Here is a 72,089-nt window from a genome sequence, read left to right on the forward strand (position 1 = left end):
CATCCATCTCACATCTTATTATCACAATATATAAGATCATATTTACACGATAATTTGGCACATGAGGCTATGAAACTTAAAAGTGGGCTTTATCACCATACATTGGGTACACGGATCTCTAACAGATCAATTGGCTCATAGAGTTGAACATATCCCAAAAAATAAAGCATAAAGTTAACACTCTCCAACACACCAAACATGCCCTGTTGAATGGAGCTTAGCTCACATTCCCTTATCTCTCCAACCTGTCCCAGGGCCTCAATGCCCAAAAACATAATACATATGTAACAACCCGTTTTTCAGTGGTATAGAAAATAATGGTTTTGGGACCACAAATCTGACGAAAAAGTCCATATATATTTAATATTTAATATTTAATATTTACGAGTTAAATATAGTATTATAGTAAATTTTCAATTGATAATTTTAGTTAATTGAATGATTAGTTAAGTTCAAGTGGGTTATCTCTAAAGTCAAGTGGTTTTAGAAAATGAGGTATCGAGACCTCGTTTTTATAAACTGATCTCGTAAATATTTCTATTAAATGTTTACGGAGTGATTATATAGGTGTATTAAAATTTGGTTAAGAAATTTTATCGTTTAGTTAGTTAATTTAAAAAAAAGATTAAATCGTAAAAGGTGCAAAAGTCAAGTGATATTAGTGTTTTGGTTTAAACTGATTTTACGGAATGATTGAGTGGTTCTAAATGGAAATTAAGCCATTTTAGTTTTGGTGGACAGTAATAGTTTAATAAACTAAGACTTTCTTAAATAATTATTATGAAATAAAATGTTAAAGTTATGAAATATAATAGATAAAAAAATGAAACTGATCATTGTCTTCTTTCTTTATTATTGCTAAAACACCATGGTTGGAAGACTTAGGAGCTTCAGTCTGGATTATTCTTGGATGCATGTAAGTGTAAGTTAGCTTATTTTTCATGATTAGTATGTTTTTGAGTTAGTTAAAATGGTATTTATTTAGAATTGGGACTAATTCATGAAATTGATGAAGTTTAGAATAAAATGTCCATTGATGTTCTTGATGTTTCTTGATATTTATGTTTTGGATTGAAGTAAATGATGGGCTTTTAGCTATTTGGTAATGTGGGTTTGAGTGATTTTAAGATTAATGATTAAAAAAATAGAATGTCGAAATTATTAGGTTTTCTTGAGAAATTTAACATGAGTGAGGGTTGATTTGGAGTAGTTAAAATTTGATTCTTTGGGAAAACGGGTTAATTTTAGAAATAATCATGTCTAGGTCTTAGGGATCAAATTGAGTAACATGTGAAAGTTTAGGGATAATTTTTAAATATTGTCAATAAGAAATAAGATTTAACTAATTAAATATTATGTGAAATTGATGTTGATAAAATGAAATAAATTATTTTGCAGATCATGAGCAAGTTGATAATCGGGAAAAGAGAAAGTTGTAGATTAGCCTCTGAACTTTTGTTGTTTCTGCAATTTAGCCCTAGTAAGTTCGTAGTTCTTAAATTTGAACTTTATTTATTTAATTAGTTTGATTATCTGTTAACTTAATAATCAATAATATGTATTTGAATTATTAGTATTATAAATGTAGTCTTATGGAAATATATATATGAAAATGGTTATGGAGTGGATTATAAAAATTCAATATAGAAGATTAATGTAAAGGATTTAAATTATGAATTGAAGAATTGTGAAATGATATAATTATGTATGTATTTGTCGGTTTATCCGACAAGCGCTGGGCACAACTCATTATTGGTACATCCAACTAGTGCTGAGCACACATTTGATATTGTCAATTTACTCGATTAGCACTAGGCGCAACTCATTGTTGGTACATTTAACTAAGGCTCGACACACATATGATATCGTCGATTTATCTAACTAGCACTGGGGGCAAGCCATTTTCGGTTTATCTGACTAGTTTTGGGTGCAAAACATTATTAGTTTATCCGACTAGTGCAAGGCATACCTATTGTCGGTTTATCTAGCTAGAGCTAGGCGCAAAACTTTGTTACGGTTTAGTCGTCAGGAACTAGATGCTAATAACAGATTGATTCATGTTAATGATGTATAGATGGTCCATTAAAGAAGGTTGAAAAGGATGTATTCGAAAAGGATATCAATGAAAAGGTTGGTATCTCATCCTTCCATCGTTCACTATTCAGGTAACATGTTTCGTGTGGGATATGTATTACAAGTAGGAATATGAGATGAATGTTTGACTAGTATAGTTTAATGATGATTATAAATACATTGTTGTAATTATATGTTTCGTGAGTCTTTAAATATGTTTATTAGTTATGTTTGTGGTGGGTTTAGAGAGTAAAATGGATATATAAGTATGTTCTAAGTATTCGATGTTATTTCATTAGGTACATCGGGTAATCAAGGTTATTGGAATGAATATGAATATATGCATGGAAGGTTACATGGTTATAATTTGTAAATTGAAAATTTATTTTCTGAAGAATAGGTATAGGATTTGATGATAGTGAATAAGTGTTGAATGGAATTTGGAAGGAAAAACTTATTATGCACGTTCAAGATTGGCTATATTTATATGTTTTATTAATTCATTTGCTAACCTTTGAAACATATGTGTATAGAAATTAAAGATGTGCAATTAACATATACATAAATTCATGTTTGAATGGTTTAAATTTCATATATCAGGTAAGACTAGTTTCATGTTATACGCGCTTATGAAGCTTAATGTTTATGTTAGTTATTTAATTTCTTTTAAGGTCATCAAAAAGCTTGATCAGTTGAGAATGTCGTTGGAGCACGATCACACTATCTATCGATCCGTTTTGGTGGTTTTTGAATGTTTTAACCCATGGTTATAAATGGCATGTATAGGGTTGTATGTTAAAATGGTATGCTTTGGGTTGTACCAAACTTTCGTATGTTTTAATATATGTTGTTACTGGTTGTGCATGGTTTTTTGAAATTAGGAAATAAATGGTTGGTTGGTATGTGTTTGCTCCATTGAAGTGATTAAATGATAAATGTACTTTGGAATGTAATAGGTGCTTATCTAGTTTGATGACATGGTATATTTTGGCTCTTCTTGTGTCTAGTTGTATATATATAGTTTGATTTGGCTTGTATATGTTTGAACTTTTATAGATATGGTCATTTTAATTTTGCCTATCTAAAGTTGTAAGTTTTGATGGTATAATTTGAAAAGAAATGATCTTTTGGTATTAATGATATATGATTGAGATATGATATTTTAATTTAGTTCATGAATGGTTTTGGAGTGTGAATTGGATAATCTATTGATGACATATTGGTTAGTCATAGGTTGGATGAGAATTTGACATATTTTTGATGCTTTGAATGTACTTTTAACCATGTAAAACAGGTTTGATTGGTGTGCATTGGTATACAAGTAAAAATGGCTTGTTCCAAAGGCACTTTTTGCTACACACGACCTGGGACACGGGCTGTCACATGACCGTGTGTCATATTAATTTAGATGCAACTTTCATACGGCTTGCGACAAGGCCGTGTGACCCAAGTTAGTGAGTTACACGGTTTGACACACAGGCTGGTACACGACTGTGTGTCCTATAGTTCGATTACCCACATGGCTGTGTGACCCCTATTTTTAAAATTTTCAAATTTAGCCTAAAATTTTTAATTTATTTCGATTAAGCCCCTGATTATTTCGAAACTATTTTGAAGGCTTCTTAGGCTCGATTTTAGGCTTGAAAAGGTAGTTTTGCTATTATTTAATTATGTTATCAAATGTTAATATATAAATTACATGTTATTTCTGTTTTAGTGCTAAATATTTTTTTTTGTACAGTAATGTTCTATAACCCTGATCTGGCGAAGGAGACGAGTTAGGGACGTTATATTTAATGGTATTAGAGCTATAGGTTTAGTCGGTTCTTGGACTGAGCATAGCATGTGTGGAGTCTAGAAATAAATGTCATTTTATAACCTGTAATAATGTAATGTCTCCTGACTTAATATGATTTTGTTCCTTTTATAGATAAGAGATGTATTCCAACCGAGCAAATTTCGATGACGCCGAAAATGATACTTAAGTCTCCGATTAAAAGGTTGCTCTTAATGTGCTGAGATTTAATAAATATAGAAAAAAAAGTCCATTATATTCTTATTAATAATGAATGATATGTTTAGTATGTGTGAATGAATTTTTATGGCTCTAGGACCTCTACCCCCTCGTCTTCAATGTTCTATATGACAGAATATTCACAAGATTTCTACCAATTAAAATTGAAAGGGTAGAACTGAAGAGTTTAGAAGTAAAGTGAATAATGATTCAGTTAGAGCCTAATATTGAATAGCTAACACATAGAGTTATATTTTTCCGAAGATTATCTGAAATTTGCAGTAATATTGTTAAAAGAGGAGGTTATTCACTAGGAAGCGACTTTAACTACTATGGTACCGAAAGAACAGATTAACTGGAATTTCTCCTGAATTTATTTCCTAAAGAATTATGTGAACCAATGATATTTAGAAAAAAGAAAAAGAAAAAAGAGGTTCTTGAATTGAAGTTGGGAAACATATTAGTTACGGAGTTTTTGATCATCTTAAGAAATGTGACCCAATTAGAGCTGAATTGAACAGAGATTTGAATGTAAGACCTACAGTTATTTCTACAAGAGGCTAGTGGCCAGGAATTTGAAATACAATTAGAGTTAGTAGAAGTTGAATAAAAGACATAGCAGTTCGATCTGAAGCTCAAGCTCCTGACAAAACCTAAATGATTTATATATGTATGCGGGGAGGCCTTGGCTCCTGATGATATCACTGGTACCTTTCCTATTTTTGATATTACAGTATATGCATTAATTGATTTCTGGGTTGAGACCTTTATATATATGCACAATGTAAATAATAAAAAAGAGTATTGGTTGAATTAATTGATGAATGACCTGAATTGCAACAGTATCCACGAAAGATTTAGAGCTATGACTTTCCTACTAAATTTATGTTATTTCCATTTAATGAATTTGACGTTATACTGAAAATAGATTTGGTTGTCTGTTCATAATGTTGTAAATTGTCTATAGAAACGGATTTGACTGAGATGCTAAAGCGGTGAATTAATTTTTGTTGAAATTGATAAGTGTAAAAATAGAACGTCAGTAATGACAATTTATCGCAATGAAAAAGAGAGAGAAATAAAGAACACACCGATTTTACGTGAAAACCATTTTGGGGAAAAAACCACGGGGCAGAGGAGAAGATAATTCACTATGTCGAATTCGAATAATTACAAGAGGAGTAGACTATGTTTATTTATAGCTTGTAAAACCATATTCTAATAGGAGTGTAGTAAGATTGAAACACCTTTTTCTAATCAATATCAAATAGATGGAGTTTCATAAGGTTTAAAAAACCTTATTTTAAAATAAAATAAAAGAAGTATAGTTCTATAGGGATTTTACTTTTATTTTATTTTACCACTGTATTTTATTTAAATAAGGATTTGGGTTCACTAAAGAGTCCCTTCATTGAGTTCACTACCATGTACTCAACTTCAGTGGTAGACAAAGCAACTTTATTTTGCAAAGTGGCTTTCCAACTGATTGCACAACCTCCGATTGTAAAGACATAACCTGTGAGAGATCTTCTTCTATTAAGGTCACCAGCAAAATCAGCATTAACATACCCAATGAATCCATCTCTAGTTCTTCCAAACTGTAAGCAAACATCAGTAATACCTCGTAAGTATCTTAAAATCCATTGAGTTGCTTTCCAATGTTCTTCATCGGGATTTGCCATGTATCTGCTAACTGCACTGACTACATATGATAAATCTGGACGTGAACAAACCATAACATACATGAGAGATCCCACTGCACTAGAGTATGGAACATGTGACAAGTACTCAATCTCATCATCTGATTATGGAGACAAAGCCAATGAAAGTCTGAAATGGGCTGCTAAAGGAGTACTAATAGGCTTAGCATCCTGCGTATTTGAATCTACAAAGAACTTTCTCAATGTACCCTTTCTGACTTAGGTACAATTTTCTTGCTTTTCTATCTCTAAAAATCTCTATACCAAGTATCTTCTTTGTTGGTCCCAAATCTTTCATCTCAAATTCTTCACTTAGTTGGGAATTGATCTTTCTTATCTCTCATTTATATTTTGCTGCTATCAACATGTCATCAAAATAAAGGAGTAGATACACAAAAGAACCATCACTGTTTTTCTTAAAGTCAACACAACTGTCAAAGCTACTTTTTTTAAAATCATGAGAAGTCATAAAGGAATCAAACCTCTTGTACCACTGTCTTGGAGACTATTTCAAACCGTAAAGGGACTTTTTCAGCACACAAACATAGTCCTCTTTTTCTGAGACTGTAAAACCCTCTGGTTGTTGCATGTAAATATCCTCCTCAAGTTCTCCATGCAAACATGCAGTTTTTACATCTAACTACTCAAGCTCCAAATCATGCATTGCCACAAGGCCAAGTAAAGATCAAATCGAACTATGTTTCACAATTGGGGAAAACACATCTATGAAGTCCACTCTTGGAATTTGACTGTAACCCATTGCAACAAGGCGTACTTTATATTTGGGTTCTTCAACTTCTGAAGTCCCCTCTTTCTTTTTAAACACCCATTTACAAAAAATAACTTTTTTACCTTTAGGAAGTTTTGCAAGATCCCATGTTTTGTTTTTGTGGAGTGATTTCATCTCCTTTTGCATAGCAAACATCCACTTTTTTTACTCTTCACAACTAACCGCCTCAGAATAATTAGATGGCTCTTAGTTTACATCTATATCTTCAGCTATATTTAAATCATTAGTAACTAGATCAGTCTCGGCATACTTCTTTGGAGGTTTAATTTCTCTTCTAGTTCTATTTTTGGCGATAGAGTATTGAGGTGAAGAAGCAACTCTATTCTGAATTTTTGTACTGGCTTGAGGAGTCGACTCTGTTGTAGATTCTAGATTAATCTAATATTCCACCTGCTTTTGATTTTCTTTATTGGAAGAGCCTTCAAGAGATAAGTTAGATAGCATAGCAGTTTCATTAAAAACAACATCTCTACTAATCACAACTTTTCTATTTTCAGGACACCATAACTTATACCCTTTTACACCAGCTTTATAACCAAGAAAAACACACTTAATGGACCTCGGTTCCAATTTTCCATTATCAATATGAGCATACGCAGGACACCCAAAGATCTTTAAATCAAAATAGTCAGTAGGATTACCAGACCATACCTTTTGTGGAGTCTTTTTCTCAATGGCAACGGATGGCGATCGGTTGATCAAAAAACATGCAGTAGAGGCTGCTTCGGCCCAATGATAAGTTGGCATTTGACAACATACATCGAACCTTCTCCATGATCGTTCTGTTCATTCATTCTGCAACGTCATTTTACTGTGGAGTATGGCGAATTGTCAAGTGTCTCACGATCCCTTCTGACTTGTAAAGTTTATTAAACTCATCAAAACAGAACTCTAAGTTATTGTCTGTGCAGAGGTATTTTATTTGTTTTGCTGTATGTTTTTCAATCATTAATAAAAGTTACAATATAATTAGCTCTACCTCTCGAAGGTACTCTGGATGGCCCCCACAGATCAGAATGAATATACTCCTACTTTCCCTTCGTGTTATGGATTCCTCTGGTAAATGGAACTCTCTTTTGCTTCCCAAAAACGCAAAGCTCACAGAACTTCAAATTGCAAATTCCTTGCCCATCAAAAAGTCCTCTTTTGCTCAATTTTTCCATGCCATTCTCACTCATATGCCCTAGGCGCATATGCCAAAGTTTAGTAATATCATCATCTAACAAGGAAGAGGATGCAACATCTGCATCATCAGTAACAGTAGAACCCTACAAAACATATAACTTGGTAGTCTTTCTCTACCCTTTTAACACAACGAGGGAACCTTTATAAATCTTCAAAACCCAACTTTTAGCTGTGTATTTGTACCCTTTTGAATCAAGAGTACTCAACAAAATTAAATTTCTATTCAATTCTAGAACATATCGTATACCATTAAGTGTTCTGACAACTCCATCAAGCATTTTAACTTTAATTGTTGCCACACCTGTAATTCTACATGAAGCATTATTTCTCATCAAAACAACACCTTCAGACACTTTTTCGTAAGTTGTAAAACAATCCCGATTGGGACTCATGTGGAAGGTGCAGCTCGAATCAAGGATCCACTCCTCGCTCACTTTAGAATTGTTGACAGAAGTGACTAGAAGTTCACCATCGCTATAGTCTTCTACAATATCAACTTTATCAGAATTTTTTGGTTGTTTTTCATTTTAATTCCCAGCCTCCCTTTTGATCTTGTTCTGTAGCTTATAAAACTCAGATTTAATATGCCCTTTCTTCTTGCAGAAGTTACAAGTTTTACCTCTGTTTGAAGACTTCGATCTACCCTTAGATTTACCGCGAGGATTCTGTTCCTGTGTCCTTCCACGATCATCATTAGTATTCCGATCTTGTCTTCCATGAATAATGAGACCCTCTACCTGAGAGTCAATTTTAACCACAAGATGTTTCATCTTATCATACGAGGTTAAATAATCATAAACCTCATCAACTATGAAAGACTTGCAGCTATATAAAATCTTATCTCTAAAGGTTGAATAAGACGGGGGCAACGAACAAAGTAGAATCAACCCTAGATCTTCCTTATCATACTGAACCTCCATGGCCTCTAAGTTTGAACGAATTTCTTTAAACACTGTTAAGTGTTCGTGCACAGATGCACCTTCTTCCAAACGATGAGCATAAAGACGTTGCTTCATATACAGCTTGCTAGTTTGAGTTTTTGACATAGATATTTGTTCCAACCTCTTCCACAATCCAACGACAATCTTCTCATTCATCACATCCTGCAAAATTTCGTTAGACAAATAGAGATGTAACTGTGTTAATGCCTTTCTATCCTTGCGATTCTTCTCTTCCTCCGTCAATGTTGAAGGCATCTTATCTACCCCTAGCAGGGCTTCCTCTAAGTCCATCTGTGCAAGAACTGCCTGCATCTTTATATGCCACAACGCAAATATAGTGTTGTGATCCAACAGTGAAATTTCATACTTCAAAGATGTCATTACCGTGATTGAAATGAATAGCCCGAAAGCTTTGATACCAATATATAAAAAATAAAACATCGATAATGACAATTTATCGCAAAGAAAAAGAGAGAAAAAATAAAGAACATAGATTTTACGTGGAAACCCTTTCGAGAAAAAACCACGGGTAGAGGAGAAGAAAATTCAATGTGTCGAATTCAAATAATTACAAGAGAAGTAAACTATGTCTATTTATAGGCTTGTAAAACCATATTCTAATAGGAGTGTACTAAGATTGAAACACCTTATTCTAATCAATATCAAGAAGATGGAGTTTAATAAGGTTTAAAAAGCCTTATTCTAAAATAAAATAAAAGAAGTACAGTTCTATAGGGATTTTACTTTTATTTTATTTTACCACTGTATTTTATTTAAATAAGGATTCGGTTCATTTAATTCTAACAATAAGTCTGATTGTGTTTGAATATATCTTCAATGATGTCTGTATAGAGTTTGATCCAGAAAGGCTGTGATACAATTACTTCAATATGTACGACCGAGATTCTAGAGTATCAGAAATGGAAGTTGATTAGGTACTGACGATTTACAAGTTGCAAAGGTTATTCCCAAAAATAAATTTTGGTTTACTGCCAAAGTATGAAGTTGTGTTTGCAATAAAATTAATCCCAGGAATTGCTCCAATCTCAATTGTTCTGTAAAGAGTGTTTATAATCGAATGATAAGAATTTCAAATTTAGTTATAAGGATTAGCCAATAGAAATTTTATTTGACGGATTGTATCACTTTGGAACACGCTTATACTGTATTGTGAAAAAGAAAGACGAGTTGATGAGTTTGTATATAAATTACTAGTAGTTGAATAAAGTAATGGTACAGAATAAACATTTCATACTTCGTATTGAAAATTTACTCAATCAATTGAAAAGACCTATAGTGTTTTAAAAGATAGATTATGGATTTAGTTAATACCAATTGTCAGTTACAAATGTAGATGTACTGAAAACAGCATTCAAAAATTGATAAGAGCACTATGAGTTTCCATTTATGCCTTTTGGATTAACTAATGCCTCTTCAGCATTTGAAAATCCAGTGAATTGAATTCCTTTTAGCCACATTTTGATGGATTCATTAATATTATGTATTGATGATATATCGTATTTTGAAATAGACTGTATTTTTCGAATAATCTTAATCTAAAGTTGATACGAGACATTCTAACTGAAGATCTCAGTTGAAGTGTTGAAGTAGGTCATTCTACTAATATCATCGAAGATAGTAATTAGAGTATAGTTCATTGCTCGAATTGTTAATAATTGGAATAGTCTTATTATGTATTCGACTTTTAGCTTTCAAAAGGGGATAAATAGTGATAAGAGTGTAGACAGTGGAAGACCAAGTTTAGCATCACATAGCAGTTCTCATTATTCTGATGATCTCAAATTATGTCAGCTCAATTATTATAGACTCAAGAGTTAAATCTTTATTCATCAGAGAATTTGTGGAATACTAAGAAAGGACTCGAATTTGTTGGTTAAACGGGAGCTGATACAAAATGATCAGATCACCAATTTCAGTGTGGATTATAATAGTAGTCTATATTCTTGAAATTGAATATAGGAGCTAAACAGCTCAGAGATGTTACAAGATATTTTATATAAGGTCTTAGTAGCATTTAATTTAATTAAACCAGGCACCAACAACATGCGAAATAACTTGAGGCAAAGTTACTAGTGTTCAAGAATAAAATGTGAGATTCATAGTTTATATTGAGATGTCTGGTATGTCAATGGGTCAAATTTGAATATCAAATTCTATTTAAATTATTATAGTTTGTTTTGATTTTTGAATGGGAATAAGAGTGAGTCGTGGTAGATTTTGAATCTAAATTACTTTTGACAAAGAGCAAGGAAGATATCATTTTTTATAACAACTATCAGTCTTGTATTAAAATGATATCATTCAAAGCTTTTCACGGATGAGATGTAGAACCCTGGTATGCTAGATAGATGGAGCAATAATCAATTAATTGGAATCGAGTAATTGGAATTCTTATCAGATTAGAAATTTCGAGGACGAAATTTTCTTAAATGGGGGAAAGTTGTAATAGCCCATTTTTCAATGGTATCAAAAACAATGGTTTCAGAACCACAAATCTGATGAAAGAGTCATAAATATTTAATATTCATAAGCCAAATATAGTATTATAGTAAAATTTGAATTGATAATTTTAGTTAATTGAATGATTAGTTAAGTTCAAGTGGGTTATCTCTAAAGTCAAGTGATTTTAGAAAATGAGGTATTGGGACCTCATTTCTATAAATCGAGCCCGTAAATATTTCTATCAAATGTTTACGGAGTGATTATATAGGTTTATTAAAATTTGATTAAGAAATTTTATCGTTTAGTTAGTTAATTTTTTAAAAAAGGACTAAATCGTTAAATATGCAAAAGTCAAGTGATATTGGTGTTTTGGTTTAAATTGATTTTATGGAATGACTGACTGGTTCTAAATGGCAATTAAGCCATTTTAGTTTTAGTGGACATTATTAGTTTAATAAACTAAGACTTTCTTAAATAATTATTATTAAATAAAATGTTAAAGTAATGAAATATAATAGATAAAAAAAATGAAAGTGGTTATTGTCTTCTTTCCTTATTTTTGTCAAAACACCATTGTTGGAAGACTTGGGATCTTCAATCTTGGATATTCTTGGATGCATGCAACTGTAATTTAGCTTATTTTTCATGATTAGTATGTTTTTGAGTTAGTTAAAATGGTATTTATCTAGTATTGGGACTAATTTATGAAATTGATGAAGTTTAGAAAAGAAAAATGTCCATTGATGTTCTTGATGTATCTTGATATTTATGTTTTGGATGGAAGTAAATGATGGGTTTTTAGCTATTTGGTAATGTGGGTTTGAGTGATTTTAAGATTAGGAATTAAATAAATAGAATGTTGAAATTATTAGGTTTTTTTGAGAAATTTAGCATGAGTGAGGGTTGGTTTGGAGTAGTTAAAATTCAGTTCTTTGAGAAAATGGGTTAATTTTAGAAATAACCATGTTTAGGTCTTAGGGATCAAATTGAGTAACATGTGAAAGTTTGGGGCTAATGTTTAAATATTGTAAATAAGAAATAAGATGTATTAAATTAAATATTATGTGAAATTGAGGTTGATAAAATGAAATAAATTATTTTACAGATCATGAACAAGTTGATAGTCGGGAAAGAGAAAGTTGCAGATTGGCCTTTGAACTTTTGTTGTTTCTTAGTTTAGCCCTGGTAAGTTCGTAGTCCTTAAATTTGAACTTTATTTATTTAATTATTTTGATTATCCGTTAATTTGATAATCAATAATATGTATTTGAATTATTAGTATTTTAAATGTAATGTTATGGAAATATATATATATGAAAATGGTTATGGAGTGAATTATAGAAATTCAATATAGAAGATTAATGTAAAGGATTTAAATTATGAATTGAAGAATTGTGAAATGATATAATTATGTATGTATTTGTCGATTTATCCGACTACAGCTAGGCGCAACTCATTCTTGGTACATCAAACTAGTGTTGGGCACACATTTGGTATCATCAGTTTACCCGACTAGCGTTGGGCACAACTCATTATTGGTACATCCAACTAGTGCAGTGCATATATTTGATATCGTTGGTTTACTCGACTAGCACTGGGTGCAACTTATTGTTTGTTTATCTGACTAGTGCTGGGCACACATTTGATATCATCAGTTTATCTGACTAGCCCTGGGCACAAAACATTGTTGGTTTCTCCGACTAGTACAAGGCAAACCTATTGTCATTTTATCCGACTAGCGTTGGGCACAAACCTTTGTTACGGTTTATTCGTCAGGCACTGGATGCCAATAATGGATTAATTAATTTTAATGATGTATAACCGATCCATTGAAGAAGGTTGAAAATAATGTATTCAAAGAGGATATCAATGAAAAGGTCGGTTTCTCATCCTTCCATCGTTCACTATTTAGGTAACATGTTTCAGGTGAGGTATGATCACAAGTAGGAATATGAGATGAATGTTTGACTAGTATAGTTTGATGATGATTATAAATGCATTGTTGTAATTATATGTTTATGGTGGGTTTAGAGAGTAAAATGGATATATGAGTATTTTCTAAGTATTCGATGTTATTTCATTAGGTACATCGGGTAATCAAGGTTAATGGAATGAATATGAATTTATGTATTGAAGGTTACATGGTTATAATTTGTAAATTGAAAATTGTTGTTGTGAAGAATAGTAGGATTTGACGATAGTGAATTAAGTGTTGAATGGAATTTGGAAGGCAAAACTTATTACGCACGTTCAAGATTGGTTGTATTTATATGTTTTATTAATTCATTTGTTAACCTTTGAAACGTATGTGTATAGAAATTAAATATGTGCAATTGACGTATAAATAAATTCATGTTTGAAAGGTTTACATTTCATATATTCGGTAAGACTAGTTTCATGTTATACGAGCTTACTAAGCTTAATGCTTATGTTAGTTAATTCATTTCTTTGTAGGTCTTCGGAAAGCTTGATCAGTTGGGGACATCGTCAGAGCACAATCACACTATGCATCAATCCGTTTTGGTGGTTTTTGAATGTTTTAACCTATGGTTATAAATGGCATGTATAGGGTTGTATTTTAAATTTGTATGCTTTGAGTTGTGCCAAGCTTTGGTATGTTTAAATATCTTTTGTTACTAGTTGTGCATGGTCTTTTGAAATTAGGAAAGAAATGGTTGATTAATATGTGTTTGGTTCATGAATGGTTTTGGAGTGTGAATTGGAGAGTCTATTGGTGACATATTGGTTAGTCATAGGTTGGATGAGAATTTGACATATTTTTTATAATTTGAATGTACTTTGAACCATGTAAAATAGGTTAGATATGGTGTGCATTGGCATACAAGTAATTTTGTTTGAAATGGCTTGTTTCAGGGGCACTTTTTACTGCACACGGGCTGCCACACGACCGTGTGTCATATTAATTTAGATGTAGGTTTCACACAGTCTGGCACCAAGCCTGCGACACGGCCGTGTGACCCAAGTTAGAGAGTTTCACGGTTTGACACACAGGCTGGGACACGACCGTGTGTCCCATACTTCCAATGGCCATAAGGTCGTGTGACCCCTGTTTTAAACATTTTCAAGTTTGGCATGAAATTTTTGATTTGTTTCGAATAAGTTCCTGATTATTCCTAAACTATTTTAAGGCCTCTTAGGCTCAATTTTAGGCTCGAAAAAGTAAGTATGCTATTATTTAATTATTTTATCAAATGTTAATATATAAATTGCATGTTATTTCTGTTTCGATGCTAAATATTTTTTTTGTACAATAATGCTCCGTAACCTTGATCCGACGATGGAGACGAGTTAAGGGTGTTACAACTAGGTGAGTTCTCACAATCCTATGAAATGCCAACTATATCCAACGGTTTCAAGATATCACAATGCCAAAATATCCACAATTACACATTTTTAATTATTGATTTAATGCACATCATCTCTGTTCATATTCATCGTTTTACATCACAACTTGTACATAGTGCATGCTTACTGGATTCACATTTAATTGCACTTTAAGTGCCACAATAATTCTCATTGAGCCATCACATATGTGTGCATTAAAATATGTACATCATGTGTCACTTACAAGTATTCTCACATATTTTCTGTCATAATAATATCATATTCTACAATTCAACACATATATACTTATCGACGTATCGCTTACTTTCATTGCATATTTGCATTACTAACAATCATTATCACTATTATTTGGTATGTATATCATGCCCACAACACAACACAATTCACAATAGTCATCACATATGTCTCATATCACAATATAGCATCATAGTAATCAATCCACAATTATTCACATAATCACATAATTTGTCAAAATAAAGCAAGGGGAATAGAAAGCTTACACTCAGAGCTTAAGATAGGGGTTTAGCCTATTCCTAAGCTCCCAATTAACATGAATTATTTCTATAAGTAGCGATTCCAAACACTCACCAATCACGCTTTCTCTTAATTGTCGAAAGCTTAAACTAGCTTTTCCTTGCCTTTCGCCTTGCTCGTAGAAGGCTCCAATGGATGCTACACACATAATAACCACAGAATATACACAATCAACAATTAGCCAAAGACTTACTTCAAACAATCAAAACACAAGCCTAAGCTAAATTCTCTTATAAACAAAATCTTTGACATAGCAAACTTGAATTTCAATTATCTCGGTTTGTACTTAATATTTTTGCCTAAACTTCATTTCATTCATCTAATTATTCAGCTAAAACTAATTTTCAACCTTTAAACTACTCAAAAATATCCAATTCATGGTATCAAAATTTTTGACATGTTTATGGTAATTTTCACGAAAATTCATTAAAATGTTGGAAATCTTCAACGAAACTTTAAAGTAAGTTTAGAAACCTTATAATCACATCAAAACTAATTGAAAAACACTTTGAAATCTTGTTTTACCCCAAATCCCAGAATGCACGATTAACGACCCAATTTTTTGCTTTTATTTAAAATATGCGATTTAACAGCTAAAAGCTCAATCTAAATGATCAAATAACATCAAAATCTAAGAAGGAACTAAATAGTTACCTTAGCTGACGAAAACTCAAATGTTTAATCAAAAAGAAATTCAACAATGGAGAAATCTATAGTGTTCTTGGATTTTTTTTCTTGAAATACTATGGAGATTTATGGCTTGGGGAATGATAGAAATCTAATAAATTAAGTTTGGGAATAAAAATTGAATGAGAGGAGTTTTGGAATGCAATGGACAGCACAACAAAAATATGGAGGAGAGACTAATGTGGGTTTTATAAAGATGAAGGGGGAAAATAGGGTGAAAATTAAATTTTGGTTTAATTGCCTTTTAAAACTCATACTTTAGACCCTTTTACAAATCAATCTTTATTTCAAAATTGAAAGCCTTTTGAACATTATTTTCAAAATTTGTTTTAATTTCCAAAATGCCATAGACAAAAATATTTTCGAATAAAATGGTAACGATATTCTCAAGCTCGCTAGAGCTAAAATCCCCATTTTACCCTCCAAACTTCTAGGTCCGATTTTGAGGTGTGACATAGTGTTCGCGTGTCGAGGTTCACACTACATAAGGGTCGCATAACCTGGTGGTCGTATTCAAGAGGGTTTGTAATGTCTTGATTTATTTAAACTTGTTTTTATGAATTCTTTCATAAATGAGTATCTGCTTCAGTGGTTAAGTGATGTGGGTATGTATTTGAGGTCTTAGGTTCAAGAATCGCTTTCGGGAAATATGCTATTTTTTATTCTAGCCTTATCTTTGGTGGTTTGGCTTATGTTTTATTTTTGGTCAACTCATATCAAAATAAGCTTGCTGGTTCAAGTGGTAAGATGTTAGCCTGCCTTAGGGTCTAGTGTTCGAACTCTAGTGTGAGCGAATGAGGTTAATTTTTGCTATTGTGAATGTGTGTCGGTTGTGTAGTAGAGGTTGGATGAAATTGAAATTTTGAGGTAGTTAAGTGTGGATTAAGGGGTCGGTTTTGGTGGGATTTGGGTGTTAGAAGGGTAGTTGGGATAATATTTTATATTATTTTTTTTATTTTTTTTCCCCAAAATTCCCTTCCCTTTTGAATTTTTTTATTATGTACCTCATCTCTTTTTCGGTTTCTGCTAATTTTGATCACAAAGTTCTCATTTTTTTCATTGCGTTTGAATTCCCATTTTGTTCATGTGGCTTCGTAGGTAAGGGTTTGTTGTGCTTTGGAACGAGTCTTGCTTAGTGTCTTAATTTCTGTTAATGTATAAGTTGATTTTGTATACCGTTTCTCTAAGTGATAATTAGGAAATCTGAGACTCTCCGGTTACGTAGTAAAATTAGGGACTACCGTGGATGTTGGTAAGATTTTGAAACGTTTTGAGTACATCCTTTTAGTTGAAATTGTATTTGGTGACTTTGTAGTCGAGTGGTGACTCAATTGTTATTAAGGAATTAAGACTGATTTTGGGCATTTATTGACGAATTTTAGGTTCAGGTCATCTCAAGGTTGCATTTGCATTAGAATCGAACCAGTGTGTAACGAAAATGCGAGAAAACGATGTTCAGTGAAAGCCAAAAATCTAACCTATCAACGCCACACAGGCGTATGCTTGGTTGTATGGTAGGCCAAGTGACGGGTGTGTGTGGGTGTGAGTGTGTGGGTGTCACAACTTAGGCTAATTCGAGTGTGTGGGCCCATACGGGAAAGCCACATAAGCGTGTGGGTTGTAGGTCAGGCCGTATGGGCCACATGGGTAGGGCCAATTTGGGCGTATAGGCCACACAGGTGTGTGAGCCCACACTGGCAAGCTGCATGGGTATATGGACCTATATTTCAGAACTTTTCCCTAGGGTCGTTCGCATTGTTCTGATCGAATATGGGCTTTTCGTAGGATAGGTATGGGCAAAACAAGCCCTTAAGCATGAAACCTGTTATTTTGTTAGGCTGAGAATGGCTTAAATAAGGTGTGCACGAGATTAATAAGACAAGATATGTATGATATGCTCTGTCACGCATATGCGTGTATTATATCTTATGTATAAGCATGCATATTATCTATTATTCTGTCTATTTGTATCTGTGTTTGGGGTGGGATATGTATATATAGGGCTGGGTGGGTGTTTTATACCCCACGTGGTGTGTTGGGATGGTCGGAGTTGGTGTGTAGAGGATGGGGTAAGGACCCTGCATATCTATATGATTCTATTGTTAATCTGATTCTATTAAGGACCTATGTCCGTATCTGCTTTGATATGTGGAAAATATGAGTATTATTATGTTTCCGTTGAGTTGCACATTGAGTTTCTAAAACTCACTTTCTATTTGTCTGTTCTGTTCAGGTAATCCTTAAGCCTAGTTGGGTCTGTGCAACGGAGGTTCAGAGGTGTCCACACGTCCGTAAATTTCATTTATTTAAAAAGTTTATTTAAATTTTTGGTTTATTTTGAGAGTTTTGTAAATATGGGACTTTCTGGACTTTTTAGTTTTGTTGTTGGTTTTGGATTTCATTTAAGTTTCTTGCGACGTTCAACAAAACAATTTACGAAAACAAAAATTTATGAGATCTCAAACTCGACTTTCACAATATAACGATTTTAAAACTCCGCTACAAATTACTGTTTTACTTGAAAGGCCAAACAAATGAAGGTTTCATTAAGGAAAATATTAACATGATTATATAAAGCTGATTCGTTTAGTAATAAATTATACGTGGTTTTTAACTTGATAAGGTTGGATTCATAACTCTACTTTGTAACCCTAGATTCGGCCATAACGTCTCGGCTGAGTTTAGGGTGTTACATTTAGTGTATCAAAGCCAGGTTGCAAAACTCGGGCTATAAAATTTTGGGCTCAAAATTGTAGTTGTAAAAGAACTGGTTTCTAAGCAAAGTTTGTTTATTTAAAGTAAAGTATGTGGTACACCGAGTCTCCAACGCTGATCCTGTAAGTACTTCTAAAAGTAGAAGTATTGAAGTTAGAATTCTCTGAACTGTCTAAGACTGCCTATAGTTAGTTAGGGACTAAAAACTCCAAACTTTCTGAACTACATCTGATAATGGTTTGAAGCATAAAATATTACTAATAAAAATTGAAACTGATTCATAAAGTTTCATAGTGTAGATAATTTTGAAACGATGAGTGCTCGTGGAATGCGTGGCAGTGGATTCGTGGGCACGGTGGGCGCCATAAAGGGACTCAAGCTGAGTCTTCCTCGTTTGGCAGTATGCCTAATTTGGATACAAGCGAGAGATTGGCTTCACCTACTACCAAGACTAGGTCTCAAAGCTACTCGGCTGGAGACGGTGCCCTGTCTCAAGCGATGCTGAGAGTTTCGCGAGGGTCACTAGGCCCCATTCTGGTTTTGAGAGCTGTAGGTCGATAACTAAACGACTCATGTCTAATGGTGTTGAATTTTTTAGAGGCATCACTAGAGTCGCCCCGACTGTGGCCGAATACTGGTTCAAGGCTACAAAAAGGATAATGAATGATATTGAGTGCACTCTTGAGCAGAAACTAAAGGGTGCAGTATCCCTACTTCGCGATGAGGTGTACCAATGGTAGTTATCGGTTGAGGAGGGTACTCAGCCGGATCGGGTTAACTGGGAATATTTGAAGACTGTTTTTTAGAGGAAGTATGTAGGAGAAAGTTATGTGGATGCTTGCAGACATGAGTTCATGAATCTCATGCAACGGGATAGGACTGTGGCGAGGTATGAGGTTGATTTATGAGACGTTACGCTCGAGGGATGGTGTTATCTGAATACGAAAAGTGTGTTCGCTTTAAGGATGGTTTGAGGGACAGTCTGAGAATTCTAATGGCTCTATAGAGAGAGCGAGAGTTCAATGTTCTGGTGGACAAGGCAAAGATCATCGAAGAGGTTAAACGTGTTGAGCGCTAGAATAAAGACCTAGAGAGGGATTTAGAGCTCTCTAGTTCTACTCAGAGGCCTAAAACACAGGCCAGATCTGATGGGCCTTCTAGAGCGGGAGTCCTAGTTGCTCCTACCATGGCTCAGCCGTACAATGACTATGGTAGGCATCATCTGGGCGAGTGTTGGAGGACGTTGGGAGCATGTCTACGTTGTGGGTCAATGGAGCATCGTATTAGAGAGTATCCATAGCATTCTGATCAGATACAAGCTTCAGTTCTGAGTGTTTTTAGCCTCAGAGGGCAGTTCAGCAGCCGTCTAGGGGCTGTGGTCTGGCCAGGGGTGGTAATGGCATGGGTAAAGGACAGAGAGCACCAGGTAGAGGTGCTAATCAAACTGATGCGAGGCAACCTGCGCTTGTTTATGTTGTTCGATGCCCTGAGGACAAAGATGCCACTAATGTGATTACAGGTATGTTCTTTCTTTTTGATGCCCCATATATTGCACTGATAAACATCGGGTCAACACATTCCTACGTAACTAGTTCTGTCTCTGAAAACTTCAAGATTTTTGTTGAGAGTATTGCTGGTGAGATTTCTTTACTGAGTCTGTTGGTCCAATCTTTTTGGGTAAATAGACTGTATAGGAGTGTACCACTGGAAGTACAAGGGGTTGTGTTTCCAACAAATTTGTTGGAGCTACCGTTCAGAGAATTTGATTTGATTATAGGTATGGATTAGCTTGTGAATCATTAAGTCAGTTTTGACTGTGCAACCAAGAGGGTAGTTCTGAAAACTAGGAATGATATGGAAGTGGTTGTGGTCGGCAAGCATTTGGATTACTTATCCAATGTAACCTCCGCTCTTGTGGCTAAAAAATTGGTTCAGAAAGGGTGTGAAGCATATCTGGACTTTGTGAATGTTTCAGCTTCTGTGGACTTTTCTGTTGAAAACATTAGAACAGTTAGGGAATTTTTGGATGTTTTTCTCGAGGAGTTATCGAGTTTACCTCTGAATTGGGAAGTTGGCTCGGTATTAAGCTTTTACTGGGTACAGTTCTGGTGTCCATCACTCCTTATCGTATGACACCAAAGGAGCTTGTAGAGTTAAATGCTTAGCTTCTGGAGCTTTTAGATTGTGGATTTATCCATCCTAGTGTGGCTCCGTAAGGGGCACCAGTTTTTTTTGTAAAGAAAAAGAACGGTACCATAAGAATCGACTACTGATAGTTGAATAAGCTAACTGTGAAGAATAAGTACCGACTTCTGAGGATCGACAACCTATTTGATAAATTTCAAAGGGCTTTGATATTTTCTAAGATTGTTCTCTATTCTGGGTATCATCGGTTTAAGGTTAAGGAAGCTGATGTCCATAAAATGACTTTTAAAACTCGTTATGGGCACTACGAGTTCCTAGTCATGCCCTTTGGTTTAACAAATGCTCCGACTGTATTCATGGATCTGAAAAACTGAGTTTTCTAGCCATATTTGGATCAGTTCATCGTAGTCTTCATCAATGACGTTCTGGTGTACTCTAAGACTGAAGATGATAATGATGAGCACATTAGAGTAGTCCTTTAATTACTTCGAGAAAAATAGCTCTACGCAAAGTTGAGTAAGTATGAATTCTAGTTGAGGGAAGTAACATTTCTGGGGCATGTGGTTTCTACTGAGAGGACCTAAGTCGATCTTGAAAATATTGAGGTTGTACTTGATTGGAAATGGCCTAAAAATATTTCAGAGATCTGCAGTTTTTTGGGTCTTGCTGGTTATTATCTGAAGTTTGCCCAGGGGTTCTAAGTAATTGTAGTTTCTTTGACTAAACTTTTACGTAAGAATGCTCCTTTTGTTTGGACTGATAAATAGCAATCGAGCTTTGAAAAGCTCAAATCTATTTTGACTCAGGCTCATATTCTGATAAAGCCTAAATCTGGTAAGGAGTCCGTGGTTTATAGTGATGCGTCGCATGTCGGTTTAGGATGTGTTTTGATGCAATATGGTAAGATTATGGCTTACGCGTCCCGACAGCTTAAGTCACATGAGGGTAATTATCCGACACACGATCTCAAGTTAGCTATCGTGGTTTTTGCCTTAAAGATCTAGAGGCACTATCTGTATGGTGAGAGGTGTATCATCTACACTGATCACAAGAGCCTTAAATACCTCATTACTCAAAAAAAGTTGAACCTTAGGCAACATAGATGGATTGAGCTACTTAAAGATTATGACTGCACAATAGAGTATCATCTTGGTAATGCCAATGCGGTGGCTGACACTCTTAGTCATGGAGCAATGACTGATTTGAGGGCGATGTTTGCTCGCCTAAATCTGTTTGATAATGGGAGTCTACTAGCCGAGTTACAAGTTAAGCCGACTTGGATTGATCAGATTCAAGATAAATAACTGAAGAATGATTCTCTAGTTTGTGTTTTAATCAGGTAGAGAGTGGTAGTACGTCTGATTTTAGGCTGAATAGAGATGGAGTTTTATATTTTTTAGGACGAGTTTATGCACCGAATGACTCTGGTTTGAGATAGTCTATTCTGAGGGAGGCGCATAATAGTCATTATATTATGCATCTCGGTGGAAATAAGATGTATCAGGATCTTCGTGAACTGTATTGGTGGCCAGGTTTGAAATGAGAGGTAACAGATTTTGTTTCTCAGTGTCTGACATGCCAACAAGTTAAGGCTGAGCATCAGTTACATTCTAGTTTGCTCCAACCCGTTAAGATTCCCTTATGGAAATAGGAACATGTGACTATGGACTTCGTTACTGGGTTGCCTTTAACACCTACTTAGACGGATTTTGTATGGGTCATCGTGGATCGGTTGACCAAGTCTACCCACTTCATTCCAGTTCGGACAGATTATTCTCTTCAAAAGTTGGCCAAGCTTTACATTTTTGAGACTGTGAGACTTCACGGGGTTCGGTTTTCAATAATTTCATATAGTAATCCTTGCGTCACGTCTCAGTTTTGGAAGAAATTTCATGAAACTTTGGGTTCGAGATCGGACTTCAGTACTACATTCCATCTTCAGACCGATGGTCAATTTGAGAGGGTGATTCAAATACTGGTAAACATGCTTTGGAGTTGTATGATTAATTTTCGAGGTAGTTGGAAGGATTTCCTACCGTTAGTCGAATTTGCCTATAATAATAATTTCCAATCCAATATTCAGATGGCACCTTATGAGGCTTTGTATGGTTGTAAGTCTCGCACTTTATTGTATTGGACTGAGTTGGGTGAACGACGAGTTTTGGGTCATGAGTTGGTTTTCGAAACTGAGGATAAAGTTAGATTGATTTGGGATCGTTGAAGTTCTATACAGATTTGAAAATGAGGGATATTTAGTACTCTGTGGGTGATTTCGTATTCTTTAAGGTGTCTTCATGAAAGAAGGTTTTACGGTTTGGACTTAAGGACAAGTTGATCCCTAGGTTCATTCGGCTGTATTGAATTCTGAAGCGTGTGGGACCGGTTACTTATCAGTTAAAGTTACCTTCAGAGTTAGACCGTATCTATGACATTTTTTATATCTCTTTGTTGAAACGGTATCAGTCTGACTTATCTCATATTGTTCTTATTGAGGACATTCAGGTTAAACTAGATTTAACATTTGAGGAACAGCTAGTTCAGATTCTAGATCGATATGTAAAAATTTTGATAAGGAAGTTTATTCCATTAGTTAACGTTCTGTGCTGGAATCATGGAACTAAGGAAGCCACGTGGGAACCTGAGGACTCGATTCGTCAGCAGTATCCTCATATGTTTAGATCAGGTAAATTTCGAAGCTGAAATTTCTTTTAATGGGGTAGAGTTGTAACATCTTGATTTATTTAAGCTTGTTTTTATGAATTCTGTCATAAATGAGTATTTTCTTCAGTGGTTATGTGATGTAGGTGTGTGTTTGAGGTCTTAAGTTCAAGTATCACTTTTGGAGAATATGCTATTTTTGATCCTAACCTTATCTTTGGTGGTTTGGCTTTTGTTTTATTTTTGGTCAACTCTTATTAGAATGAGCCTATTGGTTCAAGTGGTAAGGTGCTAACTTGCCTTAGGGTCTTGTGTTCGAACCCTCATGTGAGCGAAGAAGGTTAATTTTTGCTACTGTGAGTGTGTGTCGGTTGTGTAGTAGAGGTTGGATGGAATTGAAATTCTAAGGTAGTTAGGTGTGGCTTAAGGGGTCAGTTTTGGTGGGATTTGGGTGTTAGTGGAGTAGTTGGGATAATATTTGATATTATTTTATTTTTATTATTTATGTTTTCCCTAAAATTCCCTTCCCTTTTGAACTTTTTTTTTGTTTTGTACCTCCCTTTTTTTTCGGTTTCTGCTGATTTTGATCACAAAGTTCTCATTCTTTTTTTTCGTTGCGTTTGAATTCCCAGTTTCTTCGTGTGGCTTCGTAGGTAAGGGTTTGTTGTGCTTTGGAAGGAATCTTGGTTAGTGTATTAGTTTCTGTTGAGGTATAAGTTGATTCTATATACCGTTTTTCAAAGTGATATTCAGGAAATTCGAGACTATTCGGTTGCGTAATAAATTTAGGGACTGTCGTGGATGTGGGTAAGCTTTTGAAATGTTTTGAGTACAATCTTTTAGTTGAAATTGTATTTGGTGACTTTGTAGCCGAGTGGTGACTCGATTATTATTAAGGAATTAAAACTGATTTTGGGCATTTATTGACGAATTTTAGGTTCTGGTCATTTCAAGGTTGCATTTGCATCAGAACTGAATTAGGTGTGTAACGAAAACACGAGAAAACAACATTCGGTGAAAGCCAAAAATCTAGCCTGTCAACGCTACACGGGCATGTGCCAGGCTGTATGCGACACACGACCATATGACGGGTGTGTGTGGCCTTGTAGGTCATACGGCCTAAGACAATTCGGGCATATGGGCCACACGGGCATGTGGGCTACACAGGTAAGGCCAATTTGAGCGTATAGGTCACACGGGCGTGTGGGCCCACACAGGCAAGCCGTACGGGCATATAGGCCCAAATTTCATAATTTTCCCTAGGGTCGTACACGTCGTTGTGATTGACTGTGGACCTTCCATAGGGTCAATATGGGCAAAACAAACCATTAAGCATGAAACCGGTTATTTTGTTAAACTGAGAATGGCTTAAATAAGGTGTGCACGAGATTAATGAGACAAGATATGTATGATCTGCTCTATCACGCATATGCGTGTATTATGTCTGTTATGTATACGCATGCATATTCTCTATTATTCTATATATTTGTATCTGTGTTTGGGGTGGGATATGTATATGTAGAGGAAGTATTATGTTACGCGATATTTTGCCATTATTCTGGCAGCATGACTGCGATTATTCTGATAAGTGTCGTACGGACACTATGTGGTGTGTAGGGATGGATGGGTGTTTTATACCCCATGTGGTGTATTGGGATAGTCGAAGTTGGTGTGTAGAGGATGGGGTAAAGACCTTGCATATCTATATGATTATGTGGTTAATCTTATTCTGTTAAGGACTTATGTCTGTATCTATTCTGATATGCAGAAAATATAAGTATTATTATGTTTCCGTTGAGTTACACACTAAGTTTTTAAAACTCACTTTCTGTTTGTCTGTTCTGTTCAGGTGATTCTCAGGCTTAGGTGGGTCGGTGCAACGGAGGCTCAGAGGTGTCCATACGTCCGTAAATTTTTTTTATTTAAAAAGTTTATTTAAATTTCTGGTTTATTTTGAGAATTTTGTAAATATGGGACTCTCTGGACTTTTTTGGTTTTGTTGTTGGTTTTGGATTTGATTTAATTTTTTTGCAACGTTTAACAAAACAAATTATGAAAACAAACGTTTATGAGATTACAAACTCGGTTTTCAAAATATAACGATTTTAAAACTTTCGCTGCAAATTATTATTTTACTTGGAAGGGCAAACAAACGAAGATTTCATTAAGGAAAATATTAACATGATTATATAAAGCTAATTCGTTTATTAATAAATTATACGTGGTTTTTAACTTGATAAGGTCAGATTCGTAACCCTACTTCGTAACATTCCTGAATTCAACCATAACGTCTCTATCGAGTTTGTGGTGTTATAGGGTTCGTACTAGAAGGTACACGCTTAAGGTGCTCACAGAAAGGGGATCTCACTAAGGGGATCACACATTGGGGGTTTGCACATGTAAGTGGTTTGCATGCATGGGTTTGCATTACGACTATATAGGTAGTTCGCATGATATTTCCTGTAGGGTTTGCATGTTATACATAGGGCTCGCTAGTATCTAGGGTTTGCATATATCAAACTTTTGGGGTTCGCATAAAACGTTAAGTGTTCACTTAATTTAATATGTACGGTTTGCATACTTAAAACATGAAGGGTTCGCATACCTAAAGTTTTGCATACATTGGGTGCTTCACATAACAATTCATATATACTAGGGTTTACATACAATCCTCTTATGGTTCGCCTAGTATTGCTAGGTGTTCACATATAAATATACTTACTCAAGGGGGGTTCGCATACATGTATTAAGGTTTCATATTACTGACTACCTTACTTCCTACTTCCTCAATGGATTAATCCTACATAATGATTTGGGTTAGATCCCACACTTGATTTGAAGACACAAAAACCTTAATCAGATGAGGAGATTTGTGATCTTCTCGGGAGGAGAGGGATGATTTTGAAACTTTAACTTTTTTTGCTTTGAAAATTGTTTTGGAAAAAAGGAGTTTAAGGGTGTTTTTCTTGAAAACTTGCTAGGTAAAAATTCTAGGGTTTGATTAAAATTGGCTATTTATAATACTTTCTTTCTCTAATTGAAATAGGTTTTTAAAAATTCATGTAGAATTAGAACTAATATAAATCATGGACTAAATTTAAAAAAAAATAGTTTTTGGGCTGGGCTATTTTAAAATTCGTCACTTTTGGTGGGGTAAAACTAAGAAAATAAAATATTTTGGTTGAATGCACACAAGGGTTTCAAACTTGAGATCAATGGTTAAACTAAAACCTTACCACTAAACCAACAAACTCATTCTTGTTAACTTTTTAACAAAAATAATTTTTAAAGCATACTAAATTCTCTTACCCATTGTTCTAAAAATAATAATATCTAATTTTTATCCATATTTCTTTTAGGCCCTTTTTTTTGGATATGACAGGATTTCACTTAAGAAATTTCCTTAAAAGAGATATGATATCATATGATAATTTGTCGGCCCTAAGGTAGATATTATCATGTGAGATTTGTTGTTTCCTTCTCAGCATCTATTGTTTTACATTTTATTTTTAAAAAAAATTTAACCTTTAGTTTATGTGGAAAAAACGGAGATATTAGGTGGAAAATAAATGCTAATGTGGCAGGTCTAGTTAGCTTCACGTGAATGAGCTAACGATTAAGTGACTATTTTGAGCAATTATTCTAATAACAATGACTAAACTGATAAAAAAAATTAAAGTGACTAAGGTAGTTTAGCCTAAAAAATCTCTAGCAAAAGTAACACATGGCACCATTTAATTGAGCCACATGTATTGACAAGTAAAAAATTAACACAGTTAGTTAGATGTACCATATTTATAAATGGTGTAAAAGTACATGTACCAAAATTGACCATTTCAAAGTAGAGATGCCACATTAGAAGATTTGATAAAATTTAAGTATCAAATATGTCGTTATCCCTAAATAAGGGTCGATTTAGCATTGAAGTTAAAATTACTTTCGAAAAGTGCTGTGAAAACTTGCTTTTCAAAAGTTTGATAGTGTTCATCATTACTATCAAAAAGTATTTTTGAGAAGATAAAATGTTCACGTTAAAAATAATGTTATAAAGTAGAAAATATGTATTTAAATTATATTTAAATTTATTAATTTTATAATATATGGAATATATAAACTTAAATTATAATAAAAATATTAAAATAATTTATTAAGTAATTAATATTATGAAATATGGAAGATATAAACTCAAAATCGTTATTATTATGATTTATGAAATATATAAGCTTAAATTATAATAAAAATAATAATAGACTCAAATGTAACTTATCCTTACTTTTACATATTATTATTACCACAATGCCAAGTTATTACTATTTTGATATTAACAAATATTTAACTTAGATGATAGTATAAGATATAATAAAATAATTTATGGAAACCCCTTGTTAATATTGGATATATGAAATATAATTTTTAAATACTTTTAAATAATTAATATAAATTATTTATAAATTTTAATTTGAATATATAAATCATATTTATCTTTTATAGTTAATATAAAGGCTTATAGGTATAAAAAGCTCTTAAGAAGAAAAAAAGTTCAAGTAAGCTTCTCAACTTAATTCATACTCAATTGCACCATTGCTACTAAAAAGAAAAATCAATTAAGCCCCTCCATTACCGAATTTCATCTTTGACCACGTTGATCATTAAAATCAACTAATGGACTAATCTCATCTTTGACCACGTTGATCATTAAAATCAACTAATGGACTAATCTGATAGCAACACATAGTAGGCCCTAGTTTTATAATTCATTTTCATCATAAAAATTCATAAAACTATAAAAATCATAAAAATAAAAAAATCATTAAAAACTTATAAAACTTATAAAAATATATAAAAACTTATAAAATTATAAAAAATTATAAAAAATTATAAAATTGTAATATATTAATATATGTATAAATTATAAAAAAAAGTCATTTATTGGTTCCTTATTTTAGAAATTGAACCCCTAAAATCAGAATAAACAGTGACATCAAACCAACTATTGGATTATAAAGTTTTGATTTTTATAGTATCTAACCATACCAAAAATACTTTATAACATACAATACTTACCAAACACTTTTCAATTTTTCAATGTCAAAAGTACTATACTTAAAAAAAATAGAGATAAAAAATAAATAATAAAAGTAATGAATTATCAAGAAAAAGAGTGTCATGCAATTGTCGTCTTATCCATGGAGAAAAGTGATTGTATGAAACTACGATTCTACGTCATCCTTATCCCTTTCAATGAGAGAATGACAAATCATATTATTCCTCTTGATTTTCAGCTTTTTCCTTTGAAAAAAATTCAAATCCAACTAAAAATGCTAAAAATCAAGAGGAAAATTTTGATTAGTCATTCTCTCATTGGAAAGGGATAAGGATAATGTAGAATCACAGTTTCATACAATCCTTTCTCAACCGTGGAAGGTTGAGAACATTTGATTCAGCATGAAAATGGCTCCAATGATCTAACGACTTTTCTGATTATTCAAATATTAGTTTGATGCCACATGTTCATTCTAATGTTAGGGGTTTAATTTTCAAAATGAGAATGGAATAAATGCCTTCTTTTAATAATCTTTATAAATTTTTTTTTACATTTTTATAGGTTTTTGTGAATTTTTATAAGTTTTTATAAGTTTTATAGGTTCATATATTTTTTAATATTATTTATGGTTTATTTATAAGCTTTTATGAATTTTTTATAAGTTTTATAATTATTTATTTATGATTTTTTTTTATTTTTTAAGGGGAAAATGAAAGATTAAACAAGAAGTTGTCATGTTGTTAGGTCTATTAATTAATTTTAACTGTCAATATAGTCAAATATGAAAATTATTAATGGATAAGCTTAATTAATTTTTTTTATTAACAACAACTCAATTGAGTGCGAACTAAGTTGAGGGGTTTAATTGATTTTTTTAATTAACAACAAAAATTCAATTAGGAGTGAAGTAAGTTGAGGGGCTTAATTGATTTATTTTTCTTAAGAATCTCATATTCGTTTAAGCCTAATATAAATAGGGGATAAGTTTATAATTTAACACCAAATCGATTTTTAGAAAGTCAAAAGTTAAAATTTTTAATTTTTTTTATTTGACTTGAAAAATCAATTTAAAAAATTGGTTTGACTTAAAAAGAAAATTATCTTATTACCGTTGTTTTAAACTTTTGAAATTGAATAGTAAAGAAAACCTAGAATACAATGCACTTATTGTAAGATAAATATACATATGTTGGTTATCAAAGGAGAATTGCTACTATTCCTACTGTTTCATATTTGATAAGAAAATGGTGGAACGTTTTTCTACTTCCACTTGACTGTAAAGATCTTTTAATTCACTGGTGAACGCCCCAAAAAAAAAGAGAAAAAAAATTGTGACATGAAATCAACCAATTAATTGCATCTTCTCAACAAAGTCATCACTTTTTTGGTTTTTTTTTTTTTTTTTTTGCCCTTTAAGAACATTAAAAGGCCAACTACCATAAAAAGCCCTCTTGCCGTAGGATAAGGAGTTCCCTTTCATTTCACAAAGGGCTGAGCTTAAATATCAACTGGTTGAATATATATATATAAAATATTATAATTCAGTGGCTGGACACACTGTTTAGCATAACCCACTTTCAAATGTTGTTGAATTCTACCGATTGTGAGTTGAGAAAACTAACCCTTACAACATGCTTCGTGTCCAATTTAGATTGTATTTTATTCTCTTTATTTAAAAAATAAGTAATTTAATTTTTATACATTAAATAAAAAAATAAATTAGTTCTTCTGTTAAAAGTTTCATCAATTTCTACTCTTAAAATTTGATTTATTTACGTAAGTATGAAGTACACATAGCATGCCATATAAATTATTTAGTTATTTCGTCAATCGTACTAATTTTTAATAGTAAAAATTGATAAAATTTTAATAACAATGATCAATTTACTCTTTGATTTAACGTATAGCGATTGATTGATTTATTAAGTAAATAAAATTTTTACAAACTCCCAAATTGGAATCTTTGTTTTGCCCATATTTTCCGAATATGACTTCCATACCATGACTCAAGGTTGATTTGATTAATTTGAATTAAAATTTATATGAGTACTATAACTTGTTGAATTTGAACTCTGAATTATAAACCACGGAATGGCTAAAAACTAGAATGATTGGAAAGATAATATCTAAATTTAAGTGAATTACAGCCAAATCCGAAATCATCCAAAAAATTCGATTCATAAATTTAAATTCCAAATAATTTCAACCTGAAATTAATAAAAACTTGAGATAGTTTAAATTTTTTAAAACTTAAATTAATCCGAATTATATTTTCTCAACCGAAAATCCAACAACCATAGAATTGTATTTGGCAGGATTAAATTGAAATCAAATTTTTATTTCTTTGGAATAAATACTATTAGATCTAAATAAAAATGTTTTTAATTATTAAATAATAACTAAATAGAATCAATTATGGAACCAAATAAATAATCTGAAATGAAGGGGCTTTTTTTATATTAATCTCAGGAGTTAGTTTTTCATTTGATTAATTTTAATTTTTATATTTTTTAAAATTTTGATATTTTAGTCTTGATCTAGACAATAGTAGATGAATTTGTTAGGTCAAATTTTGTTATTGTCTTGTACAAAGTATAAATAGTGGATTTAATTCTTCATCAATTTGATCATTTTTAGCTTTTATACTATTCAAATTTTAAAATTCCAGTCTTAGCTTAAAACAGTAACAACAGATGAATTACTTGGTTTTATTTGGGAGTATCATAGGAAACTAACTAGCTGGCATGACATTATACATTAATAATATGTTTGCTATATAAGATTTTATAAATGGAAGAATTTAACTTAACAAATTTAATGGATGAAGTTTGAGATAGGACTAAAATTTTAAAATTTTAAAAGAAAAAATATTGAAAATAGGGGTGAGTGTTCAGTCGAGTCAAATCAAATCAAGTGAAAAAATTTCGAGTTAGACAAATTGGCAAGTCATATTTTATCATCCCAACTCGATTTGAAATTTATTCGAATCGAATCAAGTGGAATGAAATTCGAGTCGAGTCAAATCGAATAAAATTGTTTAAGTTAAATTAAAAACTTAAACATGTCAAATTAAAATATTGTTACAATATATCTAATTTCATGTTAAAGCACATAAATTCGAAACTATATATATTTTAAAACTTTTTCAAAGTAAAATAATAAAAAATAAGATATTTTAAATAATTAATTAACTTATTTATGTCCTAATATTATTATTTTAGAAAATTTTAAAATTTTAGCTTTCTTTATATATTTTTTTAGATTTTTTTAAAAATTATAATTTTTTAAAAAATATAAATTTTTGAATTTTTATAAATATTTTGATTTTTTAAAAATTATTTTGAATTATTTTTTAATTTTTGTTGAGAGAGATCAAGTTGCTAATTTTCAAAATTGGCAAGGACCAAAAGGTTATTTACACCAATCTTTTATTTGAATTAGTTGAATTATCCGAGTTATTAATGTAATAGGCCAATTTTGGCCTGGATAAAAAAACAAATAACAAGCTCAAATTGTAACCCAATTACATTAGCCCAATAAACCCATAACAGAATCAAAGAACCCTAGCCCCTTCGCCTCAGTACCGCAGCAGCAAATAGCCTCCGCGCAGATATCACAACACGTCGCACGTTCTCCTTCCACGCCGCGCACGTCTGTCTTCCATGCACCTGCAACAAACTACAAATAGCAGCAAATGAAAAGAAAATGGGGGAATTTTTATTATTGTTTTGGGGTTATAAAGAGTTGATTGTAAAACCGATTGAAAAAACAATATTGTATTAACAGATTGAGAAACACAACAGGATTAAAAAAACAATTTTGAAGGTGACGATTTTGGTTCTTCTTTTTTCCAGTTTTTTTTTCCTTCTTTCTTTCTCTTTTATTTTTCCTTGTTTCTAAAAGCAAATAAAAAAGGGAAAGAAAGGAGGGCGTACCGTTGCGAGAGTCGTTGGAGAGCGTCCTCGTTTCGTCGTTATCTGGTCGGACATGGGAGGGGACTGGAACGGCGGAGGAGAACTGCTGCGGCGCGATTTTGAATGGCAGAGGAGAGTTTTTTTTTAGGGCTTGAATTGGGTTTTATTGGCTGCAAATTAAATGGGGTTTTATTTATGGGTTATTTATGTTTTTAATCCTCTTTATTTTTCCATCATTTCAAAATCATAGTTTTTATTTTTAAATTTTTCCATGAAAATTTTAAATTATTTTATTTTAATCCCATTTAAACGCAGTGTTTAAGAGGTTTAGGAGAATTTTCCTTTTGGGTCCTCTTTCTGTTGCGTGCTTTTTAATTTGGTCCCTTTTTGGTGTTTTCTATTTTTAAATTCAGCCTTTTGATTCTGTTTATTTTACAGTTTGATCCCTAATTGGTAGTTTTAGGTTTATTTTAGTTTTTTTTAATATTATCAATATTGTTATTGCGTTATTATTCTTATAATGTTATCTATTATTATTACATATATTTATGCGCATATGTATCTTATTATATACACTTATCTTATATATTATTATTATTTTATTTTCTTAGTTTATATAGATACATACGTACATATATTAATATTTTATAATATTTTTATAGTTTTTATATGTTTTATAATCCAAATTTATATACATTTTTATAATATATATATACATACATTATTCAAAATTATCATAAATATACATTTTTTCCGCATCTTTCTTATATATAAACATATATATATATATATTCATAATTTATTAATGTATGTTGTTTATATTTATATTTTTTATTTGTATTTATTGTATTTATTTCTATATATTTTTTAGATACCCATACCTATACATATTTTATATTTTATTTTTATAACTTTATTATATATGCTTTAATATATGCATATACATATTTTTTAAAATTTACTTATATACCATATTTTATTTTGTAAATACATATGCATATATAATTTAAATTAAAATATTTGTTTCATATTGCATTCACATTTTTTAAAACATATCCTTTAAAAATATATTTTGATTTTGTCATAGGATTTTAAAATAAAAACGAAATTCAAAGTTAGGGATTTTCGAGGAAATTGAGCCCTAACGTATTGGGTTCCAATTTTCTTTATTAATTCCAAATAACCGAGAATATTCGTTATTCAAAATGCATAAGTATAAAAATCATTTTCGGGAACTTAATTTGTCGTGTCCTAACGTATTGGGCATGACATATTGCTTTCTCGAAATGAAGATTTTCTTTAAAAACTAAAAAGCGATATTCAAAGTTCGGGGGTTTTGAGAAATTGTACCCTAACGTATTGGGTCTCGATTTCGTTATATAACTTGAACAATTGATTATTCTTTTCAGATTTCATCATTTTGAGTTTTTTTTTAAATCTTTTTAAATTTTCGACACCAAGACATTAAATAATCAATTTGGTACCGATTTTGGGCGTTACGAGGGTGCTAACCCTTCCTCGTTCGTAACTGACTCCCGAACCCGTTTTCAAATTTCGTAGACCAAAATCGTTTTAAGGTGAGCCGATCACACCTAAATCACGGATCAGTGGCGACTCCAATTTTATTTTTAAAGTCGACAACTAAATTTTTGTTTTCAAAAAATGGTTTCGACAGCTTGGCGACTCCGCTGGGGACCTTAGAGAGTCGAGCCATGAATTGATTATTTTTTTCTTTTTTGTCAAAAATCAAAAGTTGTTTTAAATCGTGATTTCCCCTTTGCATTCATTGGTTTTTATCATGATATGCTTGCTTAATTGGTCTAAGTCCATTAGTTTATTTGCATTTTGCATTTCATGGTCAATTTTACCCCTCTAAGTGGAAGTAAGAAGCTAGTCCTTCGTGAGGTTTTCACCTCTGTCCAGGATAGTAGATCACTTTCGGGATACATCCGTACCTATGTCTTCGTGAGATTTTCATCTCCGTGTAGCCATAGGAAAATGTATCCCCCTGAACTGAACTCGGTCTATATGAGCCTATAATGGGTGAAGATCGAGGAATCTGCTGGTTTGGGTACCCTTGCTCTAGAAGCCAAACTTCATATAGTGAACCTTAGGAACTTACCCTAGGTAGAATTACTCTAAACCTTAGTAGATACCTGACTAGGAGTTTTTATTATTTCTTGATTGTATTGGATTTAATGTTTATACCTGATACTAACTTGTTGTGTTTTGTTTTGAATGCATGACATTTTGACTGCATGGCATTTCATTATAAAAAATGTGTTGATTCACATTCGGTTGCTAAATAGAGAGCTTGTCCTAAGAAAATAGGTTTCTTGATAAAGTGGATGACAATATGGTCCAAGAAAACGTGATAAGAGAAGGATGATAGTTTAATGGAGGACTACATGGCTATGGCTCCATTGCCCAAGGATTCAAGTTGACGAAGATTATTCAACAGTCATCAAACGTCTCAACTTTCTAAAAGAAGTTAGTGAGCATGAGTGAACAAAGAGTTGCGACCCGGATCAAGCAAAAAAGGAGTTAGTAATGGCATCCATTGGAAATCTGTGAGATTTATTTTAAACATGCGAATGAAGAAAGAGATCGATGTTTTTTGGAGTATAAAGGCGAGACCGTATATATTTTTGCTTTATGTAAAGAAATTTGTATTCTAGTAAAGTTTTCTAAATGCAATTGAATCAGAATCAATGTCTCTTTTATGCATTCATTTCATGCATTTGTATTGCATGACATCATATGCATTAAAATCCATTAAAAAGCCCTAATTGGTTAAAATCATTCATCAGCTAATCTGGAAACCAACCAGTCAACAAAACACCCTTACGGTACCTGAGCAAAGTCAAGAAGTATGGACCAAAGATTGGAAAAGCTGGAGCAGTTCCAAAAAGAAATGCAGGATCAACTTCAGTAACAGATGCAAGAGCAGCTCGAGAAGATTCAGCAGAAAATGATGGATAAAATGATGGAATCTCAAGGTAGTATGATGACAAAGTTAACGCAGTTGTTGACGGAAGGGAATGATAAAGGAAAGGGCCCCATGGCCAATGTTGAAGAGGAAGGTGATGATGGACCGCTATATTCTCCAGGCTTCACTCCGCCACATGTACAGCCCCAAGCAGAAGTGTACCCGTGCAAATCTTCTGTTACGATTAGGCCTCAACAATTTCAGGCCGATGCTTCAAAGTCGATGAATTACCAGGCTGGATCAGACTCTAGCCCTGAGAATAATCCTGTCAATCTTATCATCCCTGACTTCGATGAGGCAGTCGATAAAGAAAAAATAATAGAGGAATTGCCAAAGCAATTTGAAGAAAGGTGGAAGTGGGTTGAGGAGAAATTCAGGGTGATGGAAAGCACTGAGAGATATAGTGGGATTAATGCTAAGGAACTGAGTTTGGTCCCAGATTTGGTGCTCCCTCACAAGTTCAAGATGCCAGAATTCGTGAAGTATAATGGGACCAGTTGCCCTGAAGCCCACATTACCATGTTTTGTAGGCGAATGACTGGGTATGTTAATAACGATCAATTATTAATACATTGCTTCCAAGATAGCCTCACAGGGGCAACATCTAAATGGTACAATCAATTGAGCCGTACTAAGATTAGTTCTTGGAGGGATTTGGCGCAGGCTTTTATGAAGCAGTACAGTTATGTAGCAGAAATGGTTCATGATAGAATCACCCTATAAAACATGGAAAAGAAGTCGAATGAAAGTTTTAGACAGTATGCACAGAGGTGGAGGGAGGTCGCCGTCCAAGTTCAACCACCTCTATTGGAAAGAGAAATGGCAATGCTCTTTATAAATACGTTGAAAGCCCCGTTCATCACACATATGTTAGGAAGTGCCACAAAAAGCTTTTCTGACATAGTCATGAATGGTGAAATGATTGAAAACGCCATAAGGAGCAGAAAGATTGATGCTGGAGGAAATAACAGAAGGCAAGCCTCAAAAGAAAAAGAAAATGAGGTGAACAGCTTGAATTCGTACAGCAAATCGATTACGGTGAATCAACCAAGAAAGGTGGTTGCTAATCAGTAGGGTTTATCAAGACAAGACTTAGGTGTGAAACAAGGTACTAAGAAGCTCCAGTTCACACCCATCCTAACGACATATGGGGAGTTGTATCAGAAGCTGTTTAATGCACATGTGGTATCTCCATTCTACTCAGAACCTGTGCAACCTCCGTATCCCAAATAGTATGATGCAAACGCACAATGTGACTACCATACGGGAATTATGGGGAACTCAATAGAGAATTGCACTACCTTTAAAAGGCTAGTTAAAAGACTTATCAACATGGGTGTTGTCAAGTTTGATGATTCATCCAATACAAAAAATTCCACTACCCAATCATGTTGATAATGGGGTGAATGCGATGTATGAGGAAAAGTTAGAAAATGTAATTATCAATGCCATAGACACAACTGAAGGAGGGACCTTGTTTGAGATCTGCCCTTATGAACCTGGGAGCGAGCAAAATAATTGGACTGTGGAAGAGATCTCTGTAGTATTTAGAGCTTGCTCAGAGTAATGTTTAGAACACTCTTATTGCTTTTTAGCCTAGAAGTGATAAGAATACCTTTGTCAAATAGGCTCATGTCTAAACATCATTATTCTAATAAAATACATCTTTGCATTCATTTTTGAGCCAATATTCTTTCATTCTTTTCAAATAATTATTCTTTCATTCTTTTGGATTTTCTTCCAAATCATTCATTTATTCATTTATAATCAATTGTACAAATAGTTATTCATAAATTTGTATATTCTTTGATATTTATTATGGGTCCCTAGATATCAATGACATGAATGACGCTACTACAGACTCAGAATTTCCTTTTGAGCGAGGCATGTGTTTAGAGGGATTTCATGACTTTGAAAATGACATAGATTGTAGCTTATCTCTTGATTTGTTAAGAGTGGTAGAGTAAGAAGAGAAACAAATTTACCTCATGAGAAGACAATGGAGACTGTGACCTTGAGGAAACATACATGACCGAAGAAAAAAGCAAGATGTTGTTGAGTTACTTCAAGAATTCGAAGATGTCTTCGCATGATCATATCCGAACATGCCAGGGTTAAGCACTGATATTGTAATCTGAGCAACAGCACGACGACAAAAATTTATAGTATGTTCAAAATTAACATCATGAATGATGCAGTTAGAATTCTTTGCCGGGGCAATGCCTTCTTCTTTGGTTTATCATGGTTTTGTCCGTTGAAGTCAAGTTGTCATTTTTCCGTATTGTAGAGGAAGACCTAAAGTTTTTTTATCATAGATAAAATTCGCCCTAAAAGGCTCTATGAGAGAAATCTGATATTAAAGAAGATCTTTCGCATACAAAAGAAAAGTGGAAGATCTTATGGAGAAGACCTTATCTGGAATAACATTGATTCTGGTCGAAAGGGATAACCAGGACTTGTCCAAATCCTATGAGTTCAGATTTAATCAAAGAAAAACTAAAAAACAAAATAAAAAAAATCAAAAATCAACAAAATCAAAATCAAAATCAAAAAAATTAGAAAATAAGAATGATGAAAAAAAAGAAAAAAGAAAAGAAAGAAGAAAAGGAGAGGCCAAGGCGAAAACCTGCAAAGGGCACCTTGATATTTGAGTTGAAAACTCGAAAAGGGCGGCTCAAATTTTGGATCAAATTGGGGCATGAGATGATCAAAGTTACTCAAAAGTTGATCAAAATGGGGCGTGCGGTGATCTTGCTATGCCTAAGATGGTAGGAAAGGGTACGCGACATCTTGGGGCATCGATAGAGTATTGTAGATCTCCTAAGCACAAGTCAAACTCAGAATGGTCTTTAGGAAGTTTGTACAGAGAAGTTCAAGTTGTGGTATCTGGGGCACCTAGTTTTTATGATATTTTTATTTGCTTATTCTTGGAATACTTCATTCTTTTTTGAAGATAAAAGTCAATTCCTCTTTTATTCTTAATATTCTTGATAATTTATTCGTTGCAAGCTATACTTTCAAATCAAATCAATTCTATTTTATCTATCGCTTTGTTCTTTTTGCAAGCATGTTGCATTAGAATAATGATTAATGGACTAATAAAACTTTTACAAAGGAAGTTTTGCATATTACTCTAGAAGTTTCTAAATAATAAGGGAACCTGAAACAAAACTATTGTTTAGAGCACACCAAGTTTAAAGGTTGGAAATCTGAAAAGGAAGAGTCTAAATTAAGACTTTCTCTTTAGATTTTATTGTCAAAGACATTGACTGAACAAAATGACAGGATGTCGTGTCGGTGATAAGGCTTCAATGAGTAGGCAGACAATGATAACCAAGCAATAGGAAGAGGTTTCCTCGGAAAAGAAAGGCTTCATTTGTGCATGAGCATTTGGTATGACACCTTGGGAATGGAGTAAATAACCAAATAGCTTCACATTTTATATCCTTGAATTGCGATAGGAAAGGATTGAGAAAAGACCAGATTTTTCTACCATTGGGTTATAACGGGAGAAAGATGGTGCAAATTTTACGTCTCAATGGATGGAACTTTGAGGTTTATAGTGGGGGAAATTTGATCGAGTGTTTCTTTGGAGATGCGAGCCGAGCAAAAATGCATTGTAGCACTTCAGTGATAAGGCCTTAATAAACTTCGAGTAATGATGACCTAAGTGATAAAGAGGGATCATTCTCGAAAAAAATAATATTCTACATTCATTCAAATGTCATTAATATATGTCTAGTTAGGAGCATTTGGTTCATTTTGATCCTGACATCCTAATCGCTAAGCATAATTAGGTTCATAAATTGAATTATACAGGTCATGTTCTCCAGAGAACAAACCGGTGAAACTTCAGCCTTATCTCCCTGAGCAGCAGTGGAATAGGTTGAAAATAGCAGATCTTGTCTTCCTGTATTGGCAGCGAAGTAGATCGAAGATACGAGTATTTTCTCCCTGGGTAGCAGTGGAATAGGTTGAAAATGACAGATCTTGCCTTTCTGTACTGGCGGCGAAGCAGATCGAAGATACCCGTCTTATCGCCTTGACGTTGCAATGGAAAAGACTGAAGCCACAACGGCGGATCTTATTTTCCTGGTGTCTTAGCGGAGTAGATTGAAGCCACGACGGCGGATCTTATCTTCCTGGTGTTAAGACTTGGATTAGCTGAAGTGGAGCGGATTAAAGCTGTGGGCAGCGAATCCTATCTCTTTTGCATTGCAATTAAAAAGATTGAAGCCACAACGGCGGATCTTATTTTCCTGGCATTGCAGCGGAGCAGATTGAAGCCACGACGGCGGATCTTATCTCCCTGGTGTTAAGGCTTCGATTAGCTGAAGTGGAGTGGATTGAAGCTGTGGGCAGCAAATTCTATCTCTTTAGCATTATAGTGGAAAAGATTGAAGCCACAACGGCGGATCTTACTTCCCTGGCGGTGTAGTGGAATAGATTGAAGCTACGACAGCGGATCTGGTTTCCCTGACATTGAAAATTAAAAAGATTTAAGCCACAATGGCGGATCTTACTTCCCTGGCGATGTAGTGGAACAGATTGAAGCTTCGACGGCGGATCTGGTTTCCCCGATATTGCAATTAAAAGGATTGAAGCCACAATGGTAGATCTTACTTCCCTAGCGGTGCAGTGGAACAGATTGAAGCTACGACGGCGAATCTTGTTTCCCAGACATTGCAATTAAAAAGATTGAAGCCACAACGGTGGATCTTACTTCCCTGGCGGTGTAGTGGAATAGATTGAAGTCACGACGGCTAATCTTGTTTCCTCGACATTGCAGTTAAACAATTTGAAAAATTCTATCTCCTTGAAGTTGCAGTGGAGCGGATTAAAATGATGAATCCTATACCTCTGAAGTTGCAGTAAGTCGGATTAAATCCCAATGACAGATCTCATCTTTTTGAAGTTGCAGAAGAGCCAATCGCATCCAATCTTATCTCCCTGAAGTTGCAGTGGACCAGACTAGAGATAGCAAATTTTATTCTTTTGAGAAGCTACAAGATACAACTCCTATTTCTTTGTTGTTGCAGTGATGTGGATTGAAACACCAGTTCTTATACCTCTGGAGATGCAGTAGGATGGAATGAAGCTACTTGAAGGAAAAGAGCCCCGAAGTCCAACATGAGCAGGCAAAATTAGCCATTTTTAAAGTCTTTACTTTGTTCTTGTTACACGATAACGGGCAAAGAGGGGCAGCTGTAATAGGCCAATTTTGGCCTGGTTAAAAAAACAAATAACAAGCCCAAATTGTAACCTAATTACATTAGCCCAATAAACCCATAACAGAATCAAAGAACCCTAGCCCCTTCGCCTCAGTACCGCAGCAGCAAACAGCCTCCGTGCAGATATCGCAGCACGTCGCACGTTCTTCTTCCACGCCGCGCACGTCTGTCTTCCATGCACCTGCAACAAACTACAAATAGTAACAAATGAAAAGAAAATGGGGGAATTTTTATTATTGTTTTGGGGTTATAAAGAGTTGATTGTAAAACCGATTGAAAAAACAATATTGTATTAACAGATTGAGAAACGCAACAAGATTAAAAAAACAGTTTTGAAGGTGACGATTTTGGTTCTTCTTTTTTCCAGTTTTTTTTTCCTTCTTTCTTTCTCTTTTATTTTTCCTTGTTTCTAAAAGCAAATAAAAAAGGGAAAGAAAGGAGGGCGTACCGTTGCGAGAGTCGTCGGAGAGCGTCCTCGTTTCGTTGTTATCTGGCCGGACATGGGAGGGGAATGGAACGGAGGAGGAGAACTGTTGCGGCGCGATTTTGAATGGCAGAGGAGAGTTTTTTTTAGGGCTTGAATTGGGTTTTATTGGCTGCAAATTAAATGGGGTTTTATTTATGGGTTATTTATGTTTTTAATCCTCTTTATTTTTCCATCATTTCAAAATCATAGTTTTTATTTTTAAATTTTTCCATGAGAATTTTAAATTGTTTATTTTAATCCCATTTAAACGCAGTGTTTAAGAGGTTTAGGAGAATTTTCCTTTTGGGTCCTCTTTCTGTTGCGTGCTTTTTAATTTGGTCCCTTTTTGGTGTTTTCTATTTTTAAATTCAGCCTTTTGATTCTGTTTATTTTACAGTTTGATCCCTAATTGGTAGTTTTAGGTTTATTTTAGTTTTTTTTAATATTATCAATATTGTTATTGCGTTATTATTCTTATAATGTTATCTATTATTATTACATATATTTATGCGCATATGTATCTTATTATATACACTTATCTTATATATTATTATTATTTTATTTTCTTAGTTTATATAGATACATACGTACATATATTAATATTTTATAATATTTTTATAGTTTTTATATGTTTTATAATCCAAATTTATATACATTTTTATAAAATATATATACATACATTATTCAAAATTATCATAAATATACATTTTTCCGCATCTTTCTTATATATAAACATATACATATATTCATAATTTATTAATGTATTTTGTTTATATTTTTATTTTATTTATTTGTATTTATTTGTATTTATTTCTATATATTTTTTAGATACCTATACCTATACATATTTTATATTTTATTTTTATAACTTTATTATATATGCTTTAATATATGCATATACATATTTTTTAAAATTTACTTATATACCATATTTTATTTTGTAAATACATATGCATATATAATTTAAAATAAAATATTTGTTTCATATTGCATTCACATTTTTTAAAACATATCCTTTAAAAATATATTTTGATTTTGTCATAGGATTTTAAAATAAAAACGATATTCAAAGTTAGAGATTTTCGAGGAAATTGAGCCCTAACGTATTGGGTTCCGATTTTCTTTATTAATTCCAAATAACCGAGAATATTCGTTATTCAAAATGCATAAGTATAAAAATCATTTTCGGGAACTTAATTTGTCGTGTCCTAACGTATTGGGCATGACATATTGCTTTCTCGAAATGAAGATTTTCTTTAAAAAACTAAAAAGCGATATTCAAAGTTTGGGGGGTTTTGAGAAATTGTACCCTAACGTATTGGGTCTCGATTTCTTTATCTAACTTGAACAATTGATTATTCTTTTCAGATTTCATCATTTTGAGTTTTTTTTTAAATCTTTTCAAATTTTCGACACCAAGGCATTAAATAATCAATTTGGTACCGATTTTGGGCGTTACGAGGGTGCTAACCCTTCCTCGTGCGTAACTGACTCCCGAATCCGTTTTCAAATTTCGTAGACCAAAATCGTTTTAAGGTGAGCCAATCACACCTAAATCACGGATCGGTGGCGACTCCAATTTTATTTTTAAAGTCGACAACTAAATTTTTGTTTTCAAAAAATGGTTTCGACAATTCAAATTGTAAAATTCAACTCAACTCAACTCAAACTCGAAACTCAAATTACTTATTCCAATTGACTTGAATAATTTCAATAACTTGATTCGGTTAACTCGGAATTCAAATTCTTTTTTGACTTTTTTGAATCGAATCGAGTTTTGCTCACCCCTAATTAAAAATGACCAAATTAAAATACTAAGACTAAATCTACAACTTATACATATGTAGGGGTTAACAACAGAATTTGACATTTTTTTGCATTAAAGATTTTTGCAACAATTAGACTCCACCCTATTCCGTACCGTGGCCCGGACTCTTAGGACTTTTTGCTGTGTACTTTTCTACGTACACATTAAATTCAACCATCCCCTTCACTTTATAAATAGCCCCCGCCCCCCTCCCATTTCCCTCACCAAATTGCCTTCAATCCCCCCCCAAAAAAACTATAGTTTGATCTTTCAATTTCATAAGTTCGGACGTTCTTCGTATACGAGAGAAAGAGCAGCAGCTGTAGTAAGGAAGTACTAGTTGTTGATCAAGGAAAAGATTAAAAAAAAAAAAAAGTATATGTGATGGAGAATCATAATCTTTCCCCATCCCATGTGGATGCATCTCGACCCTCCCTCGGATTCCCCCTTGGCACCGCTCTCCTCTTGATCATCGTCTTCAGCTTGAGTGGCATCTTCTCTTGTTGCTACCACTGGGACAAGCTCAGATCACTCCGAGGATCTTTCGCTCATCCCCATGTTGATATCGAAGCCTCCCCCTCCAAATCCAACCCCCACTCCCCAGTACACTTTTCTCCCCCATCCTCCTCACAATCCACATGAATAACCTTAGCTTAATCATATATACAATTAATGTTCTTATGATGGTTTTTTCTTGTATTGATAGGTTTTAAAGAAAAACCAAAGTCAGAGCTTCTCTGTGTTAATGCCAGGAGATGAGATCCCAAAGTTCATAGCATTGCCATGTCCATGTGAACCTCCAAGGGTAGATAAGGTTGAAGTGAAAGTGGAAAAGCCGCCCAAGCCGCCGCGTTTCCCAGTGCCATTATATTAGCAAATTCACAATTTGTTGTACATATTGGGATATTACATTAATTTTTTCTTGACTCCAGGGAAGGGCACAGGTGGAATTAGTTTAGAGTTCACCATTACAGTTTCTTGCTGATGGGTTTTATGTTTGAGAGGTTGAAGACCAAAGGGGTAATGGACCTCCAAATCACAGAGCATGGTCAAAACAACATTGAAGTTGGATTAAGGATGAAGCCAAGCCATAGTATAGTTTAGAATATGATGTTAGGATTTTGTTCCTTCTTTCATATTTTTATACTTGAAAAATCATCTTCAACTCACCATACTCATGATTTTCAGTTCTTCATAACCCGGTTTTCTTGTCTTTGAGTTTGATTTTCAACCCTCTGATTTCAATGGTTTAATGAACTTGTTATCCATTTCTCTCATCACCCCCAAAGATATAAAAGATCATGCCAATATATATATATAAAAGAGGAAAAAAATTCAATGTCCTGGTTAAATTTGTCTTGCTATTTACAGATTCAAACCGACCTGTTCAACTTTCAATGTTATTTTCACTATATATAAGACTCAAATTCAAAATGCATCTTTCATTCAGTATACAGACCCTAGGTGTCCAATATAAAGCAATTTTTAATTAATAACTGTTTCAGTGTGTGGATGTATATGTTTTTATTTTTCATATATTTTAGTCCAACAACAATGATATTATGTTGTAGATACAAATGATGCGATTCGATCTTAAACAATTATCCGAAAATTAAAGCAGGGTTTAAATTGTTAACAAGGAAGAAGGGATGTAGGTAACTTCTTTACCGTTTCGAAATGCCCAAAAATGAAGTATTTGGGGCATAGAATTAGTGATTGAGGTGAAGCCTCCTTGTCTCTGTCTATATATTTTAACCAAAGCTAGAATTACCAATGAAACCGCGACAATCCTGTCTCTTTGCTTTTAGGGGGGAATAAAAGTCTCTCACCCTTATCTATGAGCAATCAATGCTTGTCCCTCTCAAATATTAGGTCAGGTCTAAAACTCCATATTTTATTGGTTTCTCTAAATTATTGTTACTTCCTATATTATCCTTTTAATACACACCCTCTTTGGCAATGTATTTATATGATATGAAAACAAAATGACGTGTACTCTTTTAATTGGATAGAATCATAAATAATGTGATAGAAAAAGTTTATAAAATAATTTTTTTTATTTTATACGAAATTAATTATTAAAAAATTTATAAAAATTTTTACATAAGAAATAATTATGATACAAAATAACACAAACGGGTTATTGAATATTGTTGATTTGACACATATTTCAGCTTAACGTGATTATATCAAAACATGACACAGAAAAAAACAACACAACATAAATAAATAAAATCTCGCATAAAACAAATAACTAGTTATCAAAATTATATATGTATTTAATGTTTGGGTAAATTATATAAATCATCACCCAACTTTCATAAATTCTTATTTTAAGTATCCAAATTTTATTTTAATGACTATGATATTTCTGTTAGCATAAGTCCAAGCTGACATTTTTATAATTAATAAATCATTTATAAAATTTTCACATAATATTTTAAATTCCATGCCATTAAGGGTTTTAAAAAAAAAAACTCTCAAAATTCTTCACCCCTACCATCTCAACCACCACACTAACATACCCCATCACTAGCCAAACCACCATGTGCATCGACCATCACCACCATTCCTCACCATACATTCACCACTCTCAAACCCACTGTTAATACCCCATCAACCACCATACCCAAAGCCTAACCAATCCAAATCCCTTTTACTTGGTAAAAATAAAACAAGCTCCAAATCAAAACTTCAAAAACAAAAAATAATTAAGTCAGAAAAGAGAAAAGAGAAGTAAAAAAAAAAAATCAAAGGAGAAAAATTATAAAGAGAAAAGAAAAATAAATAAAACGGAGACTCATCTAATAGAATCGGAGTCTCCAGTGGTCTCCTTCCAATTCCGAACGGTGGATTTAACGCTTAGACTGAGAAGAACAACATACCTTGGAACTGAGGCAACCAGATGGCCGGAGAAGGAGATCGGAAGACATTCACTCCTAGTTTCAAGGCTTTGAAGAGTTTGTGGCAAAACTAATATGAGATTTGAGACGAGAAGGAAGAGGAGAGTTTTGGTGTGCCTAGTTGTCCGGCAAAACCACCGGAGCAGGTGGCGGTGACAACAGCAAGTTGAAACCTCATTTTTGTTTGAAGTGAAGCAGGTGAAATTTCCATGTAATAAAAAATTAATATTATGTGAAAATTTTAAAAATTATTTATCAATTATAAAAATGCCAGCTTGGACTTTTGTTAACTGAAATATCATAGAGTGAAAACAGATAGTAAAAAATGATAGAAGAAAATTTGGATGCCTAAAATGAGAATTTATGAAAGTTAGGTGATCATTTGTAAAATTTACCCTTAATATTTTGAATGATTTTATTATAAAAATAAACACAATATAAATAAGCAAAATAATTGAGGAAAAAAATCTGTGCATTGGTATTGATAATTAAGGGACAGGGATTCAACCCCTCTCATGCCACGTACAACAACAAAAATCATGCCAACTATAATTATTGTATATGGGATAAATTTATAATTTTCATAATCAAGCAAATTGATTATCATCAAGTAGAATTAGAAAAAGAAAATAGGTGCGAAAAATGTGACAAATAATATATAGGTCTTTGTAAATTTTCATTTTCAAATTTGGAATAGATTTGTCAAATTTAAGTTTGAATTTATAAATGGGTAAACTATACCAATGATTATTCTAAAATAGTATCGTTTCTTTTTTGGTAATTTAATTACTTTAATTAAGATAATTATTCGATTTGGTCAGTACTGTTCAAAATTTCATTAATACACTAACGAATTGTTGACATGATATTTTTTTAACTTTTGAATAAAACTAAAGACTTCTTTATAATTAGTCCAAAATATTTTTTCGTAATTTATATGAATATAAGAATTACTAATCCTTATTCTCTCCCATTTCTATCGCTTATAAGAATTACTTTATACGACTGCATCATATGTAAGGTGTGTTGTTTTTAGTTGAGTTTTAATCTATAAAAGTTCACTTCTCCTCTAACAAAACCCAATTATTGGATATATTAAATTTTAGTGAACTTGGGTGTTTAAAAAACTGGAAAAAGACCGAATCTTTTTAATTGCTTTGCATAGAGCTGTTGCGTCTTCGAATTCTAGTATCTTATTATTTTTAAAGCTAAAAAAGATGGGTAATTTCATTACACTGTGTTTGGGGTTATTTCTGGAATGGAGTTGAGTTAAATTCATGGTTTTCTTAGCTTATGAGATTCAACATCCACAAAATTTAGCAGTTGGGTTTAATTATTGTGGTAATCTGGGTTTTTGTTTTTAATGCTAAAATTCATCAAATAATTGCATCATCTTTGTTGAGGAGCGATAAAAATGAGAAAAAGGGGATGGACAGTGACGAGGGTTGATGATTCATATGGTTAGTGTTGGACATTGAGAATAATTGATAGTTTTTATGTTGCAAATAAACTAAAAAAAAGTATTTTAAAATAATTATACAGAAATCCCTAACTTTAGTTAAAAAAATCAATTAGCAATCAATTAGTGGATTAACGAAATTTTTAATAATAATAATTAATTTAAACAATAATTTTAATTAAAGTGACTAAATTAACAAGAAAAAAAATTAAAATAACCAGACACTGTTTTAAAATAACCCTGATGTAATTTACTTTTTACAAATCAATACTTAAAATTTGTAATCAAATCCAAATTTCCAAAACCACCATAAACTACTTTATTCGAAGCCTAAATCTAGAGAAGAAATTATTAGTGGACTCCACTTTTTCCACCTTTAACATATTTAATGAGAGTTATTATTCAAATTATTTATTATTTATTATGTATTATAATTATATGTTATTTTTAAACATATTTATGTGTTTTAAATATATAGTTTTATGTATTATAATTATATTAAAAATATTATATATATTTTTTATATAAATTTTGGAGAGGTGAGTATTCAAAATAGTTTTATAGGTTACCAATTTAAAAAGTAACTTGAATTGATATTATATTGGAGATAGATTTGGTATCATTTTAGAAGATGTGGTGAGTGATAATTTGAGGCAATAAGGCAATGTATTGTTGTATGAAAAAAAATTGAACGAATTTCATGTATTGGCATCACGTGGGCTTACGACAATGCCACTTTCGATTCCACAAATTAAGCTGATTTTTTTATTAAAAAAATATTTTTGGTCTCTCTCTCTCTCTCTTAGAGATGACCTAGTTTCAATGTTTGGAGCATTTATTTGTTTTTGATTCCCTCCTCGTCATTGTTCCCAGTTTTGCAACAACAAAAAAAAAAAGAAAAAAAAAGCTTCCTTCATGATGTCATAGCCGCAGCATTTCTTGCTCCTTTTTGTTTTTTTTTTCCTTATCTTTTCCATCACCATTATAAGGTTTTTCTACGTGTTATAATGTTATTAAATTATTAGTAGTGGTAATCCAAGTAGTCAAATTGTACTATGAAATGAAAGTTGAACTATTTAATTTAAATTTTTTAAATATCATTTTGATAAAAAAATACTGTTATTTTAAGGTTGGAGACGGATGTGGTTCACACTTGGCGTGTCGAGAATCATTAAGAGAAGTTACAGAAGTTTGGAGAGTTATGATGGGATTGAAATAGAATTACAGTGAGGAATTCGTGCTTTTTAGAGAAAATTTTAATTATAGAGGATGGGTTTGGTATGGACCTCTTTATACAGATGATATATTCCATAAGGTTGGTTGTAATGCGATAGGGAGCCTTACCAGGCATTGACTTGCTGGTAGCATATGAAGTTGGTATTAAGATATGCAGGGTCTTACTGGGATGTGGTAGCTCAACATGATTAACTTCAACCACTTGATCTCTCCCTGAAACATGATTAACTTACATCCTACTTTGCAGAACTTTCTTCTAGACTTTTTTCGTCATATATGTTAGTTATGTTAGGTGTGCTAGGGTGATATTTTATTAGCTTGTAAGGGTTATGATTAATGATTTTTTCTGAGATTCTTATATTTGTAAGGTTGTTTTGGTGCCTATTTTGGCTATCTCGAGTTTTTTGTTGTAATTTATGGAACACTCACATCTTATTAATCTTTTGGTTAGTCTCTACCCTTTGGGGTTTATTAATAATATTATTTTTAGATGGGCAAAAAAAAAAGGAGAGTAAGCTCTTAGAATTAATTGACCCAAATCCTTATTTAAATAAAATACAGTGGTAAAATAAAATAAAAGTAAAATCCCTATGAACTATACTTCTTTTATTTTATTTTAGAATAAGATTTTTTAAACTTTATTAAACTCCATCTATTTAATATTAATTAGAATAAGGTGTTTCAATCTTACTACACTCCTATTAGAATATGGTTTTACAAGCCTATAAATAGACATAGTCTACTCCTCTTGTAATTATTCAAATTCGACATAGTGAATTATCTTCTCCTTTGCCCGTGGTTTTTTTTCCGAAAGGGTTTCCACGTAAAATCTGTGTTCTTTATTTTTCTCTCTTTTTCTTTGCGATAAATTATCATTACCGACGTTCTATTTTTTACAAACTGGTATCAGAGCTTCTGGGTTGTTTATCTCAATCAAGATAATGGCGCCTTTGAAGTATAAAATTTCATTTTTGGATTGCAACACCAGATTCGTGTTGTGACAGGTAAAGATGTAGGCAATTCTTGCACAAATGGACTTAGAGGAAGCCCTACTAGGGGTAGATAAGATGCCTTCAACATTGACTGAGGAAGAGAAGAAGCGCAAGGATCGAAAGACATTAACACAGTTACATCTGCATTTGTCTAACAAAATTTTACAGGATGTGATGAAGGAGAAGACCGCTGCTAGATTATGGAAGAGGTTGGAACAAATATGTATGTCGAAAACTCTAACTAGAAAGCTGCATATGAAGCAGCATCTTTATGCTCGTCGTTTGGAGGAAGGTGCATCTGTGCACGAACACTTAACAGTGTTTAAAGAAATTCTCTCAAACTTGGAGGCCAAGGAAGTTCAGTATGATAAGGAAAATCTAGGGTTGATTCTACTTTGTTCGTTGCCCCCGTCTTATTCAACCTTTAGAGATATGATTTTATATAGCCGCGAGTCTCTCACAGTTGATGAGATTTATGATTCTTTAACCTCGTATGATAAGATGATGCATCTTGTGGTTAAAACTGACTTTCAGGGAGAAGGTCTCATTGTTCGTGAAAGACAAGATCGGAATGCTAATGATAATCGTGGAATAACACAGGAACGAAATCCTCGCGGTAAATCAAAGGGTAGATCGAAGTCTTCAAACAGAAGTAAAACTTGTAACTTCTGCAAGAAGAAAAGGATCATTAAATTTGAGTGTTATAAGCTACAGAACAAGATCAAAAGAGAAACTGCAAATCAAAATGGAAAACAACTAGAAAATTTTGGTAAAGTTGATGTTGTAGAAGACTACAACGATGGTGAACTTCTAGTCACTTCTATCAACAATTCTAAATTGAGTGAGGAGTGGATCCTTGATTTGGGCTACACTTTCCACATGAGTCCCAATCTGGATTGGTTTACAACTTACAAAACAGTGTCTAAAGGTGTTATTTTGATGGGAAATAATGCTTTATGTAAAATTGCAGGTGTTGGAACAATTAAAGTTAAAATGTTTGATGGAGTTGTTAGAACACTTAGTAACGTACGACATGATCTAGAAATGAAGAGAAATTTAATTTTGTTGAGTACTCTTGATTCAAAATGGTGCAAATACACAACCGAAAGTGGAGTTTTGAAGATTTCCAAAGGTTCCCTCGTTGTGATGAAAGGGCAGAGAAAGACTGCCAAGTTATATGTTTTGCAGGGTTCTACTGTTACTGGTGATGCAACTATCGTATCCTCTTCCTTGTCAGATGATGGTATTACTAAACTTTGGCATATGCACCTAGGGCATATGAGTGGGAATGGCATGGCAGAATTGAGCAAAAGAGGACTTCTTAATGGGCAAGGAATTTGCAAACTGAAGTTTTGTGAGCACTGTGTTTTTGGGAAGAGAAAGAGAGTTCAATTCACCAGAGGGATCCATAACACGAAGGGAACGTTAGAGTATATTTATTCTGATCTGTGGGGGCCACCCTGAGTGCCTTCGAGAGGTGGAGCTAATTATATGCTAACTTTTATTGATGATTTTTCCAGAAAAGTGTGGGAATTCTTCCTGAAGCAGAAAAGCGATGTGTTTTCTGCATTTAAATCTCAAAAAATTATGATTGAAAAACAGACGGGAAAACAAATAAAATACCTTCGTACAGACAATGACTTATAGTTCTATTCTGATAAGTTTGATAAACTGTGCAAGTCACAAGGGATCGTGAGACACTTGACAGTTCGTCATACTCCACAGCAAAACGGTGTTGCAGAACGAATGAACAGAATGATTATGGAGAATGTTCGATGTATGTTGTCAAATGTCAACTTACCAAAGTCATTTTGGGCCAAAGTAGCTTCTATTGCATGTTTTTTGATCAACCGATCTCCATCTATTGCCATTGAGAAAAAGACTCCACAAGAGGTATGGCTTGATAATCCTGCTGACTATTCTGATTTAAAGATCTTTGGGTGTCCTACGTATGCTCATGTTGATAATGGAAAATTGGAATCGAGATCCATTAAATGTGTTTTTCTTAGTTATAAAGTTGGTGTAAAAGGGTATAAGTTATGATGTCCTAAAAATAGAAAAATTGTGATTAGCAGAGATGTTGTTTTGCTGAAACTGCTATGCTACCTAACTTATCTCTTAAAGGCTCTTCCAATAAAGAAAACCCAAAGTAGGTGGAACATCAAATTAATCTAGAATCTACAACAGAGTAGACTCTTCAAGCCAGTACAAAAATTTAGAATAGAGTTGCTTCTTCACCACAATACTCTATCGCCAAAAATAGAACTAGAAGAGAAATTAAACTTCCAAAAAGTATGCCGAGGCTGATCTAGTTGATTATGCTTTAAATGTGGCTGAAGATATAAATGCAAACCAAGAGCCATCTAATTATTCTGAGGCAGTTAGTTGTGAAGACTCAGAAAAGTGGATGTTTGCTATGCAAGAGGAGATGAAATCACTCCACAAAAACAAAACATGGGATCTTGTGAAACTTCCTAAAGGTAAAAAATTTATTCGTTGTAAATGGGTGTTTAAAAAGAAAGAGGGGACTCTAGGAGTTGAAGAACCCAGATATAAAGCAAGGCTTGTTGCAAAAGGGTTACAATCAAATTCTAGGAATGTACTTCATAGATGTGTTTTCCCTAGTTGTGAAGCATAGTTTGATTCGAGCTTTGCTTGGTATTGTGGCCATGCATGATTTGGAGCTTGAGCAATTAGATGTAAAAACTGCATTTTTGCATGAAGAACTTGAGGAGGATCTTTACATGCAACAACCAAAGAGTTTTACATTCTCAAAAAAAAGAGGACTATGTTTGCGTGCTAAAAAAGCCCCTTTACGGTTTAAAATAGTCATCAAGACAGTGGTATAAGAGGTTTGATTCCTTATGGCTTCTCATGATTTTAAAAGAAGTAGCTTTGACAGTTGCATTTACTTTAAGAAAAACAGTGATGGTTCTTTTGTGTATCTACTCCTTTATGTTGATGACATGTTGATAGCAGCAAAAGATAAATGAGAGATAAGAAAGGTCGAAGCCCAACTAAGTGAAGAATTTGAGATGAAAGATTTGGGACCAGCGAAGAAAATACTTGGTATGGAGATTCTCAAAGATAGAAAAACAAGTAAATTGTACCTAAGCTAGAAGGGGTACATTGAAAAAGTTCTTTGCAGATTCAATATGCAGAATGCTAAGCTTATTAGTACTCCTTTAGCAGCCCATTTCAAACTTTCATCGGCTTTGTCTCCACAATCAGATGATGAGATTGAGTATATGTCACATGTTTCATACTCTAGTGCAGTGGGATCTCTCATGTATGCTATGGTTTGTTCACGTCCAGATTTATCATATGCAGTCAGTGCAGTTAGCAGAAACATGGCGAATCCTGGTAAAGAACATTAGAAAATAGTTCAGTGGATTTTAAGATACTTACAAGGGATTACTGATGTTTGCTTACAGTTTGGAAGAACTAGAGATGGAATAATTGGGTATGTTGATGCTGATTTTGCTGGAGACCTTGATAGAATAAGATCTCTCACAGGTTATGTCTTTACAATCGAAGGTTGTGCAATTAGTTGGACAGCCATTTTGCAAACTACAGTTGCTTTGTCTACCACTGAAGCTGAGTATATGGCGATTACTGAGGCTTGTAAAGAATCTATTTTATTGAAGGGACTGTTTAGTGAGCTCAATGAAGCCTTCAAATCAATACAGTATTTTGTGACAGTCTGAGTGCCATCTTCCTTACAAAAGATCAAATGTTTCATGAGAGAACAAAACACATTGATGTTCTGTATCATTTTGTTCGTGATATTATTTTTGGTGGTAATATTGTTGTGAGCAAAATTAGTACTCATGAAAATCCTACAGATATGATGACTAAGTCACTTCCTCTAACCAAGTTTGAGCATTGCTTAGACTTGATTGGTGTTCATTGTTGTAGTTAAATCCTTAAGGGGTTTTATGGAAGAGGTGGAGAACTTGTTCATTGAGAGTTCTTGATGAAGAACTTGTTCATTGAGAATTTGTGTCAAGGTGGAGATTTTTAGAATTAATTGACCTGAATCTTTATTTAAATAAAATACAATAGTAAAATAAAATAAAAGCAAAATCCCTATAGAACTATACTTCTTTTATTTTATTTTAGAATAAGGTTTTTTAAACCTTATTAAACTCCATCTATTTGATATTAATTAGAATAAGGTGTTTCAATCTTACTACACTCCTATTAGAATATGGTTTTACAAGCCTATAAATAGACATAGTCTACTCCTCTTGTAATTATTCGAATTCGACATAGTAAATTATCTTCTCCTCTACCTGAGGTTTTTCCCCCCGAAAGGGTTTCCATGTAAAATTTATGTTTTCTTTATTTTTCTCTCTTTTTTTCTTTGTGATAAATTGTCATTACTGACGTGCTATATTTTACATAAGCAATATCAAGTCTAGTTAGACACATGCATTGGAGTGCTCCTACAACATGTTTGTAATTTGTGCAATCCCCAAGAATATTGACAACGTAGGAGAGCTAACCATAGGTGTGAAAACATCATTTGCAATTTACATGCCAGTTCGCTCGAGCATCTCTAATATATACTTCTTTTGAATTAAGTGTAATGCTCCCTTAAGTCATGAGCCTTTAGACCCAAAAAATAATGAAGATCACCCAAGTCTTTTAAAGAAAACTCAGCATTCAACCTTTATATAATACTCTCCAACCAATATTTTTGTGCCTCACCAACTAGTATAATGTCATCAATGTACAACAACAACAACAAAAATACAACAAACTATAGCTTTCTTGAAAAATAAAGAATGACCAACTCAAGAAATCTAAAAATCAAGCTCTATAGTGAGAAAATTCATCAACTTCTCAAACATGCATGTGGTGCTTTTTTTTTAGCCCAAATAAGGCTTTGCTCAACTTTCAAGCAAGAGGTTGTCCATTAGTATCAGTGCTCCCAAAACAAGGCAGTTGCATCATATATGTAATAGCTCAATTTTCAGTGGTATCAAAAAATGCAATTTTGAAACCTCATTTTTGTAAACTGAGTTCATAAATATTAAATTTGAATATTTACATGAATAATATCAATATATATTGAAGTTTGCTCAAGCAAATTTCGTCAATTAAATAGTTAATTAAGACTCAGGGACAAAATTATAAGAGTTTAATCGCTACAGATTTTTAATTAGCAAAAGACTTAGGGATTTAAATAGAAATTAATCGATGGTACTAAAATGGTAATTAAACCATTATTAGTAAATGTTAGTGGGAGATGATGTTCATCTCCACTAAGTGAAATCAAAACTAAATTACATTAATTAATTAAGGTTTGTTAAGTAATTAACCATTAATTACCATATAAATAGGTTGATAAGTGGAAGGAAAGAGAAAGTTATCATCTTTTTCTTCCTTTCATGACTGATTCTCCATAGGAAAGAACAAAGAAAAATCATCCAAGGGTTTCAAGCATTCAACCATATAAATTAGGTATGGAATTTAGTCTTGTTCTTATAATTTTTATCTATTTGAGGTCATGAGAGCTTAAATAGTTAGCCCATGTACCAATTTATAAAATGATTAAAATTTTTGGAAGTTGCCATTATTGATTTCTTGTCGAATTAAGCTTGAAATTGAAAGATTTTAAGCTTAGATTGTGAAAAAAGACTAGATTGTAAGGTTATTTAGCTTGTTAGTTAACTTTGTTGCATTAGGGACCAAATTGAATAAATGTGAAAGCTTTTATGAAATTATCTTAGAAATAGAAAATATAAGGTCCTTAATAATATATGAAATCAAATTTTAATCCGAAGCTAGGAATTGAAAGTTATGACTATCCCGAGTTCAATAACTAAATTTAATAAAATGTAAAATTTTAGAGATATTGAAAAATGAGTTCATATTAGTGATATTAAATGATTGTATAAATCAAGATTTGGATCAAACTGAAGCTAACAAGGAAAAAGCTAAAATTGCATATTAGTCCCTGAAATATCTACTCTTTTCACATTTTGAATAGGTAAGTTCATATGGAACTTGCTATTTCATTTTGTATTATATGTGTAGATTGTGTTTAAGTTAGTTTATGAATGTTTCAATATAGTTGAAATATTATGGAATTTGGCATACTTGGCTAGTAAGGGACTGAATTGAAATATTGTGTTATAATTGATTATTACATAATAACACAGGATATAAATGTGTAAGTATGAATGATTACATGATATGGAAATGAAAAATGTGATCCCTATATAGGTTGTGATATGTAAATGTAAATGATTACAAGGATGATATTGAAATATGCGAAATGGATGCCTGTGTGAACTTAGTAAAATGTTAGGATATGATTGGCATGCCAATAAGGTATTATGCATGCTTGTATGGGATTGATTATAGATGTTAGGAGATCCAATATTTGTTGCGGATTCTTGGGTATTATGTGACACAAGTTTAGCTTGGACGAGTAACCTCATGTTTCGTGATATAGATTTAGCCCAGATGGGTAGCCTGATATATATATATACTCAACTTGGATGAGCAACTAGTGTGGTGTAGGTTACTCATGTATCCGAGTTCATTTACTAGGGTTCATCAGGTGAAACATAATAAATTAAATTGGAAATTTGGAAATATGATGAGATGGGCTTGATATTAAAATTGAAATGTCATTAAACGAATTGAATTGATAAAAAAATATATCTTTACGATTGATGATAGCAAAGGTGATTAAATTAAATCATGTACACTTGGTATAACCTTTTGATTTTTTTGATGAATATTCCATTGTGATAGGTAATATGAATGTAATATGAATTTGTATGTCTGAGTTACTTGTGGCTTCTAATGACCATGAATATATATATACTCACCTTGTTGATGTTTGAGTGTCATGTTCTAGCTAACATTATGTCAAACTATAGTAGCTTAAATGCTTATGTAAGAACAAGGTAAGCATAATATTTTCTATTTGAAGTTACTAAGCATTCAAAATGTTTACTCTAGTTGTTTTCCTTCCCTTGTAGATCGTAACCTTGCAGAAATCATCGATCCGGATCATCGTGAAGCTCACACTATCACCAAATTGGTAGTAATGTGTTTATTTTGGTTCTCAAAGTTGTGGCATGTAAATAAAGATAAGGTGTATGGAAATTGTCATTTTCTTGATAGTATGGTAAGCTTGAGTTTTGGGTTAATGTTGAATTGTATGTGAAGCTTGGTGTATGTACCAAATGATGAATGGTTTGGCATTGGTTGATGTTATTAAGTTGATGATGTTAAACTTGTGCAAGATATATATATATATGCTAAGATTGCATATAGAAGGAAATGGTAAGTTGAGTTGATAAATGGTTGGAATATGTATTGGTTTTGAACAGATAAGTTATGTCATTTGAATGATCAAATTCTTAAGGTGTTATAGACTTGTTTTAGCATGTGAAAATGATATGAGACTATATGTATTGTTAGGTTATAGTTAAAACATATGATTAGGTACAAAATGGTATATCTTTTTTGCCAAAAACAAGGGTCACATTAGGACTTCCAACTTCCAAGGTCGTAACGTGGCCAACAATGAGTGTTGTCGCGATGTCGATATGTATGAAGTTGCAACATGCCTTACTAATTTGGCGACATCACGATGTAGAAAGGGTGAAGTCATGACGTTGGTACGAGAATTGCAAAACTTTACAATTTGGTCCTAATTTATGACCGAATTAATAAAAGAGCTTTCGTAAGCTCGTGTGGGACACGAAAATGATTATGATGTATATTTTAAATGTGAGTGATACTTGTTTGCATATTTGATTGGTTGAATGTTGTAAAATTGTATGAACTTGCTCTAGCAACGAATGTAGCTTCTTACATCTCAGACCTGGCGAAGCCCACGTGTATAGATATTATTTATGAAAGAAAGGCATATAGAGTAGATCTTGAGAATGTACAGTGCTAGAATTGGATGAAGTATAAGAACCTTATGAGCGCGCCTAAAACGCTTCGATCTTGAAAGACACGAGAATTGACATGCAGTCTTATAGAAGTAGAATTGGTGGAGTGGTATTCATCCAAATACATTTTGGCATATGGTGTTGGCGAACTCCGAAATGAGTACAAGAGAATAAAGGTTTCTATGTCAAGTTACTAAAGGTTAAATGAATGAGAATTATGGCTACGTAAGATGATTTTTTTTATTATAAGTTATGCCAGTGGTATAGTGTCCCTGTAACTATGGTTTTGCGCTAGTTAAGTTACAAGGTAAGCTAGTTAAGAACTAACCAAACGTGAACTAGGATAGTTGAAAGATAAGAGGGAATACTCAATTAGGTTTTTCAGAAGTTGTATACCTTAATAAGACAATTCAATAGTGATGTGACATTTGTCAAATTCTAATTAAGACTTAGATTATACCATTAAGCCTTTAAGTTTGAAGAAATAGAGTTCTCTTCTTCTCCCTTCAAAAATATTGAAATATAAGGCTGGAGGAAGCGACAATATTTCTTTAAGTTGGATTTGAGACCCTAGATTTTATCGGTGATTTTTCCGTTCCAAGCTGAGACTTATTACTCTATGAAAGTAAATCTTTATGAATGCAAGAAGAAAATAAGGCTCTGTTAGAGAATTATCTAGGTAGGATAATTGTAAAGGTTGTTTGGATTGGTGTTGATAGAAAATCTTCTATTTTTACAAGGTAGTGGTCACTGCAGTTCTCAGAAGTCCTTAGGCCTGGTACCCAAGCTACTAAACATCTTTATCAGGTGAGTCTCTAAACTGACTCTTACATGCATTGCATGCATTCTAGAAACTTCTATGCTAAGTGGCCAAAGCGTGAGACTGAAACTAGTAAAATGTGATGTGACAAATCTGATAAGAAAAGTAAGACTTATGAATCTGAATCATTATGGTGTACATATGAGTCTAAAAGTATGAATATGTCTGTCATGAGCAAGTGATTGTATGATGAGTCTGTGTCTGTCTCTAGAGTCGTCAAAGGGGTCCATCGAGACTAAAAAAGCAAATCTCTGAAAGGACAAATCCATGGCCATGGCAAAGAAGACTATATCGTGTAAGGCCGTAAGTGGTGGGTTATGACATGATATGGGAAAATTTAAGAAATGTTATTACCTAATGTGGTTCTCTCTGTGTCCCAAAATGATTAAGGGCAAACCTCACTAAGTGTGAGTTTAGGCAAATCCCTATTGCTTAAAACACCAGTTAAAAAACTCATTTATTGAAAAACTCTGGACAGGAAAGCTTTTGTGGCGAGCATTGAATGTTAAAGAACGCATTTGTGGCAAAACTCAAAAGGTAAGCCTATGCGGCGAACCTTTAAAAGGAAATACCTCTATGGCAAATCTCTAGAAACGGAAACCTTTGTGGCTATCTTTGAAAACGAAAGCCTTACTGGCGAAGTCTAAAGAATGGCCATTGTGTAGCCATTTGAAAGAAATGCCTCTGTAGCGGACTTTGGAAAAAAAGAAAAGAATCAATGGCGAACTCTGATAAAATGACGTATGAAGTCCTCTGAAGGAACGATAAGTATGGAAAAATCTGAAGGAAAATTTCTGTATAAAGTGCTAAGGCGAACCCCATACAGTATCAAGGTAAGAATAGCGCTCCTGCATGAATGGCGAACCAAAGGTATTTTGTCTATAAGGCCCTCTACAACAAGAATGGTTAAGGAATAATGAAGGAATAAGACAAGAAATGTGAGAGTAGTACAGAAGGTATGAAAGGCAATATATTACCTCTGTGCAAAGCATGACACCCATGGTATAATGAATACAATCTAAGGGATGTATCCGCCAGAGTCAAGTTAAAGAATAATAGATAAGAAGTTAAATAAAAGAAGTTCTTAGATGAGACTCAGGTAAATGAGGGCTTACTCACTAAGTTCTATTGAACTTACCTATGTGTTCTTATGTCACAGGTAAGTAGATTAAGGCTAAGCTAAGAGGGATGATGCCAGGGCTACGCCTAAGGAGGGGTGCGTTGGGTTGTTATGCATACAGAGTGAGCTTGGGTTGGCAAAATCAAGTTTGATGGGAATAATGTAAATAACTGAGAGACTTATTTATAAGGCTTAGGATTGCATATAAACCATGTTAGTAATATGGTCGAGTCAGTGATAACACCTAGAAGTATATGATTAGAACTATGTAACTAAGTCATACTATTATCATGTAAAGCCCATCATGGTTAATGTAATTATATACTGTACCCAAGAGCTACAATTTAGTCGAATTAGGACTAAATCATAGAGTGAGGCGAGTCTAGAAATACATGCCACAATAGTCTGTGATAGTGTGATGCATTCTGATCCAAACTAGCTCTACTTAAAATATAGATAAACCATAACAGCTGATTTTAATTGTGCTGTAAGTGATTAAGTTGAAAGTAATGCTCTCATTTCTAATTAAGGAGCTACTCAAAGTTTGCTTATTCTGCAAGGGCTAGGAAATGAGGCCAAGGATGTCATTTTACATATGATGTACTAGTGGTTCACATAATATGTGGGAGCTACCCCTTCAGCTTCTAAACTACAAATGCCCCATCCTCTACCGGTAATGCCCCAGTGGCATCACCCCAACATCAAGTTCCTAATCCAGTATCGGTAGCCTACCTTTCGATTAAAAAACTCTACTAGTGCGGAGTGGAGGAGTTTATAGGCAAGAAAGATGATGACTTGAAAAATGTTGAGTATTTGTTAGAAAATACCTTAAGAGTCCTCGACGAGTTGATGCGTACCCTAGAGGATTATGTGAGGTATGTTGTGTCCCTGCTTAAAGAGGAAATGTATCAATGGTGGACAACTTTAACAACCATAAACCTGAGAGATTGGGTAAATTGTAAGTTCTTTCAAGCCAAGTTTAAAAATAAATACTTTACCCGGTTGTATTTAGAAAAGAAGAAAAGAAAATTTATGGATCTGAAACAAGAAGAGGTTGGTAGCTGAATATGAACCAGAATTTGTTTGCCTTAGCAAATTACTAGGGAGCTTGTGTCTATCGAAGTGGAGATGTGTACCCATTTTGAGTGGGGACTAAATAAAGATATTCATATGCTAGTGGAAGCTCTAGAGCTAAAGGAGTTTGTTTTTTTATCTGAATGAACTCAGAAAACGGAAGACATCCGAAATGAGAAGATGTAAGCCAAATCTAAAATTCATGATTTTAGAAAGTGCGGCATGGCTCGATCTTTTTCGACGCCTCCATCTAAAAATAGGAGGGATTTCTAAAGTTATTCCTCCACTCCTATAAGGATCTTGAGGAGAGAAATATCAAGGTCGTGTAATCTGCAACCTCAAGCTACGTCAGTAGCTAGTGCATGATATGTTCAAAAAATGAGTAAACTTGTTTTCGAGAACTGTGGTAAAGGTCATTTAGGGAAGTGTAGGCTAAAAAAAAGCCTGCTTTAGATATGGGTCCACCGATCATTTCATGAAGGCCTGCTTGAGGAAGATAGATGTTAACAGTGGTCAAGTTGCAAGGTCGATGTCAACCCCACAGAGAGGTAGAAAGTTAAGAACCAGTGGTAGTTCTAGTATCAATCAAGGAGGAGTAAAAGATACATCAATGAGATTAGAGGCTCGTGCATCTACCAGGGCTTATGCTATCTAAGTTAAAGAGGAGGTTGCTGTTCTTGATGTTATTGCCGGTACATTCTCCTTATTTGATATATCTGTGCCTGTATTGATTGACCTTGGGTTAACTTATTCATATATTTACACCTCATTAGTAAAATACAGAAACATACTAGTAGAAATTACAAATTTGGATGTTTAGGTAACCAACCCGTTGGGTCAGAGTGTCATTGTTAATAAAATTTGTAAAAATTGTCCACTAAATATCGAGGGTCGTGAGTTTTTAGCCAATTTGATGGTTCTATCATTTGATGAATTTGTTGTAATTCTCGATATAGATTGATTAACTCACCATGATGCTATAGTCAATTGTAAGTAGAAAAGAATCTTGTCAAAGTCTGTGGAGGGTGAAATGATTAATGTAAAGGTCGACAGATCTGAATGCCCACCCAACATAATCTTTGTGATGTCAAATCAAGAATTGAATAGAAAAGGGCGCGAAGCGTATCTAGCCTATATTTTAGATACTCAAATACTAGGATCCGAATTAGATCAAGTTCCTATAGTTTGAGAATTCCCAGATGAAGAGTTGCTAGGCTTGTCGCCTGATAGCGAAATTGAATTTGCTATTGACGTAGCACCTATAATTGTGCCAATTTCTATCACACTGTATAGAATGATTCTGGATAAATTGAAAGAATTTAAAGCTCAGCTGCAAGAACTTATGACTGAGGGTTTATCCGAACTAGTGTATCACTAGGAGAGCTTCAATTCTATTTGTGAAGAAAAAGGACGAAACCTTGAGATTGTGTATCGATTACCGATAGTTAAATAAAGTAACAATAAAAAAGTATTCACTTCCGAATCAATGATTTGTTTGATCAGCTCGAGAGAGTAAGGTTGTTTTCAAAAACTGACCTTCAATCGGGATATTATAAGGTTGTTTTAAAAAATTGACCTTCGATCGAGATATTATCAGGTCAAAATTAAGGAGTCAGATGTGGCAAAGACTGCTTTCTGAACTTACTGTGGACATTACAAGTTTTTGGTAATGCCCTTGTCACTTTTATGGATTTAATGAACAAAATCTTCCAACCATATCTAAACCAGTTTCTCGTTGTTTTTATCGATGATATTTTGATTTATTGAAAGAATGAGAAAGATCATGGTCGACATCTGATGTGAGAAAAACAATTGTATGCTAAGTTTAGACAATGCAAACTCTGGCTACGAGAAGTGATAATTTTTACTATCGACTATTTGTAAAATGATTCTTAATGATAGCCCTTTCATTGACTAGATTATTATAGAATAATGTAAATTTCGTATGATCTGATAAGTTCCAGCAGAGTTTTGAAAGGTTGAAAGCAATGTTGACTGAAGCTTCGATTTTAACCTAACCTGAAATAGGAAAAGAATTTGTAATGTTCAGCGACGCATCACTCAACGATTTAGGATATGTGTTGATATAAGAAGGGAAAGTTAATTCTTATTCTTTCAGGCAACTTAAGCCGCATGAGAAGAACTATCCTACTCACGAATTGGAACTTGCAACTGTAGTTTTTGCTTTGAAGCTTTGGAGGCACTACCTGTACGAAGAATAACTTCACGTCTTCACTGACCACAAGAGTCTAAAGAAGTATTTGATTACGCAAAAAGAGTTAAATTTGAGATAATGAAAATGACTCAAATTGCTTAAATACTATGATCTAAGCATAAATTATCATATGGGAAAAGCCAATGTCGTGGCTGATACTCTAAGTTGAAAATCCCTTTTCATTTTGAAAGCGATGAATACACATTTAAATTTAGAGCAAGATGGCTTTATTTTGGCTGAGTTGAGAGCTAAACCCATTTTTCTTCAAAGAATTCGAGAATTGCAAAAAGATGATAATGAATTAGAAGTTAAAAGAAAATTATTTGAAAATAGTCATACCAATGAATTTAGAAAAAATGACGACGGGAGGTAATAGGTTGCGTGTGCCAAATGATCTAGGGTTGAAACAAGATATTTTCCTTGAGGCAAATCACAGTACCTATATGATGCACCCCAGTGGCAACAAAATGTATAATGATTTGAAACCATTATATTGGTGGCTAGGCATAAAAAGGGAGATAATCGAATACGTAGCTAAGTGTTTGGTATGTCAGCAAGTAAAGGCAGAGCATCAAGTTCCTTCACGATTGTTGCAACCTATGATGATTCTAGAATATAAATGGGAGTGAGTTACTATGGAATTTGTATTGGGATTATTATTATCACTGAAAAAGAAAGATTCGATTTGGGTGAGAGTTGACTATTCGCTTGAGAAATTAGCCGAAATATATATCCCTAAGATTGTGAGATTGCATGGTGTACCATTACCTATTATATCGAATTGAGATATGAGGTTTACTTCTAGATTTTAGGCTAAACTAGATGACGCTCTAGGTACTAAGTTGAATTTTAGTACGGTATTTCACCCCTAATCGATGGTCAATTCGAGTGAGTAACCCAAATACTTGAAGATATGTTGTATTGTTGTGCAATTGAATTTGAGGGAAGATGGGAACGATTCTTACTGTTAACTAAATTTTCCTATAACAATAGCTATCAATTGAGCATCAAAATGACACCTTACAAAACTTTATATGGCCATAAATGTCAAACTCCTATATTTTGGTAAGAGTTGAGTGAAAGAAAGATAACAGAAACAAACTTGATGCGAGAAACCAAAGATAAATTCAGGGCTATTCGAGATTTCTTAAAGGCTGCTTAAGACAAAAAAAAACTCATGCCGATTTGAAAAGAAAAGATATTGAGTTTGACATTGAGATTGAGCTTAGGGATAAAGTCTTCCTAAAAATTTCACAAAGTCTTGCAATTTTATAGAAAAAGGAAAACTCAGTCTGAGGTTTATTGGACTATATTAAATTCTTGATAGAATTAGATCTATAACATACCTATTAGTTGTACCTCCAAAATCAGATAAAATCTATAATATTTTTCATGTATCGATGTTGAGAATATATAGATTTGACCCCTCCCATATCTTAACTTTTAATGAAATTGAGTTACCGCCTAATTTGATGTATGGCAAAAAACCTGTGAAAATATTAGCTCAAGAAACGAAAGAATTAAGATACAAGCATTGTATTAGTGAAAGTGTTGTAGGACCGCCACGACGCAAAAGAAGCTACTTGGGAGCTAGAAGAAGATATGAAATCTTAATATCCTCATATTTTCTCTAGTAAATTTTGAGGAAGAAATTTCTTAAGGGGGAGAATTGTAATAGAAATAAAGGACCAACTCAAGAATTCTAAAAATCAAGTTCTATAGTGAGAAAATTCGTCAACTTTTTAGACGCAACTGGTTTGGGACAAACAGTTGAAACAAAAGCTCCAGGCCGAGGTTAAGGTAAGTCACTGGTGAGTCTTTAAAGGTGAGAAAGAAATTCATTTGTGTAGCCTCCGATAAGGTATGTATATTGTTTTTCGGACAAGCATATCATTGTAAAAATGGGGATTTATTGTGTAACATCCTGTAAGGCAACTATAATGCTAACCAGATTGTCAGATCACTGAATAAAGTTATGGAAATTCCATAGTCATGGCATCATATGATAATACGCCAAAAGGGTGTGATGGTATAAAACCATGTGGGAGAAGCTCCATGGCATCTATAGAGATGGTCTGTTGGGATAGTAAACACGAATTACCTGTAAAGCCCTTATGGCGAACTCTTTGTAAAATATCCTTGGCTTATTATTCAGAAAGCCTCAGTGGCAGAGAGATCTGGGAAATACTTCTGGCAAGTTTTTTGAAAGGACAATATTGTGGATTCTGCAATGCCTAAATGATGAGTTAATATTCCACCCTTATGGCAAGATCTGGGCATGTCTGTGAGGCATATTCTGAAAGAATTCTCGGCAGTTTACCCGTTTAATGATCATAGCAAGTTTACGCTAAACTTGGAATTTCTTAGGTTCTGTATTGATGTGATTTGAGATTTTATTGCTTGAGTTAAAATGTTGTATTCTTCTAAGCAAGTATGTTTGTCTGGACTGATTTGGAGATGCAATGTAACTAGTGTTCTGATAATCTCTGGGTATGATAAAGGAATCCATCAATAGTAGTATCCGCTGGATTTTGTTTTGGGAAGCGCATCCAACTACTATATGCAAAGATATTGTGTAATGAGATTCAAAATATGGTGTGAAGTTTCAAATCCGCTACTTGGGTGATATAACACCTAGTATTAGCAAGTTTTAAGTTCTGGCGAGTAGATAGAAAGTAATCTATGAGACGCAGCCTATCCGCCCAATTGTTGTTTTGGTGTATAGATCGAGTACATAGTAGATAGTAGAATATTATGCAAGGATTGTTCTCAAAATTTATGAAGTCATAAAGAAAAAGAGATTGGTAAGAGTGTTGAGAACCCTGTAAGTAAGGGTTATCGCCGAAGGAGTTGTACTCCCAATTCATTAAGTTACTGTGCTAGATATGTTGTAAATGGTTTAGTTAGAAGCTACCTAGACAGATGAACCATAAATATAAAAAAATGGGGTTTTCATAGCTATAAACCATTTATAAAGGTAGTTCTTGAAAGTTCATGACATGTGTCAAGTTCCAATAGGGACTTAGGTTATATTAATAAATATTCAAGTTAAAGAAAGATGAAGTTTTTCTTTTTCCTTCTTCAAGAAGTATTGATATCTGAATCTTAAGAAACCTAAAGTATTTCTTTCCCCTTTAAGCTAAGGTTGTAGATCTGAATCTGTCAGTGGTTACTCCATGTCAAGGTAATTTTTATGGCTTTATATGTTATGTTATAAAAGATTAGGCTTGTTAGAGTGCATGAACAATAAGATGAAGAAGTAAAGCTTTATATGAGGATTATCTAGGTTTGTGATAATGGTAAAGGTTACGAATGAGTTTTAATGGTGTTCTTCTATTTTGGAAGCAATGGTTGTTGCAGTTCCTTGTTGGATATAGAGTTCAAGCTGTTATTTGTGATTGTCAGGTGAGTTTCTATGCTAACTCTTGTTTGTGTACTCTCCTTACCAGAAGATCTGCAGAAAACTAGTTAAAATGGAAATGTCGAAATAATGAAAGTTATAATATGATATTTTTATTATTATACAAGAGATTATTATACAAATTATAGTATGATATGTTTGTTTGTTGAGGATGATAGATACATCTAGTATAGATCTGATGAGTTCAAGTAATGTGATGGGAAGTATGATTCTATATACGTGTCTGAGATGTTTGCTATGTAGTATGTTCTATTAAGAGTTTATATCTATCTTCACGGTATTGTCTAAATGGGTTCATTGTGACTTCAAACACAGAATCTGAAAGGAAAAGTCCATGGCCATAGCACCTTTCGAGAGGAACTAAAAGACGGTGATTACCTAATGGGTTTCTTTGCGTGACCCAGGACGATAAAGGGCAAACCTCACATAACGTGGGTTTAGGGGAATCCATATTGCAAACATGTCAAGAAATAGTAGCCTTTTTGGGGAAATATGAAAGAGTAGCCTTTGTGGCGAAATATGAAAGAGTAGCCTTTGTGGAAAAATAAGAACGAGTAGCCTTTGTGGTGAAATATGAAATAGTAGCCTTTGTGGTGAACCCTGTAAGGATAGCCTTTATGGCGTAATTCAGATGGACTACCCTGTGGCTTGTCTTAATAAGACTCTCAGTGAAGAGCTTGAAGGATGTTTTTTGTGGTATGTCATGGTAAGACCTCCATGATGTATTTTAATGAACTCCCCTAGTGGCACGCTCTATATGGCTTTTAAGCATAATCACTGGAGTCATTAAGGACGAGGTGTATCTATTGACTACATGGTAAGGTATTATATAAGGCTAAGACTCAGTTGGAAATAATGAATTGAAGAGACGTAGAGATGTAATGTGTTAGCATTGATAATTTATCCTGATTAAGGGCATGAATTTTTATGATCAAGGAAGTATCGGTGATCTGTATGTGTTTTTTCTAGAATCATGCTAAGGTGATGAGTCAAAGATTAAAGGATGTAAGTGATTTATCAAAGACATTTGTTAAGAAAAAGGAAATAATTTCAGAATGAGATATAGTATCGGACAAGAATGATGGAATAAAACTTGAGGAAGTATCCGCAAAAAACAAAGTTGAAGGTCAAGAACAATGAGATCGTCTATATAAATTACTGGTTGTAATGTGAAAATATGACTCAAGTAATTGATGTTCTCCTCACTAAGTTATTATGAAATTATTTATGTGTTATGTTACAGGTGCGTTGATGCGGGTCTGGGCCGGAAAAATGCCAGGATTACGCCAAGAAGTGGCATGTCGGGTTATTATGCATATAAAGTGAGTTTGGCGATGTCTTCAAGGTTTGAATTGTTACTTAGAAGACCCTACCTTGGGGCATCTATAATGGAATGGAATGTGATTTCAATTTAGATATTGTTGTGATTTAATTACCACGTGATGTAGTTGTAATTACCTACTGTGTATGTATTCATGTATTTTAGTTGAAATTTTCTAATTAAGTTGTCAATCGGTTGTAATAGGTATAAGTAGATTAAGTTTTTCCTGTATTCGTTGGCAATGCCTAGGATCCAGATTCGACAAATCGAATAAAGTTGAAGGTGTTACAGGTGAAATATGTATAAGACGCTTAAGTGTAGAGATTGGTGTATAGTTATCCCCCAACTAGGAATCAGAAAAGTACCCGTCAAGGTCTGAAAGAAAATATAAAACCCTTGAGTCGAGAAATTATACAACATCGCTTAAATGTAACAATGGTTCAGGCTCAATAAGTTCATTTGGACTTATATGTGTCTTTTGGTATGTAGGTTCTGAGAATCGAACCAGTGCACCGGGAGGGACCAAGCTAGGGATGTGCCATGGTGAAAGATCGAGGGTAATGTTATGCATACAGAAGGGCACTTTTAGAAACATGTTTTCAAATGAAAAATAGTAATACACGCTACGAAGATGTCTATTTTATCAAATATCTACGTTGTAAGGCCTTATCCTACCTTTGAGAGTCTATGACAAACGATAAATGTTTCATTCAAACTCTTTTGTCTTAGAAAGGATTTTAAATAACTCTTTGGTCTTAGAAAGGATTTTAAATAAATAAGAAATACATTCAATATGATTTTCGCAGATTGTAAAATTTTCTTAAGTATGTTAGTATTGTGATATCTTATATTCGGATCCGGTAAATTGGGTCAGGTATAGGGTGTTACAGTTTTCCTTCCTTTGTAGATCATAACCTTACGGTACTGGTTAAGCCAAATAATTGCGAAGCTCACACTATAACTGATTTGGTAGTAATGTTTTTATTTTGGTTATCAAAGTTGTGGCATGTAAATACGGATAAGGTGTATGGAAATGGTCATTTTTTTGACAGAATAGTAAGCTTGAGTTTCGGGTTAATGTTAAATTTTATGTGAAGCTTGGCGTATGTACCAAATGATGTATAGTTGGCTTTGGTTGATGTTATTGAGTTGATTATATTAAACTTGTGCATGATATATAGATACATATATATATTAGGATTTGCATATAGAAGGAAATGTTAAGTTGAGTTGACAAATGGTTGGAATATGTATAGCTTTTGAAGATGTTATAGACTTTCTTTTAGCTTTAATATATGTGTTTGGGTATAGATGAAAATGATATAAGGATATATACATTATTAGGTCATGGTTAAAACATGTGATTAGGTACGAAAAGATACTTTTTTTACCAAAAATAGGTGCCATGTCACGACTAAAAACATCCAATGTCGCAACATCGATTGACAGTGAGCTACGTCGCAACGTTGATATGCATGAAGTCTCAACGTGACTTACTGAGTTGGTGACATCATGATGTGTAAAGGGTGAAGTCACAATGTCAGTTCGAGAATTTTAAAACTTTACAATTCGGTCCTAATTTATGCTTGGGTTAATAAAAGAGCTTTCATAAGCTCGTGTGGGACCCAAAAATGATTGTGGTGCATATTAAGAATGTGAATGATATGTGTTTGCATATGTGATTGGTTGAATATTGTAAACTTGTCTGAAGTTGCTCCGGAAATGAATGTAGCATCCTACAGCTCAGACCCAACAATCGGATTGGGTAAGATGTGTTACAATATACACATCCTCAGACAAATCACCATTTAAGAATGCAGTATTCACATCCACCTATTAGAGTTGTGATCTCCTACCGATGTGCGAACGTCGAGAGTGTAAATTCTATAAAAATAGAAAGATGAAAGTTAAGTGCAGTTTTTGCAAGTGAACGGGTCAAGTTGTAATATAGTTATTTTACAACGAAACACTTTGGTAAGTATTTTGATGATCGTACTCAATGGATTGTTATTTGGAGAAAACTACTATTAAATCACTTACCGAATATAAGTACAAATGTGCTTGAGTTATGAATTAGTGTTGTAAATAGAAATTTAGATTAACAATAAAAAACTAATTAAACTAAACTAAACCTAAGTTAAGTTGTTAGTTTCTCTTATTCCTAGTTTCGACTATACAAGTTACTTTCTTGAAATACCTAGATCGAATTGAATTACTTGATTATTAATTATTTTTCAATTTAAGTGATCTGTTGTAATTCGGTGTAGCAGATTAAACAAAATTTCGCACTTTAGGAGCTTGAAAGAAAGCATGTCCATTAAGTTTTAGTTATGTTTTCGTAAGTTTTCTTAAAATTAATAACATGTACAAATTGAGTCTTTTATTAAATTTAGGGGCCAAATAAGGTCTAAGGATAAGCTAATGAACTTTTTAAGTGTGTAGGAGACCATTAAAAGGCGTACTAAACTGACACTGGTCACTATGTCGTAACACAGAAGGATTAATGTCGCAACATAGGGAGCAAAATGGAGAAATCATGAGACTATGTTTGATGTCACGACATATACTAAGGGTTTCGCGACATACCCATAAAGATATCCCAAGAGGAGTATATTGACTCCATTTTCGTGACACAGGTCCTAGTGTGTCGCGATACCGACTCTGGATGAGAATTAAAACATGAGCCAGGGGGCATTTTGGTCTGCACAATCAAACTTAAAGCTCGGGAGCGTCAGCTAACCTATGGTTAAGGACAACAGACACCTGAAATCTATAGATAGGCTCATTTGTCACATGTTATGGACATCAATTACTTAGTTTAGAATTTTACTTTTAATTTAGTTTAGCTTTTCTTTCTTCTTCGATTTTAAATTTATTTTCAAGTTGTTCTTTGTTTATCTCAAGAGATCTAATTTGTGGAATACAATCAAACTTGTGGATTCACTTCATTCTTAAATATAAATAAGACGTTTTCTTAAACTCTATACTTTTGATTAGTCTATTATGCTTATTCTTTATATCGATTCTATATTGTTCATTGAAACCATGAGGACCTAATCCTTCTATGAAGGATTAGCGAGTGGAGGTATGATCTATTAACTATTTTGTAGGGGTGCTCAATGGATCAGCTCTTTGGGAAAGAAAGAACCTCAACCCTAGGCCTGAAAACCCTAGGAAGTTATCAAAGAAGGAATTAACCCGAAATAGGTATGGCTTATCCATGAATACCTTCACCCCAAGCCGATTTGGACTATGAGGTCGAAAGATAAGTAGTTATTGTCGACTCACTACTTAAGTGGAATATTGGAAGATCCTACTCGGATAGTGAGTAGTTGATTGACTAGGAACCCAAAGCGACAATTGATTGGAATTACCATAGCGAGCTAATCACCCATAATCGGATTTAATTTATTCTATTTTTCGATCTCTTAAGTTTTATTTCTTCTTTATTATATTTTCTCAAAAACTCCTTTTATTATGTTTTCGTACTATAACTGGTTTAGAGTACTAATTAGATCTTTCAGTGTTCAGGTTAAAATCGATCTAACACTAGCCTCCCTTGGGTACGATCCTCGGAAGACTCACCTACTCTGTTGTAACTATATTACAATTGGACTCTTATACTTGCGGATACCGCTTCATCGATATATCTTTTACTGTAGTATTCATACTTTGGACATTAGTACATCTGGAGGCGGTCAAGTTGTTGGTGCCATTGCCAGGGAGGCAACAACACTAGTTTGACTTTAATTTTTTTCATTTCAAAAAGAATAATTAGGAAATTCTTAGGTTATAGATACAATCTTTAATTTGTTCAACTAACTAACTTCACCATTACTTATCTATTTTACTTAGGAAGACCTTCGTGCACATTCCGAATAAAAACCACAATCGTAGTAACTATAGGAGGCTGGTCAATAGGAGAATGTATATTTTCGATTATATATAGTTAGACAAACAGTTAGATTATGATGTCAATATTTACAAAGGGGGTCTATGAGGTCTGGAAGATACAAAAGAACCAACGATTATTAATGCTTGAATTAAGTCAACTCCGAGGAGAAACCTTAACTCTTTCCTAAGATGATAAAACAAAGTCAAACATTAGTATACCCTCATAAAGGCATCAAGATGTGTCAAGTCCAGAATTGAGCAAATTAGAGAATTCCACTATAGATACTTGTGAGAGGAAGGAACTCCTAGACTATTATTTATCCTTGTAGACAGAAGGGCACCCATATAAATTGAACAAAACTACAACAAGAGAAAGTATAGAGCTAGTCGGGGAAATGGCCACTAAACAAAAGAATCAGATAGGCATGAAACTCATCGTTCTACTAATTTCGGGTTCTTCTGATAAGGCCGAATCACAATAGAAGTACAACACAGAACCATTAACAGGGACAATGGTATTCATGGCAGACTTAGCGGAGGAATGTCTCTTGAGTCAGGAATTCACATAGCAAAATAAAGAGAACCCAACAGTTCCAGCTGATAAGCCTGAATTACCTTTCCTCTACACATCCTTAATCCTAAACTAGGCACCCCAAAAGTTCAGTGATCTAGGAATTTTCCAGATGATGAAAAGAATTGGAAAAATATATATTGATAGGATTTATGATCACATAGCAGGCCTCAATCAAACTAGACAACTGATGACTATAGGCATTGAGCTGCGGGCACCACAACATATTCGATTCTTACAAGAACCATTCAAGAAATTTATCTACAAACAAATGGACGAAACTAAAAGCCCACAAAGTCAGAATCCAAGTGACATAGCTCAAAAATTACTCCTGAAAAGCCATTCCTGATCGATGAGATGGACAGAAACAAAATGAGTGACAAGTATGAACCATAACTCTTAACCTTCTTACGAAG

At 33.4% G+C, this 72,089-nt stretch overlaps 1 protein-coding gene and 1 long non-coding RNA gene across 2 annotated transcripts; one reads left to right on the plus strand and one right to left on the minus strand.

Moving 5' to 3' along the window:
- Nucleotides 1-31,726: 31,726 nt before the first annotated feature.
- On the minus strand, nt 31,727-32,643 carry LOC107911397 (uncharacterized). The gene is made up of 2 exons (XR_001687871.2): nt 32,251-32,643; nt 31,727-31,993 (listed from the first exon to the last, which is right to left on the minus strand). It is a non-coding gene; the product is annotated as an uncharacterized lncRNA (long non-coding RNA).
- Nucleotides 32,644-42,946: 10,303 nt separating this feature from the next.
- On the plus strand, nt 42,947-44,074 carry LOC107891844 (uncharacterized protein At5g65660). Its single transcript, XM_016816764.2, has 2 exons — nt 42,947-43,325; nt 43,429-44,074. Exons 1-2 carry the CDS (start codon nt 43,107-43,109, stop codon nt 43,594-43,596), a joined length of 387 nt encoding a protein of 128 aa, XP_016672253.1. The 5' UTR covers nt 42,947-43,106; the 3' UTR covers nt 43,597-44,074.
- The last annotated feature ends 28,015 nt before the right edge of the window (nt 44,075-72,089 follow it).

This window comes from Gossypium hirsutum, chromosome D11, assembly GCF_007990345.1.
Source record: "Gossypium hirsutum isolate 1008001.06 chromosome D11, Gossypium_hirsutum_v2.1, whole genome shotgun sequence".
Classification (NCBI taxonomy): Eukaryota; Viridiplantae; Streptophyta; class Magnoliopsida; order Malvales; family Malvaceae; genus Gossypium; species Gossypium hirsutum.

Excerpts from the sequence above, each read along its gene's own strand:
- LOC107891844 (XM_016816764.2), top strand. The coding sequence starts at position 43,107 with ATGGAGAATCATAATCTTTCCCCATCCCATGTGGATGCATCTCGACCC. Across the intron at positions 43,326-43,428 it reads AATCCAACCCCCACTCCCCA|GTTTTAAAGAAAAACCAAAG; the intron begins GTACACTTTTCT and ends TTGTATTGATAG.